Below are 72089 nucleotides of genomic sequence, written 5' to 3'. Positions count from 1 at the left end.
TGTCACTTGGGCTGACGTGCATAATTTGTATCAATCAAAAATCAGGGTCGAAGATGATCATCTCAGGGCCCCTTCCGGGTCCGTTTATCCTATCAGATCAGTTGACAGAGTCAGGAGAGACATTGATCGTGAACTAACGTCGAACAGGGATCGGTATCAGCCATACAAGAGAGACCGAAGAGGTAGTGGATTTGGGAGAAACCCCGTGAAAAGTGAAAGAAGAAGTGATCGAGGTCAAAACAAGCGGGGACTCATGAGCAAAAACAGTTTTGATAGGCCCGTCGAGCCGAAAGAAGCGACAAGGCTATTGGAGTAAAATTTTAACATCGTCGCCGCCGCCATCATATCCGCCATTGGACGTATCAAAGACAACAAATGGCTGTGACCTCTAATATCTGATCCAGTCCAAAGGGATCCTAACCTAATGTGCAAATATCATGGCGCGCACGGTCACAGGACATAAGATTGCTGACAGTTAAGAGAGGAAGTAGCCCGGCTATTCAATAACGGACATCTCCGAGAATTCCTGAGTGATCAAGCCAAGAATCACTTTAGGAACAGAGATTCTGGTAAACAGGTTGAACAGGAGGAACCTCAGCACGTCATTAACATGATCATCGATGGGGTCGATGTACTCCAGGGGACGTTGCTAAAGCGCACCAAAGTATCTATCACAAGGGAATAACTGACTCGGGATTACGTTCTGTAGGGAACCTTATCTTTCAACGACGAAGATGCCGATGGGATCATGCAGCCGCACAACGATGCACTAGTAATATCAGTACTCATAAATAAATCTAGAGTTAAACGTATGTTAATTAATCCAAGTAGCTCGGCCAACATCATCAGATCGAGAGTCGTGAAACAGCTCGGCTTACAAGATTAGATCGTGCCCGCGGTTCGAGTCCTAAATGGGTTCAACATGGCTTGTGAAACCACTAAAAGGGAGACAACATTACCGGTGAACACCGCCGGGACCGTTCAAGAAAAAAAGTTCTATGTGATTGAAGGGGACATGAGGTACAATGCTCTATTTGGAATACCATGGATTCACAACATGAGGGCGGTACCCTCGACTCTACACCAAGTGTTGAAGTTCCCGACACCAGGAGGAACAAAAATGGTTTACGGAGAATAACATGCCGCCAAAGAGATGTTCGCAGTCAATGAGGTGGTTCCGATATCAACACTTTTGTAACCTAAGGAGCTGGGTCTGGTCAACAAGAGAGAAACCAAATAGAAACTAGTGACACTGGCTCCGTCCCAACTAGAGAAGTAGTAGATGTGTGAGGACAACAATTACGGGCTTCCCAGGTCTTTCGTAGCTCCCGATGATTCTGACGCTACCAAATCGATGATCGAGGAACTGGAATAATTCCTACTGATCAAACACTTTCCCGATCGAAAGGTATACCTGGGCACGGGGTTGAATCCCGAGCTCAGGAAAAAACACATTCAATTACTTATAGCTAACGAAGATCGTTTTGCTTGGTCCCACCTTGATATAATAGGGATGCTGCCAGAAATAACCACTCACAGGCTAAGCTTGAACCCGAAGTTCCACCGGGTCAAGCAAAAGATGAGACCCCAGTCCGAGGTCAAACATGCTTTCATCAAGGATAGGGTATCTAAACTCCTTAAAATAGGGTCCATCCGGGAGGTAAAATACCCGGAATGGTTAGCAAACATAGTAGTAGTCCCCAAAAAGGAGGAACAAATTAAGAATGTGTGTGGATTATAAAGATTTGAATAAAGCATGTCCTAAGGATTCTTTCTCTTTGCCTAACACCAATCGCATGATCGATGTGACAGCCGGCCACGAGATCCTCAGTTTTCTCGACGCTTATTCTGGGTACAATCAAATTCTGATGGACCTGGGTGATTAGGGAAAAACTTCTTTCATCACCAAATACGGCACCTACTGCTATAACGTGATGTCGTTCGGACAAAAAAATGCTGGTGCCACTTACCAATGCCTAGTAATTCGGGTGTTCGAAGAAGAAATAGAAAATTCAATGGAGGTTTACATTGACGATATGTTGGTTAAGTCCCTGCGAGCAGAGGACCATTTGAAATATTTGCAGGAAACCTTTAGAATATTTAATAAATACAATATGAAGTTGAACCCGGAGAAATGTTCGTTTGGAGTCAGGTTTGGTAAATTCCTCGGATTCATGGTATCCAACTGGGGTTCGATATCAATCTCGATAAGATCAAGGCCATCGAATATACCGCTATTGTGGACAACGTGAAGGCCTTACAAAGGTTAACCGGATGCATAGCAGCCTTGGGTCGATTTATCTCGAGGTCATCCGACAAGAGCCACCATTTCTTCTCACTGTTGAAGAAAAATAATAACTTCTCATGGACCCTAGAGTGCCAACGGGCCTTGGAGAAGCTTAAACGATATCTATCGAGCCCGCCGCTGCTTCACACACCGAAGACAGATAAACAGCTATACCTATACTTAGCAGTATCAGAGATAGCGGTAAGTGGAGTCCTGGTCCGGGAGGATAAAGGTACGCAATTTTCGATTTACTATGTTAGTAGGACTCTTGGAGAGGCCGAATCTAGGTACCCTCGCCTATAAAAGTTGGCGCTCACTTTTCTAAGCGCCTCTAGGAAGCTAAAACAGTACTTCCAATGTCACCATATATGTGACGTAACCCCTTACCCATTGAGGAATATAATGCATAAACTTGAGCTCTCGGGACGGTTGGCCAAATAGGCCGTAGAGATCAGTGGGTACAACATCAAATATTAGCCTCGGACCGCCATTTAGTCTCAAATTTTGGCAGACTTTGTAGCCGACTTTATACCGGCCCTAATACCCGAGGTCGAAAAAGAGTTGTTGAACTCGGGGACCTCTTATGGAATCTGGATCCTCTTTACGGACGGCGCCTCGAATGCGAAGGGGTCCGGACTTGGAATTATATTGAAACCGCCTGCAGGTAATATAGTTAGACAATCTGTTAGGACTATAAAATTAACTAACAATAAAACCGAGTATGAGGCCATGATTGCAGGTCTTGAACTGGACAAAAGCTTGGGGCAGAGGTGGTCGAATCTAAGTGCGATTCCCTCCTTGTGGTGAACCAAGTTAATCAGACCTTCGAAGTCAAAGAGGAACGAATGCAAAGGTACATGGATAAACCACAGGTAACGTTACATCGGTTCAAATAATGGACTCTACAACACGTGCCTCAGGATCAAAACAGCGAGGCAGATGCCCTTGCCAACTTGGGGTTGTCAATCGATGATGACGAGTTCAACTCGGGAGCGGGCGTGCAACTCATGAGATAAGTAGTGGAAGAAGGTCACGCCGAGATAAACTCAACGAGCCTGACTTGGGACTAGAGAAACAAATATATAGAATATCTGAAGATCGGAAAACTGCCTTCAGATCCAAAGAAATTGAGGACTCTGCGTAGGAAGGCAGCCTGATTCAGCCTGTCCAAAGACGGTACATTTTTCTGAAAAACGTTCAATGGACCACTCGCAATATGTTTGGGACCTGGAGACACCGAGTATGATCTGAGGGAAATCCATGAAGGCACATGCGGAAATCATTCGGCCACCGAATCATTAGTTCAGAAAATAATCAGAGCCAGCTACTATTGGATCGACATGGAAAAGGACGCGAAGGAGTTCGTACGAAAATGCGACGCATGTCAAAGGCATGCTCTGATGATTCAGCAACCCGGGGATCTACTACATTTAGTCTTGTCTCCCTGGTCGTTCTTGAAATAGAGAATGGGCATCGCCGGCCCCCTTCCATGGGCACTCGGTAAGGCTCAATTTATATTATTTATGACTGACTATTTTTCTAAATGGGTGTACGCCCAACCATTTAGGAAATTCAAAGATAAGGAAGTCATTGATTTCATTTAGGATAATATGTCGGTTCGGAATGCCAGCCGAGATCGTGTGTGAAAATGGAAAGCAGTTCGTCGGCAACAAAGTAAGCAAGTTTCTCGAGGATCATAAGATCAAAAGAATCCTGTCGACACCCTATCACCCTAGTGGGAACGGGCAAGCGGATTCAACGAACAAAATTATACTCCAAAACCTCAGAAAGATATTGACCAAAGCAAAAGGAAAATAGAAAGAAATCTTGCCTGAAGTCCTATGGGCCTACCGTACGATCTCGAAGTCCAGTACCGGGGCTACCCCATTCTCGTTGGCTTACGGCATTGAAGCTCTAATACAGGTCAAAGTCGAAGAACCGAGTCCCAGGTTTCGATATGCAACCGAAGAATCAAACAACGAGACCATGAATACGAGCCTGGAAGAGTTAGATGAAAGGCGCGAAGCCACCCTCGTCTAGATGGCAGTCAAAAAAACAACGGATCGAAAGGTATTACAATCTAAGATCCAACCTTCAACACTTCAATATCGGAGACTTAGTGTTGAGGAAAGTCACATTAAACACTCGGAACCCGAACGAAGAAAAGCTGGGACCGAACTAGGAAGGTCCGTATTAAATTATCGAGATCACCGGGAAAGGGTCGTACAAGCTCGAAGCAATGAATAGTGAGCGATTACCGAACAACTGGAACGTGACTCGCTTGAAACGATAAAAATGCTAAGGTACGACCCCGTTTACTTCTTTTATTTATTTATGTTTTGCACTAACACTTGCAATTAACCGTTAAAGAACGATACAATTTTTAGGCCTGAAAGCATGCGTTGCACTCTTTTTCTCTTGAACCGGTTTTGTCCCAAATGGGTTTTCCGTCAAGGTTTTTAACGAGGCAACAATGGATCGTGCTAACTTAGAATCGAATATCGGTTGTCAACAGTATCCGAGGCTTCTCTATGATCGACCTCGAACACTGGGGGCATCACTCTTGGAAAATGATTTTGGCAAGGAAAGAAACTTTGTGCTCGAATAGCCTAGGTTTGATCGATAGGATTTACTGTAAGGGCCAAACGGTCGAATGAATTGTTCCCACATAGATCACCCGAGCCCGGACACAAAGCTCGAACACATGTGTAACTTTGTATATTACGCACAAAATTGAAAAGAAGTTTCTACCTTGCAGATAATTATTGTGCCCTTTGAAAAAATTTCTTTGTTACATTTGATTCCCCGAAGACATCGATCCCAAAGGCCACCTAACTCAGGGACTGCCACCCAAGGGAGGTTTGGACGTCCTGGGATAATAAAGTCTGGGGGCACAAAGCTTATTTTCCAGTGCTCGAATTTTAAAGGCTACGGCCACCCCCATTAGGGAACGGTTATCTTGGTTAAGCCCGGATGACTCGGGGTAACAAGCCCATAGGTCAACACCCAAACTAGAAAGGCTACGGCCATATTAAAATGACTCGGAGAAGTCCGAGACTCGTAAAAAAAAACAAGGCCTTCAAAATTTCTAAACTGGTTCAAAGGGATACCCTCGGCAATTTATAATCTAAAAATTCTAAGTACTTTGGGGAAAGCTTCCAGTCATACCAAGCCCTGTTCAAACCTTCGAACAAGATCTAATTATTATGTACTAAGGCATTCGATATCTTTGCAATCAAAAAGAAAAAAGCGAAAGGAAACGAGCTTAAAAATTGTCGAAAAAAAATCCTTATATATATATATATATATATATATGAAAAGATCTTTCCAAAGTCCAAACGGCCTTGAAATAAAAGTACAAAAGTACAAAAACAAAGAAAACTATACAAGGCACTTAGACGGCTTGGTCTCCACCAGAGCCCGCCTCGTCACCGGAACCATCAGAGTCTTCTCCGCCCATGATCCGTCCGAACCCTCGGAGTCTTCTTTGTCCTCGAGATACGCCAGTTTCTTGGCCTCGACTTCAAGCCCATTAGAAGTTTTGACCTCGGCCGACAAATCAAAACCCCGAGCATGAACATTCTTGAGGGCCTCTCTTCGGGACTGCCACTTTACATATTCGACGATATCTTTTAGCCGGTCCTGGACTGCCTCGGCATCGGCCTTATACTGGGCTACCATCTCGTCGGCATCATCTTTGGTCACTTTAACCACCGACTTGGCCGCCTTAAGCTCATTGGCAAGGGTCTCTCGATCAGAAACAACCGAGCTTAGTTGAGACTAGAGCTCCTCAATCTTTTGGGATTGTGCCTCAGCCTTCTGCCTCATCCCTCTAAGCTGAACCTCCACCGAGGTCAACTGTGCTCGGGCAGTCTCCTTTTCCTAGGCCAGGCGGTCCATCCCGCATCTCCACTCTTTGTCCTCGACATTAACTACATCTATCTCGACTCGGAGTTGGTCGATCCAATCAATCTTCTGTTGAACATGCGAGTTCCGATCATTAGACACCGTGTCTAGCTCATCGTCACTAACTTCAAATATTTTTACATGTTTGACCAGGTCGGCGTGTTCTTTCCGAGCCACTTCCAATTTATCTCGAAGGCTCTTAGCCTCTCCGTCACGCTGCTCGCTGAGAAGTTTGTAGGTATCTCTCTTCTTAGTAAGCCCTCTGACTTTGGCTTCGAGATGGTTCAACTCATTACGATACCGGAGGAAAGTTTCATGGTGAAGCACCAAGGCCTACAAATATGAAGAAGAATATTAGGATTATCAATGAATTAGTTCAAGTATAAGAGGAGGAATGGAAACCATCGAGAGTTGCCTAAAGTTACCCGGTTCAGCACTTGTTGTGCTTCGTTGAACAGGCAGGGTGCGTCTACCTCGTTCATTTTGGCTTGGTCTTCCTCGGTCACTAGGCACCGAAGGTAACTAGTGTCACGATCCCAAATTCCCTCTGTAGGATGTCGTGATGGCACCTAGTCTCTAAGACTAGGTAAGCCTATCAATGCGGAATAATAATAAATATCTGAAATAAATAAACTACAATTCAAACAATTTCAACTCCCAAAACCCGGTAGAAATAAGTCACAAGCTTCTAAAAATTTATTCTTAATGTCTCTATATGTCAAGGTCTAGATAAAATATAAGGAAGCAACATAAAATGATAGAAGTGGACTCCGGAGTCTGCGGACGCTGGCAGATATACCTCGAAGTCTCCGTGCGCAGGTAACTCAATGACGTCTAGGCTGGTAAAATGTACCTGGATCTGCACAAAAAGATGTGCAGAAGCGTAGTATGAGTACACCACAGCGGTACCCAGTAAGTGCCAAGCCTAACCTCGGTAGAGTAGTGACGAGGTCAGGTGAGGCCCTACTGGAATATAATAATGGCATGGTAAAATGTTTATCAATGTAGTAAAATAAAATGACATTGAAAATGAATCAAATAGTATGTCACATTTAATGACACCAAATAATTGCAAATAATATCTCGTGGAAATCAAAACAGAATTTCCTTCAACTTTATGAAAATCACAATAATAATCAAAGGCAACTACGGCCATAAATCAATATCAACAAGGGCACTCCCGAGGTACCGCCTCGTAGTCCCAAATCATAAATAAATTCATAATATCTCATTTCCTTATATCACCGCGGGAGCCTTCACAATTTATTTAAAGAAAACATTTTCCCGAAATAGCATCCCGCGTTTTAGCCACCCTTATCACACCGCATGACTTCTAGTAGTTCCCCTACTAGCCACGCGTATCAAGCCACCCTTATCTCACCGCATGCGTTTCAACACCCAGACATTATACCACTGCATGCGTATCAATATCACAATATATCACAATTTGCACCTCAAGTGCTCAAATAATTTAACTTGCCAAAATAATTCAACAACAATATTTTTCCACAATAAAGAGCTCACGGCTCATGCCAAAATAAATCATCAATAATAGTTTGCCACAATAAAGAGCTCACGGCTCATGCCAAAATAAATCATCAATAATAGTTTTCCACAATAAAGAGCTCACAGCTCATGTCAAAATAATTCATCAATAATATTCTTCCACAATAAAGAGCTCACGGCTCCCTCACAATGAGTATAAAAATATTCATGAGTAAATAATTTAGGAAAATAATATTTCAAAATCTTTACTACGTTGCTTCAATATCAAGTTTAAAAATGTCAAATACTTCATATTAATAATATTTAATTTAAAGAAAATCAACCTTCAAATAATGCACAGAATAAACAAAATCAAGTTTCAACTAAACAGGTAAAACAATTAGTAAGAAAAGATCAAACAAATTTGAAGTATATATCTCACATCAATGATGGAGAATATAACAAGATAAAATAATTTAATAAATGCGCAAAAGTGATCTACAAAATTTAAAAATATAATCTTTCGCAATTTAACCCGTGTACACACTCATCACCTCGTGCACATGACTTTCAACATATTTCAATAATCACATCAATACCAATCCTAGGAGAAATTTCCCCCACACAAGGTTAGACAAGTCACTTACCTAGACTTGCTCCAATTTAACCAAGTATTATACTTTTTCCTCGATTTTCCGACTCCGATCGACTCGTATCTAGTCATAATTAATTCGATACAGTCAACAAAAATTATAGTAATCAGTTTCATAAGAAAATATTGCATTTTCATTAAAATCCGAAATTAGCTTAAAATTTGATTGTGGGGCCCACATCTCGGAATCCAGCGAAACTTATAAAATCCGACAACCCATTCAATTACGAGTCCACCCATACCAATTTTACCAAAATCCGATAACAACTCGACCTCCAAATCTTAAATTTTTGTTTTTGAAAGATTTTGCAAAAATCTTGATTTTTCTTCCATAAATTCATGGATTCATGATATAATTGAGTATGGAATCATGAAATATAATCAATATAGGATAAGGAACACTTACCCCAATGTTTTCTCTTGAAAATCGCCCAAAAATCGCTCAAGAACCGTGCTCCAAAAATCCAAAACGAAATGAATGAAATGACCATTTTTTGTCCTTAAATTTCCGTCAATCCGTCACTAAAAGTCCATTTTTCGTCACTAAAAGTCCATTTTTCGTCACTAAAAGTCTACCAGAAATAGCTCTACCAGTCTTACTTCAATTGATCATAACTTTATGTACAAATATCCAAATGATACATGGTTTAACTTTCTTGAAACTAGAATCCACCGACTACAACTTTTGTGCTTTTCAATTATTCTGATTTCTTATGCATTGCGAGATATAAGCTCCCAAAGTCGGCTGCATGCATCAGAATTTCTGGCGAAATTTCTGGCGAAACTGCTCTACTAGCCTTCATTCAATCTGTCATAACTTTCTGTACAAATGTCCAAATAATGCATAGTTTAACTTTCTGGAACCTATAATCATACGACTATAACTTTCATGTTTTGCACATTTTCTGTTTCCTTATGAATTGCGAGATATAAGCTTCCAAAGTCAGCTCTGCGATTGCACTGGTTGCTGTCCAAAAACAGCTTCTGCAGCAGAAAATTCCAGCAGTTCCTTTTTGTCCGAAATCCATTCCGTTAACCTTCCGAAATCCACCCGAGACCCTCGGGACCTTAACCAATTATTCCAACATGTCCCAAAATATCATACGAACTTATTCGAGGCTTCAAATTACATCAAACAATATCAAGACGACGAATCTCACCTCAAATCAAAATCAATGAGCTTTGAACTTTCGAATTCCATATCTTGTGTCGAAACACATCAAATCAATTCGGAATGACTTCAAATTTTGCACACAAGTCATAAATGACATAACTGAGCTATGAAAATTTTCAGATTCGTATTTAGACCTCGATATCAAAAAGTCAACCCCTCGGTCAAACTTCCCAAAAATTCAACTTTCGGTATTTCAAGCCTAATTCCACTACGGACTTCCAAATAAAATTTTGATCACGCTCCTAAGTGCAAAATCACCATACGGAGCTGTTGGAATCATCAAAATTCTATTCCGGGGCCGTCTGCACATAATTTGACATCCGGTCACTATTTAAACTTAAACTATTAATTTTTCATCAAAATTCCATATCTCGGGCTAGGGACCTCGGAATTTGATTTCGGGCATACGCCTAAGTCCCAAATCACGATACAAACCTACCAAAATTATCAAAACACTGATCCGAGTCTGTTTGCTCAAAATGTTGACCAAAGTCAACTCAATTGAGTTTTAAAACTCTAATTCATATTTTAATTCATTTTTCACCTTAAATTTTCCGAAAAAGTTTTACGGACTGCACACGCAAGTCGAGTAATGATAAATAGTGTTTTTCGAGGTCTTAGAACACATAATTAATTATTAAATTTAAAGATGACATTTTGGGTCATCACAACTAGCCACCCCTATGGGGGCGGAAAGAATCTGGGCATCCTCCGTAACGGAGATGATGATGGATCGCTTCCGATCAAGATCCACGTTCGGGGCAGGGAACCGATTGATCAGTTTTGGGCTCGAGGTAGGCCCACTTGCTCCCGAAGATGGACTCTTCTTTGGTACCTCTAAGTCACCAAATTCGGTGACGTCCTCCATGGCAATAGAATCCACGCCATCAAAAAAGCCGCATAAAGGGTTGTTCGCCCCATGCGCCCCCTCGTTGGGGAATTCTTTCACCATTTGGGTCTCGTTGTACATAGACTCAGTAAACGAGGATGACTCGGTGATGTCTATCACACCGAGTGCCTCCTTCAGAGCACTGTCCGCATTCCGGGAAGCCTATGCCCAGGCCGCCTCATCGACCATTTTAGCCTAAGGAAGATCGGCATCGAGGTTCTCTGGTTCCGAGGCCCCTGCCCTTCAACCTGCGACGGCATGCGAGCCACCAGAACGAAGGGTTCTTCTTCTTCTCCGAATTCGTCACTCAGCCGATAAATCGAATCTGAAGATGGTGCTCGGGCACTGGTGCTTTCTTTTGACTTGCCCACGAGCCTTTTTCTTCTTTTCTTTTTCTCCGAGCTCGGGGAACTCGGAGCCCTTTTTCTTTTCTTCTCTTTGGCCTGTCTTAGAACAAGGGACTCGGTATGGAAGTCCTCACCACCAGCTGGAGGTCTCAACTTAACGTCCTTAGATAAGCCTGCAAAAAGAAGTGAAGGGGGTAAAGGCTTAATATTAAAAGAGGAATCCTAATACTACTTACTTGGGAAGGAAGTCTCACCATGGGAACGGGCCTCCCAACGACCCTTCGAGAGCTTGCGCCACGAGCGCTCGGAATATGGCATCTGTGATACGATACCCTCAACCCATTCCTTGAGTCAAGGGATAGAGTTCGAGACTCGAGCAACGGCTGCACCACCATAAAGCACCAATAAGAAAAAGAGAAGTAAGTGTAAAATCGACATTCGAAAGTAAATTGTACTTACGTGAGGTATTCCACTTCTCGGGGAATGGCCTACACTCGGCTGGGATTAAGTCTGAAGTCCTTACTCGGACAAAAAGGCCTTGCCAACCCCAATCCCGGTCCTCATAAATACTTGAGAGCAGGGCTTTGCTGGCCCACCGCACAAGATTTAACAGTCCCCCACCTCCCCCGGAAGATTCGGGGACTGTATAAGCATAGAAGATAGTCGATGGTGAACGAGCACCCATCGATTTTGTTAACGAAGAACCAGAGGAGGATCACGATCCTCAAGAGCGATGGGTGAATCTCGTCTAGACACACGTTGTACCTTCTCCAAAAATCCAAAATGACCGGATCCACCGGTCCCAATGTAAAGGGATAAGTGTAAACACTTAGGTATCCCTCGACATGGGTGGTAATAGCTTCACGGGGTCGGGGATCACTATGCCCTTACCGGCCAAGTTGCAGTCTTTTTGGACTGTAGGGAGGACTTCTTCAGTGATCGAGCAAATGTATCTCGAGACCTCCTCACACCCGCCTTGTACGGACGAAGGTTTTTCAACCTTGAAATCGACGTTGACCGAGCATCCCTCGAGGTTGAACATTTTCAAAGGGGGTTCAGGTACTGGTTCATCGATGGCGGCACGCAAAACGATCTCCTCGGCCTCAGTAGCCGACCGAGAATAGAAGGGGTTTCTTTCTGGGGAACGGTTTTTGAGGTCTTTGCCATTTCTTTAAAAGATGGAGGGAAATCTGAGAAAAATGGAGAAAGAAAGAAAGTTTGAAAAATTGGACTTGAAGGCTTAAGATGAATACGGGTAAAAATTCTTGCAAAGGATCTCGAAAAACCAGAGTAAAAGTGCTAGAAATTATCGAATCTTAAAGGTACGAGAGTAGAAGGTTTGGATGTAAAGTTAAAATGAACAAAGAAGAGGGCATTTATAGTATTTTAGCGGCGTTTCGCATCCAAGGATGGCCGACCGACGGCTGACATGCATTTAATGCCATTAAGACTTGACTGACGGGATGTTTTGGTTGTTTTGTCGTTTCTGTCACGGTGCATCGAAGGAAGAATGAGAAGCTCATGTCGTTTATCGCCGTTTACTCTCCGAAAAATGAGGGGACTATCTGTATATAGGTGAAACTGAGATCATGATGCATCCTAGCCTCCGACGAGATAAGCCAAAGCTTGAGACATGGTAGTAAAGGACCGAAATCGAGCCAAAGTCCCAACGGACTAGAACCTAGAGGCATGACGCCTGCCTTCGAGAATATCGAGGTCGTGGTCCCAGAATCGTTCTTAGCCTCGAACGACTTCGAAAAACATTGTCAGACAATCCAGCATAGTCAATAGAAGGCCGAAATATCCGAGACCGACCGAATATTACGGCGGGGATCTCGGCGCATATCGATTAGGAGCCGTCAATCAGTGAATCTGAAGATTATTTATCTTTTATAGAGTTGTACCTAAAATAGGACTCTCCTACTATATAAAGGGGATCTAATTATTCACTTGACACATTGTAATACGCACTCAAAAGTAATACATTAATTATTTTCTCTATCTTTAAGCTCTTGTTCTTCTGTTTATCGACACCGGTCGTGGTGAGTCCGGCTCGAGGGCAATTATTCTATCAAGGCTAAAATTATCCAACTCATGTGGTTTGAATTTATCTTATCTTTATTTACTCAACAACTACTTAATTTATCGCTTTGTGTTAAGTTAATCCACGTAACCTTAAAATCACTTACGAATTTAATTGTTATTCGATTTCGAGGGTAACCATATATATTGTACTGAACTCCTAAAACATAAGGAAAACTTCGAATATAGCGACATATGTGAATCAAATATTGATACAGGTTGCAAGTTGGAATTTCAGCTTTAACATTCTTACATTTTCTTTTAAATCCTCTTGTTAAAATTCATGGTGCGCCACTTGCCACTACACAAATATAATTACATCTGCCCATGCGTATGAAGTTTATGAGATAGACTTTGGTGGGAGCTTTCGGAGAAATAACACGGATAGAAAATGGTCAGACTGGTTGTAATTGTATACATTCAAGTGGAATAAATTATGCTTTATTGTAAAAATCAAAATAGAAGTCTCTTTTCTGCAGGTGCCCTTTCAAATCTCTATTGCCCTTTCAAATATCTATTGTTTCAAATCGTACTAATAAACTAATAATTCTGATGAAGACCAGCCCTTAATTGTTAAATGTCTTGAAACTAACTCGTAACTTCTAATACAGGAAAAACACTATTCAATAGTACATGCTTGACTAAGCTTAAATAATTTTTTCTTAAAAATCAATCATCATGTACTTTAGTGTTAATTTCTTATTTGCAGAAATATAAGTGGTCCCGAATTTATGTTTTTTATTTTGTCTTGGTCTAACACTAACTGATATTTTGCAAACAATCATAGTCAATAAGTAGCTGAATTGCTAATTCGTTAAAACTTTGAAACCGAGTAGGTATGAGGTCTCAGTTTCTATAGAAAAGTTTGAGTATTTAATTAGTTTTTAAGTACCATAATTATACGAAAATTGACACAAGGATGATGCTATCTGGACAGAAATCCTGGTGCATTCGTGTTGGAATTTACCTAGAAAAGTCGGGCGAATTTAAATTAATTTTTAAAAAAGAGAATGAAGAAGAAAGAATAAATTCTTTTTTTTTTGGTTTCCCACGGGCAACACTCGAGATTTGTGTTAAAGCCAAGGATAATTTGAATTTGTACCATATAAGGCCCTAATAAAGGGAAAACACTCTCTATCAGATTTTTTATTTTTTATTTTTATCACTTGAACCCGAGACCTGGTTAAGGGTGCGAGGAATATATACACACCTCCGACGAGCCTTAGTGGTGAAGGAGTCAATTTACAAATGAAATTGACTTGATTTGGCCGAAAAGGCAATTCGAAGTCTAATTTTTAGAAGTTTTGTAACGATCCGATTAGTCGTTTTGAGCATTTACACTTCGCTCAACAGTTTGAGAGCACGAGTGTCTCTGCATGATGTATTATGACTTGTGTGAATCGTTGGTTTTGGTTTTCAGGTTATTCGGAATCGATTTGCAAAAATGAACTTCATGATTGAAGTTTTAAGTTGGAAGAGTTGACCAAATTTGACTTTTTAGCATTTAACCTCGGATTAGAGTTTTGATGATTCCGTTAGGTCCAGATGGTAATTTTAGACTCGGGCATATGCCCGGATTTACATTTATATAATTTTAGAAGGATTCAACACTAATGGCGAAAGTTAGAAATTTGAAGGTTTGAAAAGTTCATATGCTTGACCGGAAGTTGACTTTGAAGATATTAGATTCGGATTGTGGTTCTGGGGATTGGAATAGCTTCCATATGTCATTTGGGACTTGTGTGTAAAATTTGAGTTCATTCCGGGTTGATTTGATATGTTTCGGCGCGAGTTTTGGAAGTTCAAAGTTCATTGATTTTGATTTGAGGTGCGATTCATCGTTCGATGTTGTTATGTGTGACTTGAGGCCTCAAGTAGGTCAGTGTTATGATACGAGACTTGTTGGAATGTTCGGACGTGGTCCCGAGGGGCTCGGACGTGTTTCGGATCGATTTCGGACCATTTCTCCTTCATATCGCATTGCTGGTTTATTCTGAAGTCTGGTGCACTAAAGGTTCTTCGACATCGCGGACTTAGAGGTGTGATCATGTAAGGGAAAATTTGAGCCGAGTATTTCTTCTTCTTCACGTTCGCGAGTTCTCAGACGCGTTCGCGTAGGCTATTGTTGTTTGCGCATCGCGTTCGCGTAGTGGTTTAGACTGAGCTGGGCAGTGGCTGCTTCTTCTTCATCACATTGTATTTGTTGTGATCGCATAACTCAGATGAAGGTAACTATCGCGTTCGCATGGGCTATTGCACGATCGTGTAAGGTATTTTGTAAGGCTGTTGAGTTTGTTCTTAGCGATCGTGAAGAATGTCCCGCGATAGCGTAAGGTAATCTTGTCTAGTGAATATAAATGTAACGACCCAACTTGTTATTTTGGGAATTAACATTTCGTTCAGTGACTTAAGGTCCCGAGCAATTTCGTAATATGTATTGTGACCCGCGTGTGTGGTCGAGTTTGGTTTTTGGAAGATTCAAAATTTAATTGAAAGAACAATTCTTATTTTTGAAGTTTAAATGAAAAGAGTTGACCGGAGTTCGACTTTTGAGCAAACAACTCCGGAATGGAACTTTGATGATGTCAATAGTTTCATATGGTGATTTCGGACTTAGGCGTATGTCCGGATTTGGATTTGAAAATCCGTAGGACAATTCGGCACATTTCGGCGAAAAGTTAGAAAATGAAGTTCTTGAAATATTCATAAATTCGACTGTAAGTCGATTGGTTGATAACGAGGTCGGATTTCGATTCCAGAAATTTGGAACAGCTCCATTATGTTATTTATGACTCGTGTGCAAATTTTGAAATCATTCCGGATTGATTTGATACGTTTCGGCGCAAAATATATAAGTTGGAAGATTTGAAAACTCATAATTCGATCTGATGCGCGATTCACAATTTCGGCGTTGTTTGATGTGGTTTGAAGCCTCGACTATGTTCGTATTGTATTTTGGGACGTGTTGGTATATTTGGTTAAGGTCCCGAGGGCCTCGGGCAAATTCCGAATAGTTAACGGGTTGATTTTTAGACTTGAAGAATCTGTTGGAAATATGTTGATGTTGTTCTCGCTTCTGCGGATGCTTCATCGCAGAAGTGAGGTTGAGCTCGTAGAAGCGACGTTGGGCATATTGGGCAGAGGTCGCAGGTGCGACGCATTTTACGCACCTGCGTGACCGCAGAAGCGCAAGAGGGAACGCAGAAGCGGCTTGTCCGCAAGTGCGCATATGGCCATCGCAGAAGCGCATGCGCAGAAGCAAAAATTCGTCCTCAGATGCGAGGTCTCAGCTGGGCAGTGCACTCCGCAGATGCGCATTTTGGCTCGCAAAAGCGAGGCCGCAGAAGCGGAACTGGACAGAACATTTAGGACCAAAAATTGGTCATTTTGCTATTTTCGATTATGATTTTGGAGCTTGGATTTTGGGCGATTTTGGAGGAGTTCTTCACGACTTCGACTTGGGTAAGTGTCCTATATCCTAAAGTGATTATATTTCATAAATCCATGGTTATATTCATCATTTATTTCGGATTTAAATACAAGAAATCAAGGTTTTTGCAAAACTTTTCAAAAACGAAAATTTAAGATTTAGAAGTCGAGATGTTATCGAAATTTGATAAAATTGGTATGGTTGGACTCTCAGAATGGGTGTTCGGATTTCGCGAAAACTCTATCTGGTTCCGAGAGGCGGGCCCCGCATTGACTTTTGGTTGACTTTTTAATGTAAAATTTTAAGTTGATATTTTATTATATGGAATTATTTTCGATGAATTTTAATGAAGTTATATAATTAATTTAGATAGATTTAAGTTGTCCGAAGGTCAATTCAAGCAAGAAGGCTATTTTGGAATATCGGTCTAATTTCAAAAAGGTAAGTATCTTGCCTAACCTTGGGGGGGGGGGATTTCTCCTTAGGCATTGAGTCTTATGTGAAAAATTTGTGATTGAAAACCATGTACGCGAGGTGACGAGTACGTACTTGGTTTATATGTGCAAATTATATCAGCTGAAATTCGTAGACACCCTTATGTATTAAATTGAAAAAAATTTGGAACTTAGTAAATTCTTGATTTGTCATGCCTCATTCCTTGTTCATCGAGTTTGTATTTTTATATGATACTTTGGTATGATTGCCACTTGAATATTTTTGTGAATTCCGTGTGTTTGTTGATTTGATATTCTTGGAAATAATCACATTATGGATTTTTCATCTGCAAATAATTAATTAAATAAGTTTAAATGGAGACGTTAATATATTATCAAGAAAATTTGGATTAAATAAGGCGTTGTCCAATGCTGAGTTACTTTTTCGTCATTTTTGTTGTTTTTGAGATTTTATATACGTTATGTGGAGCCTTAGGCTATTTGCTTTGAAATTAATTGATTCTGTTGTATCTTTGAAAATAGTTGTGGCCTATGGGTAATTTGTGGTATGAATTGATTGCATATTTACTTTTGGGACTACGAGGCGGTACCTCGGGAGATCCTCCTGCTTGCATATTTACTTTTGGAACTACGAGGCGGTACCTCGGGAGATCCCCCTGCTTGCATATTTATTTTTGGGACTACGAGGTGGTACCTTGAGAGATCCCCTTGTTTGCATAGTTACTTTTGGGACTACGAGGCGATACCTCGGGAGATTCTCCTTGTTGAGCATTTACATTTGGGTTTACGATGCGATACCTCGGGAGCGCCCCTGTTGTGTATTTACCTCTATTTGCTATGTTGTTATCTTTCTGAAAACTTCTCATTGTCCATTTCTCAGTCATTTCATTAAATTATTATATCTTTTAGTTGTGAATTATCCGTACGGTTATGATAGAAATATGGACACGAGGTGCCGTGAAAATATGAAAGTGGGTTGAGACCCATAATTTTTATGATTATGAAGTGAGGTGTCATACGGTGACTTTTACTTGAAAGAATTATATTCGAAAGATATTTATTTGAAAGGATTATATTCGAAAGATATTTATTTGAAAGAATTGTATTGGAAGATATTTATTTGAAAGATTTATATTCGTAAGATATTTATTTGGAGGAAGTATATTCAAGATATATTTAATTGAAAGGATTATATTCTAAAGATTTTTATTTGAAAAACGTATAGATAAAAGATGTATATTTTGAAGGACTTGATTAATTGGTTATACTTGTCTTCAATATTCGTTTGAGCAATATTTATGGCGTTCTTGCTACCTTGCTTTTGATATCACTAGTTGATTATTGTTGCTATCACTACTATCTGTTTTCTATTATTTTTGTATGTTATGTTACATAGGTTATTAGACTAGTGAGTGTCTTGACTGTGCCTCGTCACTACTCCACCAAGGTTAGTCTTGATACGTACTGGGTACCGACTATGATGTACTCATACTATACTCTTGCATATTTTTGTGCAGAGCCAGGTATTGTAGATATCGGACTCGGACAGAGTTAGTGTGTTGATCGCAAGGATTGAAGGTAGAGCTGTTCGGTCGTCGCAGTCCCTTGGAGTCTTTTTATTTTATTGTATTGTCAACTTTTATTCGAAAAGTATTGTGTATTCAATCCCTGAGATCATTTCACGTATTCAGTTAGAGTTCGTGACTCAGTATTACCAGTCTTGAGAGGTTGTTTGAATATTTTCGATGTTGGTTTTCACACTTGTATTAGATTATCAAAAAAGAAATTTGAATTGTTATTGTAATCGGCTTACCTAATCTTAGAGACTAAGTTCCATCATAACGCATGTGGTGGGATTTTGGGTCGTGACAATAAAGTACTACATTTCGGGGGTTTCGGTCATTTTTGCATATTTGAAACTATTGAGCTCGGATTGAGGCGATTTTTGAAGTAATTTTCACCATGTGGATTGGGGTAACTGTTCTCTACTCATTTTTGATTTTATATCATGAATCTATCTTTGTTTTTGGCATTTGATCGAGGGTTTCAAAAGAGAAATTGGAGTTTTTTGTTTAAACTTTCCTAAAGTGAATTTTTGAGTTTTGAACATCGATTCGGAGTCGGATTTGAGTGAAATTGGTATGGTTGGACTCGTAATTGAATGGGTTATCAGATTTTGTGAGTTTTGTCGGGTTCCAAGATGCGGGACTCGGGTTTGATATTTTGGTTGACTTTGAGTTAATATGTAAATATTCGACCTTTATCAATTGGGTTTGATTCCTACGACATTATTTGATGATTTTGAGTTGCTTTTGGCTAATTTCGAGTTGTTCGGAGAATGATTCGAGAGGGATGACACTTCTAGTGTATCGATTTGGCTTGTTTGAGGTAAGTGTCTTGCTTAACTTTATTGAGAAATTTTTTCTACTAATTAAAATATTTCTCGAGGGTAATTATACTATAAATTGTGCCTTGTAGCATTTCGTGACCTTCTTACTTAATGTATTACTTTACTTCTAGATCACTAAGAATATGAAATTAAATGTTAGAAACCAAGAATTAGCTTATTATAACTTGATTAAAATTTGACCGAATTTTGAGAAACATTGATGTGTCTAATTCGGTCATCATTATGCTTAATACATAATACATTGCTACGGTCGTTATTCTTGAGATATTAGATTCTATACTCGTGTTGTAGATAATTCTTGAGATTTGTTGAAATACTTGAATACTAAGATTCTTGAGAGTTTATTGAACTATTGTTGGCTTGAAAGTTGTGATTGGGGTTCATTTGGAATATTTGTTTAACCACTCTGCCTGACGTTATTTATGCTTTCTACCTTATTTTTCATTGATATAAATATGCTTGGTGAGGAAGGGTGTAAAACACGAAGGGTGATGCCGTACCATTGCATATATATTATCATGTGAGGGAGAGTAAAAAGCACGAAGGGTGATACCGTACCATTTCATATATTTTATCATCAGAAGAGAAGTGTATAGCATGAAGAGTGATGCCGTGCCATTTCATTTGAGAGTAAAAGCACGAAGGGTAATGCTGTGCCATTGCATATATATTATCATGTGAGGGAGAGTGTAAAGTACAAAGGGTGATGTCGTGCCATTTCATATATTTTATCATGAGAAGAGAAGTGTAAAGCACGAAGAGTGATATCATGCCATTTCATTTGAGAGTAAAAGCACGAAGGGTGATGCCGTGCCATTTTATTTATATTACCATGCGTTTATATTATCATGAGTTCATGGCACGAAGGGTGTTTCCGTGCAGGCGAGGACGAGGGACATGCCTTTTGTTGTGATATATTTTCTTTGTGTGTGGATTCATGCCTTTACCTGGAGTAATTATTGTTGCACATATGTTATCAACGTGACTTGTCGTTGTTGTTCTGTCTTTGTCCTCTATCTTGATTGTTGTTGCGTTGTCCATACCTTCTATCTATTTAACTTGCAAATATCATGCCTCCCTTCCTGTTGTTATATCTACATCCATATCGTTTCTATTTTGTTGCACTTTAGTACAAGCATTCTACAATGTTAGTCATTCATGCCTCTACTTGTTAGCTTGTAAAGATCATGTTTTCCCTTCTTATTTGTTATATCTACATCTAGGCCTTCTACCATGCTAGTTAGGTGAAGTTTATGTTCCTCTTTCCTAGTTGTTGTTATTACTCATATGCCTTCAACCTAGTCTATTGCCGTTACCCATATGTATTTCCTTGTTCATTGTTGCTATTTGTGTATTTCCTACTTTGTCATTATTGTTATCGGCATTTCTGCCACCTGGTTGGTACTGTTATACGCACATTTGGTGAGGATGAGATAAATGCACGAAGGGTATTTTCGTGCCATTGACTTGATTCTTGAGTACGTTTCTCACACTATAAAAGTTATGAAGTTACTATTGTGGTTTGTTGATTATCGCTCTAAGGAAAGGATTGGTCGAGATATTGGGAAATATTAAATTGTGATCTCTTCTAGTACTCATTTATTGCTTCGCATATTCGTTTCGTGTACTCTTCTCTGTTATATTGTAATATTGTTCTATTGCTAGTTTACTATACAGGTTATATCAGTGAGTATCTTTTAACTAAAAAGTCTCGCCACTACTTCACCGAGGTTAGTCAAAATACTTACTGAGTACATGGGGTCGGTTGTACTCATACTATACTTCTACACCTTGCGTGCAGATTTTGGAGCGGAGCATGCGGGTGATGACTGGAGCTGACTCTGAAGATGTTCGTACCTTCCGGATGTGGCTACCACTTGTCCCTGGGTAGTTATAGAATTGAATTCTGTTTAAGTACATTTCAAATAGAAGTTGTATTTATTTCATATCCGTTACCACTGCAACAATCTAGTCTTAGTAGCTCATGTCTCGTACTACAGTCCTTGGGATTTTGTATGGAATCTAGTTATATCATTTGTTGATCATATTTATTTTATTAGAACTGTATTAACTGTTAATTGGCTGACCTAACGGGTCAGATTAGGTATCATCACCACGAGTAAATTTTGGGTCGTGATAAGTTTGCTCCCCATTCTATTTCCTTTCACTTTCCTAGAAGCCAAATGTGTCTCTAAATATATATACTCAATTATTTTGCGGTCATTATCAAGTAGAATTTTTATTAGGGTCCAATTGAAAATATCGAGACCTGAAGTAAAATAACCCCCACTTACTTGTATGCAGTTCCATCGAGAATTTTGAAATTTGCGAGTGTTTATTTATAAGTTTGAAATTTGCGAGTGTTTATTTATAAGTTAAGACGCAATCATTGTCCAGACCGTTTTGTGCGTTGTAATATACAATTCCGATCCATTGTAACGTCAATTCTGTTTAAAATAAATACTCTTAATTTATTTTTATTTGTTCACTATTCTAAAAATATATTTTTATTTTTATTTGTCACACTTTGCATATCAATAGAAGACAATTTCTTTTTTCCTGTTATACTCACAGTATTAATTACTCATTTTAAATTATTTTCTCAAATTCATTAAAAATATGCATCAATTAATATGAGTATCATGGTAAATTATGCACTTCATTTATTATTTCTTAAGAGATATGTAAAGTCAACAGTGAACAAGTAAAAGTGAACGGATGGAATATATAGAGAGTGAGCGGGTCACTTTCTAACGATAAAATTAAAATCAACAAATAAAAGGGAGTTAGAAAGGGCCGCGTTTGTTTATTAGTACTAACTAATAAAGAAACTGGAGTTGCAATTGGTTTTTATGATTACAAATTCTTTACCCAAATAATTCATTATTATACAATGTCTTCTAAAGGATGCTATTTTTTGATAATCTATATAACTGATTTTGAAATGATCGTAACTGGAATTATTAAACTTGTCATTTATAAGAGAAATGACTTATTAATAGTAGTTTTTAGTTTTTATTTATTTCAAAAAGAAATTCTTTTTTGTTGTACTAACTTTCAAGGGGAAAAAAGGAGACATTTACATCATATTAGTTCGCTCTTTAACGTAAAATTTATAAGATTTTATTCCGAGTCTTTTGGTTATTCTGTCCAGCTTGATTTCGGGATATTTTATTTGCAACTGAAAGTGCATAGTCCAGAAAAAGGTGTGAACACGTATTTAAAATTTAAGGGTATGTTGTCTTCACCACAAAATTGGAAGATACTCGGGTGAAATTTAGGCTCTGGTTTGCAATTTTTTAGAAAGTACTTACGGTGGGTTCGTTTCTGTATTTTTTTAAAAATCTTTTGGAAATTGTATGAAATATCTTTTTCTCAATAGTATAAAATTTCTCAAAATGTAACAATCATATAAGCACGTTTAAATTAAAAAAAATTAAAATAATTCAAAAAACTTTTCTAAATTAACTATTTGAGAGCCACTTTACCCTTTTTTTATAGGCTATAAATGGAGATATTTTACGATGATAATGATGGGAAAGACTAGGCAGTAAATACTAGTACAATCATAATCTCACCTTGCGCTAAAGACAGTGATTGAGGTTTAACCTCTCTAATATATATTAAATCATTTTTCAGTGGCAAGAATTTCCACCTCTGCTAAGTTTAAACTACAAAACGGTCCCAATTCAACCACTTCTTTGATCTTAAACAGACGTTATAAATGAGGAAATTGTATGGACCAACTACCAATGTTTCGTTCATGCTCATATCATGTATTACCCCTTTAATTTACACGATTAATATAATAGCACATGAGTGGCATGAACCAATTAGTAATGAAAAGAGGCTAATACGTTTCATTAGTAACAGTTTAGCTTCAATTTCACTAGTTACGAAAGTGTTAAAAATTAGTTAATATGCCTTCTCTAACTTGAATTACAAGAGCCAAATCATTAGATGTATTTTTCTATATCGAGTTAATAATATGCCGAAATTAACTGTCGTTAGCTAGATTATGTCGCACCACAAAATTATCTTGTTCATGGAGATTCCTTGGTGGAGTTTAGACGAAATTCTTTATTCAAAAAAGAAAGAAAAAAACGTTTTTCTGAATTATTTTGCTTAACCTAATTTTCCATATTATTACCAGAGTATAAAATAGTGAAAATATGATAGTTCTCTTCATTTATACATAATTTCCTTAGACCATATTTAACAGGAAAAAAACATAAAATACTTACTTACTTCGGTTCATTTTAATTGATTTTTTTTTTTTTTTTGTAGTTTATAATATTTGATTTTTTCAGATATCACGACGAAATTAATTTTTTTTTTTCAAAGTTGCCCTTGGATTAAAGAGTCTTAGAGTATCTGTTATATTTTCAATGAATAAATTAAAGAGATAGTAAGGTTAATATAATTAATTTTATTATTAATTAATATTAAAAAATGAATTTTTTTAATACGTGTAAAAACAACTAAAAAACTAATTAAAGTAGGCGGAAAAGAGTATATCGTACGGGGCAATGATTACGAATGGGGTTATGATGGCAATTGAAGCAGAGAGTATGAGAGAAGTGGTAAGTGGAACGAGACTCCGTGGCCACAGCCGCCATTTCATCAATTTACGCATTTTCTTGTGATAATTACTCAAAATAAATACTGCAGGAAATTAATACAGCATTAATTCTTCCATTATCATTTCTACAGGATCATCACTCACCACTCCCAAAGTGAAAGTTGAAAAGTTGCAGAAGAGAATCCAGAGGGACTTGCCGAAATTTTATCAAAATTATACTCCTATTAAGTTGGTGATGACAGTAGAAAAAAGAAGAGTAGCATATTTAAAATATATAAAATCATTAGCAAGAAACTAACTGCACTCACTACTCTTTTTTACCCATATTTTAAAAGACGTTTTCGGGGCGAGCCTTGGAGCAAGACGCATAAAAAATACCCTGAGGAGATGGCGTGAAACGAAAGTCTCAAGAAGCGTATGCCCAACAATTCGGGGCGTACATCTGGGCGTTTGAGGCGCGTTTTTTGTAGTGAGACGTAAGCCCAAGAGACTTTTTCAGATTAAAATAAATTTTGTTGAATAAGTCCTTCATATCTCAAAACTCAGCTTGTAATTACTCAAAAGTTATAAAAAGGAACTGAAATGTATTAAATTTAAAAGTCAAGATCTTTTTTATTGATTAAAGCCTAATTTATCGTCTTTTCTGATTCTTTATCTAGTCTACTAGTCTGCTACTATCTCTCAAAAGCAACGAATAGTAAAAAAAAAATTACAAATATAAGAGAACTCCATTCTCCTCCATAGCATCAAGTTCAAATTTTAAATTGCAGGTTAATCATCCTTTTTATTTCTTCATGTAGAAAACTTTATTCTTTTCGACTCAAGTTACTTGTGCTTGTAAGTAGCGTATAATGAATTGTTTTGACTAATTTTTTTTTTTTGGGGGGGGAGGGGGGAATTTCTCACATATTTATAGTTTTCATTAATTTTTATGCAATTTTACCTATTTATAAATATTTACTATAATTATATTATTTTATAAAATATAAAAAAATTAAATACCTATGGGGCTTACGCTGCCCCGTATCTCGGGCTTACGACTCGCTGAGACATATGTAAAATGTCTCGCCTTACGCCCATGCCTTTTAAAACATTACTTTTAACAATAAGCTAGTTAGTGTTAAATATATCGATTGAATAATTATGCGTCCTACACCTCAAATTAATAAAAATCAATTATATAATTAGTAATCACCATGCACCAAGGACTGTGGTGGAATGGTTAGGATGTATCTGCTAAATAATTAAAGTTGGAGTTATAGAATTATTAAATATAGAAAAAAATTCTTATGGTGTGATTCAATTTCGTGGCGCGAATCCGAATTAGTCGAGTCTAATGTATTAGTCGGGCCAACTACATGGAAAATTATAAAAAGATTCTACAAGTAATCTTATACATTAGTCATCAATTTATGGTAACATTTCCTCTTATCTTTATGCCGAGTAGTATTTTTAGTTTGTGGGGACTGTGGAAAGAGAGAGAGAGAGATACCAAAATCAGTATAAAAGGGAAGCGAAATGGGAGGAAGCACTATCCTTCTGAAAGTTCAATTTTTGCAAATCATAACCAACTGCTCCCTTCACTCATAGCGCGAGACACAGACCAAAAAAAGCTTTTTAACGGCCCCCTTTCTTTCTTTCAACTTTTTTTCTTTTGCAACTACACCTTTTTTTTTGTTTTTGGTTTTGCCTTTCTATTACGACGTTACATATAACATCTATCTTTTTAAAAACTGTATCATTTTATACATAAGCAAACATTTGGTTTTTCCAATTAAACAGAAAGAGAAGATGATTGTGGCTGTTGGTGATAAAGTGAGGATAATAGTGAGGGAATTCGACGGCAAGAAAGATTGCAGGGAAGTAGAAGAGGTAGAGAGAAGTTGTGAAGTTGGGCCCACCGGCAAACTCTCTCTTTTCACTGACCTTTTAGGTGACCCTATTTGCAGAGTTCGCCATTCTCCTGCCTTTCTCATGCTGGTATTAATACCTATTTATCCATATAGAACATGCATGAATTTGATTAGTGTAACATTTACTATCTTTTTTAGTATTGAAATCATTGTATCACATATTGCAGTAATTCATTGACCATTGATCAGTCTATTTGTAAGTGATAAAGTGTATGTTTTATATATGTCATAGTTTAATTCTTGATTATGTCATTTACATTGATGATCAGGTAGCAGAGACAGAAGAAAAAGAAGAGAAAAGGGGAATAGTGGGAATGATAAGGGGTTGTATCAAAACCGTTACATGTGGGAAGAGACTCTCCAGGAACAATCTCCCTGTTTTCACTAAAATTGCCTATATTTTAGGCCTTCGTGTCTCTCCTTTGCACCGGTAACTACTTATTTACATTTCTATCCATTCTCTTCAAATTAATACTACACGTATTTCTATTTGTTCTACTTTTTATTTTAATTTACAAAAGACCAATTATTGTTTAGTATTTGCCGAAAACAGACACATTCTAATGACCTCATATTTTGTCCTATTTTCTTTATATATATATATATATTAGTAGTTGACAAGAGTGGGTTGCTCTAGTGGTAAGTACCCTCCACTTCCAACCAAGAGGTTGTGAGTTTGAGTCACCTCAAGAGTAAGGTGGGGAGTTCTTGGAAAGAGGGAGCCGAGGGTCTATCGGAAACAGCATCTCTACCCACGGTAGACCCACTAGTGAAATTATATTGATTGTTGTATATTAGTAGTTGACTCTCTAACTATATACTAATATTATAAAGTTGTTTATAGTATCATAAATTTTTATGAGGATTTAAGTAATACATTAGTATTACCTATGTAAATTTATTTTATACAATTAGTGTAGTTTAACATGTTGCACAAGTATTTGGGCATAGCTGCATGGTGCACTTGTACATTAGTATATGTGAACTCGTAAAATTTTACTTGTAATTGTTTTTATAAATAATCTAATTATATATAAATGATTTTATCGTTAGTCTATAAAAATTATACTCAACCAACATTAATAAATATCATTTTTATTTTTAATCAGGAGAAAGGGAATTGGGTTGAAATTGGTGCGCAAGATGGAGGAATGGTTCAGGGAAAATGGTGCTGAATATTCATATATAGCTACTGAAAACGATAACCATGCTTCTGTAAAACTCTTCACACACAAATGTGGCTACACCAAGTTCCGTACTCCATCTATTCTAGTGCAGCCAGTTTTTGCACACAGAGTCAAAATATCAACAAGTGTCACTATAATCAAACTCAGCCCAATTGAAGCTGAAACTCTGTATCGCCATAAATTCTCCACCACAGAATTTTTCCCCACGGACATTGATTCAATTCTCACCAATAAACTCAATTTGGGTACTTTTCTAGCAGTTCCAAAGGGTAACTTTTCAGGCTGGAATGGTGTGAATGAGTTTTTAACGAGTCGGCCCGAGTCGTGGGCTGTACTCAGTGTGTGGAACTGTAAGGATGTGTTCAAATTAGAGGTTCGAGGCGCATCCAAAATTACAAGAGGTTTAGCTAAGACGAGTCGTTTAATGGACCGGGCTTTTCCATGGCTTAAGGTTCCGTCAGTGCCGGAAGTTTTCAGGCCATTTGGGCTTCATTTTTTATATGGGCTTGGTGGTGAAGGCCCATTAGCGGTGAAGTTGGTGAAGGCCCTTTGTGATTTTGCTCATAACTTAGCTGGAGAATCGCGGTGTGGGGTGGTGGTGACAGAAATAGCAAGTTGCGAACCGCTTAAGTTAGGAATTCCTCACTGGAAAAAACTATCTTGCGCAGAGGACTTATGGTGCATAAAACGATTAGGGGAAGACTATAGTGATGGATCTGTAGGTGACTGGACTAAATCAAAGCCTGGTCTTTCTATTTTTGTTGATCCAAGGGAATTTTAACTTTTTATTGACAATATCTTGTGTTTTAGAATAGGGAATCTAATTTAGATGTCAATTTTTCATTTTTGTAGGTTTTTTTTTTTTTTTTTTTTGGATTAACTTTATATAATTGCAAAATTAGAGGACCTTTCTTTAGATCCCCTCTGTCATATGGTGGATTTTTGTTATCTTTGGATTCTATCTCTTGAATTTGCATATCCTTATTTTTAAAAGGATAAGACCCGTAAAAGATTGAAAGATTAGGTAACAATTTGTCAATCAATTTCTCAGAATATAGTACAAATTATAGTACAAATTATAGTACAAATTACACTGGTCATGTTAAAGATTTAGGCTGCGTGTTTTTTATGATATTTTTCATAGTGGCAAACTAGGGGCGACATTTATCACTCTGCTACTCCGCTAAGTGGGGCTTCTTTTAATTAAAAAAAAAAAGATCTTAGAAAGAATTAGAGTATAAAATTGGAACTGAATGAGTTGGGATGTCTATGATGTCATTCAGATATTATATGCCGGAAGTACTTTTTGCTTTGGTTGTCTTATTTTAGTTCTATTCTTATTCAAATTATGGTTTCTCTTAAAGCACAATAACTCTTTGTTGAGGATTGCTTTATTTCTTTTTGTGATTTCTTGAAAACAAAAAGGGAGTGGGGCACTTGCTCTGCTACGTGCTATAGCAATTGAAAGATAGTGATTAGAGATCTTTTGGAGTTCCAATATAAACATTCCACCTGCAAATTTGGATAATGAATAATGATGAGTAAGCACTGGTTTCCACTAATTTATTTGTGGTGGTCTCCACTTGTGTCGAAATATTTTTGGAAAATAACTCTTCTGTAAATTACAATTTAATGTTACACTACCAACATTTCTTATAGTCTAGTATAAATCGTATGAGAATCCTTCATTTTCACAATAAGTGTGAGTTGGATTTTTATTGTTCCACTTTCCATTTCCCACTCCCCGTCCCCTTCTCTTTTGCCCATAAACAAGAAAAAAGTTAAAGAAAAAAACATAGTGATGTTACAATCTATAATAATTGGATGGTGGAGAACCAAATTATTGTACAACTTTTTTTCTATCCTCTTTTGCCATGATATAGATATATTTAGAGACACGTGTAATTCAAGCTTTAGAATGTGTTTCGTATGGAAGGAAATTCTGATCCATATATGCATTGACATGTCCTCTTGGTCTACATAATGGCAATGGAGGGACATTACTAGATCATCCTTTTGTTTTAGGAGTATATATGACAAAATGTTGCTCCAATTAGCTCTGAAACAGCCCATTATATAGAATTAGTTCAAACTGTGGAATGAAGTGCAAGAAAAGTCTCTTACCGAAAGGGAAAAAACTGCTGTTTTTCTTGGAGCCTATCAATTCGTGCTAACGAACATGAAAAATAAACGAAAGAGTAAGTTGAAACTGATCAGTACTGTCTACTATTTATGTTGAAAAATCTCCAAACATTTAGACATGTTTCAACTAAAATATTATATTTATTGCTAGTCTGCTACTATGTGTCTCTTATTTTTACCATAAAATCATGGATATCAGCAATTTGTTACAGAAAATAAATTGCAGTGTGGTGGTTGTTTTTACCTTGTAGAATTTAAGTTTGGACTCCAATCTCATGAACAATGTGCAATAGTATATATGTTTCTGTATTCTCTTGTATTGTATACGTTCACCTAAATAATTAATACTGATAGAAACTTATTTTGATGAGGCCTGTTGTTGGAATATAGTGGGTAAACTTTTGTGACTTGTTTACCCGAAAAATCGAATAACGTTAAATTTAGATATGGTTCTAAGGATACGCAAATTTCTTTGATACAAAAGTAACAATACAAATATCTTTCCTATGAGAATGGGAATGAAGAACGGGAAAACTAAATAAGTTGAGACAAATCAAGCACAAAGAAATCTCAATGTATCTGAGAAAAGGATGTGTTTATTGCAGTCTATATGTCTCTTTAGCTTACAAGGATGTCCACTTTTATAATAGAGGGTCACTGTTTTATCTATAACAACATAATAAAATAATGCATATAGTGGAGGACCCATGATTGTTTGTCTCTTCCTTGGTTCTCGCCGAAATTCTCTCCCTTGGTGCGGTTGTAACGGCTCTTGTCTGCGAGTTTGACTCTGGCTCGAGATCGGTATTAGATCAAACTCTCGGTCTTGGTTTAAGCTCGGTTCTGCCTTAAGACATCGATATTCGGGGCCAGTGTTGGTAGGTGTTGCCTCGTAGTTCGATTTGGATATGGGCTAGGTAATGATACCGAGTTTTGTCGTCGATTGGTCTTATACTCGAAACTCGATGCCCCTACTTCGGAATTCGATCGAGCTCGTCATGTGGATACCCTTCGATCGAAACGTCATCGTCTCGACCAGTCTTTATGACTGAGAGTCGGTTTTGACCGTACACAGATAGTCCCATCGTTTCTCGGAAAAGGATGTGGCGAGAAACGATATAATTTCCCTATGACTCGATCAAATTTATGCTGACGTTTCTATCGATCCCGATCATGACGTATGTGATAGCTGTCCCATCGGCTCGGTTTTACCGAGGCATTTAATGTGTGTCAGACGGTGGTCGGCCACCGCTGATATTGAACTGTCATGCCTTAGTCTATAAATAGTCTTTCCATACAACCTTTACAACTTTTGCGCCTTCTCTTCTTCCAAATTCTCTTATTTATCCTTTCTCTCTATTTCGTTGCTTCAAAGCCGCCCACACCAGAGTTTTGGTGTTGTCCATTTTTTCACCTTCCTTTGCATTCTTTGCTCCCATATCAATGGCGAAAACTTTCAAAACCGTACCTCAGAAAGAGAAAGCTTCTTCCTCACGGTCGTTCGATGATAAGGCGCCGGTGGAGCCGTCCGTTCACGACTATGTTCCTGGACCGTGCACTTTGAAGACCGATTTTAAGGTGGAGAATCCTTCATCCGTTCCGGGTCTATATGAGCATGTATCGATGTATACGTGCTCTATAACGGAGGATCACCTCGAGGCCGTGCAATTGGGGTTCCGAGGTTGTGCTGCAAATTCCATCCTCCGATGAGAGCGTCACCACTTATGTGGAGGGGGTTTTAAGTGTTTATACTTACCCATTCACATTGGGACCCGCCGACCCTGTGATTATTGATTTCTGCAAAAGATATCAGGTCACCCTCAGTCAAATTCACCCATCTTTATGGCGTATAGTGATCTTATTGCGCTTCTTCTCTATCAAAGCCGGGGGGTTGGATTTTTCTCTGAACCACCTCATACGATTGTACTGGCCTCAGATTTTTCGAGGACTAATCAGACTTCATCGTCGGGCATCGAAGGCTTTGATGTCGAGCATCGATTAAGACAAGGATTGGGGTTGGATGGGTCGTTATATTCGAGTGAGAACCCGTGATCTAATTCCGGAAGAGAAGATGTCGTTCCCCGAAGAATGGAATTTTGACCGTAAGTGATTCTTGTTCGCTTTTCGCGTCCTTTTTCGATTTTTTCTGATGTTTTTCCCTGATATTCAGCTGCCCTTTGGATACCACAAGTGGTACCTGACTTCGAGGACTGGATTCGGAAGTTAGCCTCGACTTCCTCTTATGCCGAACGCGCTTGGCGTGATTTGGCCAAAGCTAGATGGGAGGCCAAGAACCATGGTGAGGTTTGCTTCTTGTTTCCTTCGAAGTATTTTTTACGTTCCATTTGTTACCGATTTCCTTTTGTGCTGGCGTAACCAGGGATGCCGCTTTGAGGCCTTCGAGCGGTGAAGAAGGAAACAAGTCCCTCGTCCCTCAACCGGGGAAAGATAAGAAGCGAAGAGCTTTCTCTCGGTCAGAGGACCCCAAGCCCAAAACTCGAAGGGTGAGGAGAAAAGCAATTGCCCTTCCGATTGACTCGGTCTAACGACTGAGAGAAGAAGAAGAAGAAGCAGAAGAAGAAGATAACTCCTCAGTTTTGGTAGTTCGATCTACGGAGGCCATCGAGGTTGCTAGAGCTCCCGAGCCGATGGCGGTTGTGCCTGTCGGGGTTCCTTCCGAAGACCTGAGTCTCGATTGGAGTACTCCGAGTGATTTGCTCGGGGCTATGACAATGGGTCATTCGCCTTCTCTCCTATCTTTTTCTAATGAGGCGTTGAAGGAAGCTCTAGAGTTGAAGACTCCTGATATCGGCGCAGGCTCTGGTACAGGGGATCCTTTTAGGGATTGCTTTACTGGAGTCGACGATGGTTTCGATATCGGTGACGCTTCTCTTTTATTAGAGAAAGCTCATCGTTTCATTACTTGGGTAATGATTCTTCCACACTTGGTTTCTTTGTTCTTTTCCATACTTGACTCATGTTTCTTACTGTACAGGCCATTAGTAGGTTTCGAGTTGATCTTAGCCAGTGTGTGGCCGAGCTCCGGAAGGTCTCAGGTGAGAGAGATGCCCTGCGGCTTCTTTGCAGCCAAAAGGACGAGACTATAAAGGATCTCCAAGCGGATTTGGCTAAGGTCCGTGAAGAAGAGGTCGAGCTCGATAAGCATGTGAGCCTCGTTCTGTTAAAGTATGGGTCTGACTCAACTGTGGAAGTTAACCCTTCGTTGTCTCAGTTGAAGCAAAAGATCGAAAAGATCGGGTTCCTTCGAGAAGAAGTCGATCAGATCCGAGCTGAATGCAATCGGTGAAAGGAGACTATCGACCGCCTGACTGCGGAAAAGAAACCATCTTAACAAAATTATTATCGGCTGACATTCAACTTCGAAATGTCAAGCAAAAGGGGTCGGTTCAAGCTAAGAAGATCGATAATCTTGAAACACGACTTGCTGAGGCTAAGGCGGAGGTTGAGTCGTCGAAAGTCTTGGTGGATAAGTCCATTGCTGTATATCGGGCTAATGTTGAGGCTGCTCATATAGAGGCCCGGGAAGCGGCAAAGACCGCTGATGCTCGAGCTCATTAGGTTGCCGAACTTGCTAAGTGTAGGTCTCGGAGGGAGACCCTCGAGGAGATACATGCTCGAGGTTTTGACCTTACCGAAGAGGTAAAAAAGGCAAAAGAGCTCGAAGCTGAAGGTAAAGCCTTGGCTTCTGATGATGATGATGATGATGATGGTAGCAAAAGTGGATCCGAGGATGGGGAAGAGCTTGACCATGAAGCTTAGTTTCTAATTCTTCATGTTTGTAAATTAATCACGTAGGCGATTTTGTATATATATATATATATATATATATATATATATATATATATATATATATATATATAACAAGGTCGACTTGTTTTTGTTCTGTGAAGACTTTTAATCAAATGTTGACCTCGTATTCTCTTTGATCGATCAGATTTGAAGTCATGTAGCCCCTAGGTTTGCTTGTTGAGTCGATGATTCAAACTTTGAAGAAACATAATCTGTAGGTGTAATGTACTGGTTGAGTTAATGTAAACTCAGAGTAAAAGTAGCTTATTAACCGTTGAGTGAATGTTTTAAACTTGAGATAATGTAGCCCGTAGGCGTAGTGGTCGAGTGAGTGTTTGCTCGAACTCGGAATAAACGTAGTCCGTAGGCTTAATAGTCGAGTGAATATTTCAAACTTGAAATATTGTAGCCCGTAGGTGTAATGGTCAAGTGAGTGCTTGCTCGAACTCAGAATAACAGTAGCCCGTAGGCTTAATAGTCAAGTGAATATTTCGAACTCGAGATAATGTGGCCCGTAGGTGCAATGGTCGAGTGAGTGTTTCGAACTCGAGATAAAGGTAGCCCGTAGGCTTAATAGTCGAGTGAATATTTCAAACTCGAGATAATGTGGCCCGTAGGCGCAATGGTCGAGTGAGTGTTTCGAACTCGAGATAAAGGTATCCCGTAGGCTTAATAGTCGAGTGAATGTTTCGAACTCGAGATAATGTAGCTTGTATGCGTAATGGTTTAGTGAGTGCTTGCTCGAACTTGGAATAAAAGTAGCCTGTAGGCTTAATAGTCGAGTGAATATTTCGAACTAGAGATAATGTGGCCCGTAGGCGCAATGGTCAAGTGACTGTTTTGAACTCGGGATAAAGGTAGCCCGTAGGCTTAATAGTCGAGTGAATGTTTCGAACTCGAGATAATGTGGCACGTAGGCGTAATGGTCGAGTGAGTGCTTGCTCGAACTCGGAATAACAGTAGCCTGTAGGCTTAATAGTCGAGTGAATATTTCAAACTCGAGATAATGTGTCCCGTAGGCGCAATGGTCGAGTGAGTGTTTCGAACTTGAGATAAAGGTAGCATGTAGGCTTAATAGTTGAGTGAATCTTAATTCTGGTTGCACAATAAATCTCAAGTCATTGTACATGTGTTCATGTTTTGCGCTTATGTTCGGGCCAATCTACATGAGCATGGTTCATTTTGACCATTTGGCTCTTACAATTTTTCCTGTTGGAACCCTATTGTTGTGAGATAACTTTCTTGCATCTGAACTCGATGTATTTGAGGGCCTGATGCCCCCCGGTATTCGAGGTCGATTGGAAAGAGGCCTCGGATACTGTTAAAAGTGCAGCACGATCGATGGTTGCCTCATTAAAAACCTTGCCGAAAAACCCATTTGGGAAAAAACCAGTCTAAGGGAAAAAAGAGTGCAACACGTGCTTTTAAGCGAAAGATCTACTTCAGCTCTTGTTCGGACTTCTGCATGGGTTAGTTAAATGAATATGGAAAGGTCGTACCTTAGCAGTAGTACCGTTTTAGATGTGATACATTCCAACTGCTTGATAGTTGTTTGTCGTTTATGATGTCGAGCCTGTATGGTCCTTTTCCAACGTTCTCGAGCACCTAGTATGGTCCTTCTTATTTGGTCCTAATTTTCCTTCGTTTGGATTCCGAGTATTGATGGTGACTTTTCTTAACACTAAGTCCCCGGGCTTGAAATGGCGAAGCTTAGTTCTTCGATTATAATACCTTTCAATTCGTTACTTCTGGGCGGCCAATCGGATGAGGGCAGCTTCTCGTCCTTCGTTTGATAATTCAAGGCTGGTGTTCATAGCCTCGTTATTTGATTCTTCCGTCATGAATCAAAATCTGGGACTAGGTTCACCGACTTCGACTGGTATCAATGCTTCGGAATCATATACTAAGGAGAATGATGTCGCCCCCGTACTGGATTTTGACGTTGTCTGGTATGCCCAAAGGACTTCGGGTAGGATTTCTCTCCATTTTCCCTTAGTGTCGTTCAATCTCTTCTTCAGGTTTTGAAGAATAGTCTTGTTCGTTGATTCGGCTTGTTCGTTCCCACTGGGGTGGTATGGCGTTGATAGTATCCTTCTTATTTGGTGATCTTCGAAGAATTTTGTGATTTTGCTGTCAATGAATTGCTTCCCATTGTCGCATACTATTTCGGCGAGTATCCCGAATCGGCATATGATATGATCCCAAACAATGTCTATAACTTCTTTCTCTCTTATTTTCTCGAACGCCTGCGCTTCAACCCATATCGAAAAATAGTCGGTCATAAATAAAATAAATTTTGCTTTACCTGGGGTCGATGGCAAAGGGCCGACGATGTCCATTTCTCATTTCATGAATGGCCATGGGGATAGGACCGAGTGAAGTTGCTCTCCAGGTTGATGGATCATTGGCGCAAACCTTTGTCATTTATCACATTTACGAACAAATTATTTCGCATCTTTGCCCATATCGATCCAATAATACCCCGCTCTGATCACTTTTCGAACTAATGTGTCGGAATCGGAGTGATTCCCGCAAGTGCCCTCGTGTACTTCCCGGAGGATGTAATTGGTATCTCCCGGACCCACGCATACCGACATCGATCCATCGAATGTTCTTCGATATAGTGTTCCGTCCGCAGCCAACGTAAATCGAGCAGCTTTAGTCCGTAGGGTCCTGGAATCTTTATGGTCTGATGGGAGCTTTCCGTTTTTTAAGTATTCAATATACTTGTTTCTCCAATCCCAAGTTAAGCTAGTAGAATTTATCTCGGCGTGCCCATCTTCGATTACCAATCTTGAAAGTTGAACGACAGTCCCCGAGATCAAATCATCTACCTCGACCGAAGATCCCAAATTTCCAAGCGCATCGGCCTCATTATTCCTTTCTCGTGGAACATGTCATAGAGTCTATTGTTTGAAATGGTGCAAAGTGATAAGCAGTTTGTCCAAATACCTTTGCATTCTACCTTCTCGGACTTCGAAGGTTTTGTTTACTTGACTCACTACCAGCAAAGAGTCACAATTAGCCTCAATGACCTCTGCTCCCAAGTTTCTAGCTAGCTCAAGACCTGTAATTATGGCTTCATACTCGGTCTCGTTGTTAGTTAACCTAATAGTTTTAATAGCTTGCCTAATAATATTACCCGTGGGAGGTTTCAAAACTATGCCTAGCCTGGACCCCTTTACGTTCGAAGCCCCGTCCGTAAAAAGGATCCATACCCCCGACGATATACCTGATTTCAATAGGAGTTCTTTTTGATTTCGGGTACGAGTATTGGCGTGAAGTCAGCCACGAAGTCTGCTAAAATTTGAGACTTGATGGTCGTACGAGGTTGATATTCGATATCGTACCCACTGAGTTCGATGGCCCATTTGGCCAATCGGCCTGATAGTTCGGGCCTATGTAAAATATTACGAAGTGGGCAGGTGGTTAATATGCTTATGGGGTGACACTGAAAGTACGGCCGTAACTTTCTAGAGGTGCTTACCAGCGCAAGTGCCAATTTTTCCAAGTGTGGATACCTAGTTTCCGCTTCTCCTAAGGTCCGACTTACGTAATAAATGGGAAATTGCGTACCTTGCTCTTCTCGAACTAGGACACTGCTTACGGCGACTTCCGATACCGCCAAGTACAAGTAAAGTTTTCCGTCTGTTTTTGGAATTCCGGTGTCCGAGCGAAGTCGTTCTTCTTTTTTAGTAGAGAGAAAAATTTGTGACTTCGATCTGATGATCTTGAAATGAACCAGCCTAAGGCTGTAATTCTTCCTGTTAACCTTTGTACAGCTTTCACGCCGTCCACGATGGTGATGTCTTCGATGGCCTTGATTTTGTCGGGGTTAATCTCGATTCCCCGATTTGATACCATGAAGCCGAGGAACTTGCCCGAACCGACCCCGAAAGCACATTTTTCGGGGTTGAGCTTCATGTTGTATTTCCTCATAATCTCGAACGTTTCCTGCAAATGGTCCTCTGCGCGCAGGGACTTAACTAACATGTCATCAATATAGACTTCCATTGATTTACCTATTTGTTTTTCGAACATTTTATTTACTAGGCGTTGATAAGTAGCTCCTACATTTTTTAGCCCGAAGGGCATTACATTATAACAATATGTTCCATATCTGGTCACAAATGAAGTCTTTTCCTGGTCGTCCGGGTTCATATGAATTTGATTATACCCGGAATAGGCGTCGAGAAAGGTGAGGATCTCGTGCCGGCTGTGGCATCGATCGTGTGATCGATGTTGGGCAGTGGAAAGGAATCTTTGGGGAACGCTTTGTTCAAGTCCTTATAGTCCACACATATTCTAAGTTTGTTCCCTTTTTTAGGCACTACAACCACATTGGCTAACCATTCGGGTACTTCACCTCTCGAAAGGACCCTATTTTGAGAAGTTTGGTTACCTCATCCTTTATGAATGCGTGCTTTACCTCCGATTGGGGTCCTTTTTTTTGCTTCACCGGTCTGAACCTAGGGGCCACGCTCAGCCGATGCGTCGTTATGCCCGGTGGGATCCCTGTTATATCTAAATGGGACCAGGCAAAACAGTCGATGTTATCGATAAGAAATTGAATGAGTTTCTTCCTGAGTTCGGGGCTCAAAGTCGTTCCCAGGTATACTTTTCGTTCGGGCCAGTGTTCGATCGGTATGATTTGCTCTAGTTCCTCAATTGTTGATTTGGTGGCATCGGAATCATCGGGGGTCACGAAGGATCGAGGGATCCATTGATCATCATCTCCTTCAATGTTCTGCTTACCTGGCTGGGTCGAAGCCGATGTCTTTGATTGCTATTTCGCGCTCTGCTCTTCGATTGTGTCTCCTTCTGAACTCGATCCTTTCATCGGCTAGGATGAAGATGTTAATTTTGCTTCCTCGACGGAGAACATTTCCTTTGCGGTCGGTTGTTCTCCGTACACTATTTTGACACCTCTCGATGTTGGGAATTTGAGGACCTGGTGTAGGATCGAGGGTACAACTCTCATGTTGTGGATCCACGGCCTTCCGAAAAGGGCGTTATATCTCATATCGCCTTCGATCACGTGAAACTTTATTTCCTGGATGGTTCCGGACACGTTTATCGGTAGAGTTATCTCGCCTTTGGTGGTTTCACATGCCATATTGAATCCGTTTAGAACCAGAGTTGCGGGTACGACCTGGTCTTGCAGGCCGAGCTGTTCTACGACCCTCGATCTGATGATATTGGCCGAGCTACCTGGATCAATTAACACACGCTTAATTTTAGTTTTATTCATGAGTACGGATATTACCAGTGCATCGTTATGGGGTTGGATGATTCCCTCTGCATCTTCATCATTGAAAGACAAAGTCCTTATGGGTGTGTAATCTTGAGTTCAAGATCGCTTTTCCCTCACAATCGATGTTTTAGTGCATTTAAGCATCGGTCCCTGAGAGGTATCGACGTCGCTGATGATCATGTGAATGACATTTTGCGGTTATTCTAGCTCGTTTTGCTTGACGAAGTCCTTGTTCTTAAAATGATTCTTCGCCCTATCACTCAGAAATTCCCGGAGGTGCCCTTTGTTAAATAAGCGGGCTACTTCTTCTCTTAATTGCCTGCAATCTTCCGTTTTGTGGCCATGAGTGCCATGATATTCGCACATTTGATTGGGATTCCTTTGAGTAGGATCGGTCTGCATAGGTCGAGGCCATCTGGTGTCTTTGATGCGTCCGATAGCCGATACGATTTCGGATGCATCAATGTTGAAGTTATATTCCGATAATCGAGGAACTTCTATAGGATCGGCATATTTATCAAAGCCTCTCTTGCTCATAAGTCCCCGAGAATTTCGCCATCGATCAGTCCTTCGTTTGTTCCGAACTGTCTCACGTGCTAAACCGTTGTTCATCCGATCTTTGACGTATGGTTGGTATCGGTCTCCGTTCGACCTTTGTTCTCTGTTGATCTCCCTCTGGATTTTAGTGGTTGTGTGGTTCTAATGCACGGGTCCATACGGAGCTCCTAATTGATCATCCTCGACCCTGATTTTCGATTGATACCAGTTGTGTACATCTGCCCAAGTTATTGCTGGATACTTTATCAAATTTTGTTTCAGCCGACGTGATGTTGTCGAACTTAGCCCGTTCAACCCTTGGGTGAAAGCTTGCACGGACCAATCGTTTGTGACAGGTGGAAGATCCATACGTTATAATTGAAATCGTGACACGAATTCCCTCAGCATTTCGTTACCCCTTTGTTTTACTTTGAAAGGGTCTGATTTTCTTGTTGCAACCTTTACGGCATCAGCATGTGCTTTTACGAATGAATCTGCTAACATGGCAAAAGAATCAATGGAATTTGGTGGTAAGTTGTGATACCAGATCATTGCTCCCTTTGCGAGGGTCTCTTCGAACTTTTTCAACAACACGGATTCGATCTCATCATCCTCCAAATCGTTGCCTTTGATGGCACATGTGTAGGAGGTGACGTGTTCATTAGGATCGGTCGTACCGTTATATTTGGGAATTTCGGGCATACGAAATATTTTGGGGATTGGTTTTGGGGCCGCGCTCGAGGGAAAAGGCTTTTGTATGAATTTTTTCGAATCGAGCCATTTTATCATTGACAGAGCCCCCGGGATTTGATCGACCCTAGCATTATACGTTTCCATTTTTTTATTGTTGGCTTCGACTCGTTTTGTGATTTTCTCAAGCAATTTAGCAATTTCAGGAGCGGTCCCCGATTCCTGCTCGTTTAATTTCACTATGGCGGGCTCCGTTCTGGGGGTGACTACTCGAAGAAGCGGATTGGAGTTCGGCTTGCTTTGCATATGAGTTTGGCTCTACAACTGAGCTATCGCTGCTTGTTGGGCTTGTAGCATTTCGAAAATCATACGCAAGCTGACCTCGATTTCCCTCGTGTTGTGGGTGTCTCGGGTTATGGATCGAGCACCGCCCTGAACGCTTCTTTCCGGTTCAGAACGTTGATTCGCCTCTAGAGCTATGTGTGAATTGATATCCAATGATACTTCGGGTCGAATTTCGGGTTCTTCGATTCGAGCCTCGTTGCCATTGTCAGGTAGCCTTCCGGCTCCGGGCACCAAGTTGTTGGTTTCATCTTGAAGGCCGACTTCGAGGTCGATAGGCAGAGCCATTGTTGATTTGAAGTTGTAAGCTGGAGTGTACTGTATATTTGTATCAAACAATCACTGTTACCCTTAGCCCCACGGTGGGCGGCCAAACTGTTTACCCGAAAAATCGGATAACGTTAAATTTAGATATGGTTCTAAGGATACACAAATTTCTTTGATACAAAAGTAACAATACAAATATTTTTGCTATGAGAATGGGAATGATGAACAGGGAAACTAAATAAGTTAAGACAAATCAAGCACAAAGAAATCTCAATGTATCTGAGAAAAAGATGTGTTTATTGCAGTCTATATGTCTCTTTAGCTTACAAGGATGTCCCATTTTATAATAGAGGGTCGCTGCTTTATCTATAACAACATAATAAAATAATGCATATAATGGAGGATCCATGATGGTTTGTCTCTTCCTCGGTTCTTGCCGAAATTCTCTCCCTTGGTGTGGTTGAAACGGCTCTTGTCTGCGAGCTTGACACTGGCTCGAGCTCGGTATTAGATCGAACTCCCGGTCTTGGTTTGAGCTCGGTTTTGCCTTAGGGCATCGATATTCGGGGCTAGTGTTGGTCGGTGTTGCCTCGTAGTTCAATTTGGATATGGGCTCGGTAATGATATCGAGTTTTGTCGTCGATTGGTCTTATAGCTCGAATCTCGACACCCCTACTTCGGAATTCGACTGAGCTCGTCATGTGGATACCCTTCGATCGAAACGTCATCGTCTCGACCAGTCTTTATGACTGAGAGTCGGTTTTAACCGTACACAACGATCATAGTAAATAAAATTAAGTTACTTAATGTTGACAAAAATAATTTTACGACTTTACTATTACAATAAGAAAAATCAATGTACAATATTACATGATATTATCTTCAATATGGTGAAGCCAAAAGGGAGACAATTTTGCTGTCTAATCAAATTCGAAATAAACGTGTCAAAGCTTATATGACCAAGAAGATTATTGATGAATTCTTACTTTGACAGGACTGTCTGTATATAATGCACATCAGATCATGAGGAGCCTAATGAGAAGAACGGCATTCCTGAAATGCTCTTGGATCTTACTATCTTTCTCACCAATATTCTCCATTTTATTTCATCCTTCTTCTGTCTCCTCCTTCTCTGCTTGAAATTCCTGTTCAAACGTCAAACTTTCAAGGAGGAAGTGATCGACTTTACTCTCGATTTGGTACAATGGAAGTTATTTTCCAAAAAACTAAAAAAAAAAAAAAAAATGACTTCCTTCACTTATGAACTCAACTTAAATTTCTTCTTTTAGTTTCATATTATCTACTTCATCTAACACGTACACATAAATATATTATTACTCTTTATCTCTAATACATATATTTTCTTAAAGTATTTTTCTCTTATCAGCCAAACACTACACATTTTTTCGAGAAAAATATTCTAGGCAAAAGACAAGTCCAACAAACCTGCATAAAGGAACTCGACAAACATCCGAATCAGAACAAAGGCGAGAATGAAGTTCCAAAACTTGCCACATTCTCTTGCAGTGGATGCAGCCACAGGAAACTCTCATCTTACATCCAGCAAAGTGACGAATGAGCAATTCTAGCCCTTTACATGCTGCATATTTACAAGGTGTTTGATCTTTTTTCAAGACCTTATCGTATGGACCAATAGTTCGACAACCATCTTTGCATATGTGAACCAGAGCTTCCATTGCCTCATATAGTTGCACATACACTTTTCTCTCATTCATTTTTCTCACTCTTTCCTTCTTCATCTGCAACCAAATTAGAAAAAGAGTTTAACTACAAAACATTGACAGTATAAGGAGATTATGTTATTATCAGGTATACCTACAATTACTTGTCTATAAAAAGTGGAATTATATAGTAACCTGAAAAATAACACTGATTACCCGCTAAAGGATTTAAGCTATATTCATTTACACTATAATGCAATTTATCACTTCTTTCAAGTTTGAACACTCTTGAGTAAATTCATGGTTTCGCCACTGATGACATGTTATTATAAGTCATTGTGATGGTGTAAGCAATTGATATATTGCGAGTGTGCAAAACTTAAACTACCTAATAAAACAGGTTAAAAGACACTGATAGAATGAACAATTTTTTGACGGTCAATGTAAATCCAGTTAGAAAAGAAGAGACCAAAAAAAAACATAAACAGGATTGACATCATTTTGGATTCAACTTACAATATCCTCATCATTTACAGATTTCAAAATCTGTTTTTCAAGCACAGGGTGGCTTTTTTTCATGGCTTCCCATCCTTGTGTAGAAGATATAGCCTTGAAACGTTTCAACATAAAACGGTGACAAAAGAGGCTAAGGCGAGGGGCATCACATAGAAGTGCAATCTGAAAGATGTCAACCACATTGTCCGTAGTTATTAATCCTCGCTCCAGCAGCTGCCGCTCACATTCTCGCTTTAGATGGGGCACTACATATGCATGTGAGAGCACCAATAGATTCAGCGCATGTTCCTGCATTTTATCTTCTTCATTGCTGCAAAGTGAACAATTGATAATTTGAGATGATCAAAAGCTAGTTCATTGCAAGTTCAAAGATGGATCCAGAACTTAAATTTGATGAATCAACCGTGTTTACTATTGATTCCATTCCACCTTTAGATTTATGAGTTTGGAACTTAATTAGTAGTATTTGTTTAACTATTTTCCACATATTTTTATGCTCCGGAATTACCGGATTCAGTTGAACTTAGTAAACAAAGGTTGCATCCGCTTCTGATTTGTAGTTCAGGTTGCAAAGGTACTACCTTTAGAATGTATACTAATGTGTTTCAAATTTTCATCTGATTGGTATCTTCATGAGAAAGTGAGATCAACTACATTGGACTTATGTGCCTAGTCATATTTTCAATCATCAAAATACACAAGCTACAACAAAATTCTGTCAAGGTTAGATACTTATTTTTAGTTAGATTACAAAAATCTAAAACAAAAGAATCTCGTGTGGAGGTCTGCAATTAATTAACACAAGAACCGAATGAAAATCTGGAATCCCCTTGAAAATATTGTTCAAGAATCTGGAAGCTAGAGGAGCAAGTGCTTAGGAAGGAGAATCATTTTACCTGGCAGAATACAAAAACCGAATGAAAATCTGAACAGCTTCAGTTGGAACCCCACGTATAGAGATTGATCGTTGATGACCTCTACAACCGTGAGTTCTTGACTGATTCAGGTTCAACATGCTTTTGAATACTAGAGAAGCCATACCCTGAAATTAAAGCATCAATGTGTAGACTTTCTTGAGTTTAAGTTGCCTACAGAGACGATATATAATTAAGTCACTAATTAGGAACCGGCTGTTTTGATCCTTTGGAACAACTTGGTGAATTTAGTAGATCGTTTTAGGAGGCCCTAATGATTACAGTAGAACCCATCCAATTTTTACAGTACGATGGTTGGTTGTTCACGACCTACCCTAAAGATGACTTGGAATTACACTAATGAGTTTAAGATTTAGATTAATTCGAACAACTGGGATTGAATCTCGAATTTACCAGAATACTAGCATGTGCATAGATGGTGCCGCCGTTATCTGTATCAATTGAGACATCAACTCTGTAACCTTCATCAAAGAGGCAATCCCACATATTCTTTGCAGCAGTAAAATTGGAACAGTTTCTTCGCATTATCGGTGAGTTCCAAGCCACTGGCAATGGGGGCGGATTTGGTAATGTTCTCTCGAGAGGAAATCCATCATTCCTCCTATCCATTTGCTGATTGTTTTCCTTCTGCTACATTAATTATAAGAAGGAACAATTACATACAGTTGATAGTATACACCACACCATAGGATTTTAGTCCTATTAATTAGTTTAACAGAGTAATGGTTAATAGGTACAGTCAGGTGGTTTCGTATTTCATATTAGAGGTAAAATTCTTCAGTTTATGAAAGATGTTTCAGTTAATCAAGAAAAAATTTGCAGTGGTATTTTATTACCTTGCTGAAGACAACACAACCAACAAAGATGAAGAAACTGAACTGCTTTCCAGTTACTTGCTTCCCCTCCCCTCTCTAATACACACTTGACCTACACCAAGATTTTTCAAATTACTGTACTACACATCAAATATACATTGCAGCTGTCAAATGACAAATGCCAGCTTCTTCTTGTAACTATTAGAAGCTTGAGCTCAAATGATTGTTGGGTTGATTATTCAAAGGCAAAAGGGACGATCCAATTTGATTTGGGGAACAAGTTGAGACTAAAAGTTAGATGTCAGACTTTAATGATATGATATCCGTGTCAGATCCAATGCAATGCCAATATTTTAGTTTCTCTCGAGTATGTTAAACGTGCGGTGTTTTAAGCCCTCAGTGGTCAATTTCCTAAGGATTTTGGTTTTTTCATTACAATCCAAATTCAGTTGTTGCACGCGTTTCACGCCTGATTCATTATTACACCACTGTTCTTTCCAAATAAACAAGTATGATTTGATTTGATAACTGCTGGTTAGATCAATAAATACCTCTACTTATCAGTTCGTATCTTTGACAACAATTTTTATGGTTAACTTATTTGAAAATATTAGACATATCATAATTAATCAATTAATTAAACTACTTCGGTCGCTTATATGAATGCGCAGTATCTTCTATTAGAGCATTCAGCATAAGGTGAACTAGCTTTATGTTGTTAACTTATCGCCAACATCCCCTGTTTTTCGGCTTGGAGTTAGCTATACTTTGCAAATATTTTAAGAATTCGTAACTAAAGAAATTGTTGTTGTTTTCCTTTTAAAAATATTTGTGTCATTCCATTTTAGTAGTAGTACAAAATTTGCGTTTGGAATGTACATATTCTTCTAGTATATAGTATGCCTACATCTAAATTCTTTATGTTTGGTGTATTGTAATTTCAAGGAAGTTAGTTAATTTAAAGAGGAATAATATTCCAAAAGATTATAGGAAAGCTTTTGTGAAATAGATCATCAAAAAGGAAAGACAACATAACTACTAAATTTTATAGATAGATTAGTTTAACATTGTCTTAGAATCAATCTGTGGGCGGAGAAATAACCCACCCACCAAATGTGCTTATGAGCTAAACCAAGCAAACTAAAGGACTACAGTATGATAGCATGTGCAAATATATGCGAAAGCAACTCGTGCTTAGAAATAGATAAAACAGTGATAATAAATGCTTAGATTTACAAAAGCAAACAAGAAAAGAAAATAAGATATTGGATCAAGGCTTAGCAAAAACATTCCTCATGATCAGCAGTTAAAATGAGCAGCATTGTTTCTATGCACTGAAATTGATGTAAACTACAAGAAGTTGCTTTACAAGCTTGAGCAGGATATCCTAAGCCCCAGATTTACCTCCTTTTGTTTCTTCAATACAAAGAAAAACCAGGGAAATAGAAGAAAAGTTGGTATCTTACAACTGTGTTAGTGATGCTACAATGCACCAAGAATTCTCACTTCTTTTCCTCCTAGTTGAGGCAAGAGGTTTTTGTGCTACCACTTAAGAGTGAGTTACTATGAACAGCTCCTCCTTCAAGTGATTGTACAAAAGATCTGGCACCACTACTTCATGAACTTCATAGCACTATCTTCTTTAAGCCTACAGCAATTGGCATGCCCAAGAACCCGAAAAATACGCTTAGGAACCATTGGCCAAATGAGAGGGGAGTGGTGTTGGCAAATGTCCCCAGATATTCGATGATTATGATTTGGAAGAAAAGAGTTACACCAATAACTGTCACAAATACGTAGTTATCCAGTATGCCTTCCCAAACCTCAACTTTTTCCATCTCTCGCGAGTTTACTTCGTTGAAAAGCTGCATTTAGAATCAAACAGATGTGTAATGTAAACCACTGAAGCTTGTCCTCGAACCGTATTTGATACTACAAACCAAACAATTTCACATAAATTATAGAAATGTTCTTTATAATTTACCTGGCAGAAGACAAATGAGTTGAAAATAACTGTGTTGAGGGTAAGGTTAGCATCCGGGCCATCAAGACGGAAAATTGTTTTCCCATATACCTGAAGGAACCATATAATTAAGAACTGATATAAGGATTGGCCCAAGATATTCCTCCACATGACGTTGCTGATAAAATTTCCTTTCCTCCCTACTGGGGCTCTTTTCATTAGTTCATCATTAGGGGGCTCTGTAGCTAGAGCAAGTGCTCCTAAGGTATCCATAATCATGTTGACCCACAGAAGTTGAACAGCAGTAAGGGGAGCGCTTCCTGAGGCATAGTTAAAGAAAAAGCATAGGAATGAGTGAAACGTACTAGCATTTTCTTTGGCTATTCAGCAAATATAACTAAACTCAAGAATGGTACAGCAGAGGGAAAGGCTCCTGACCTGTCACACAAGCTGAAGCGAAATTAACTACCAATGCAACAATATTAACTGTTAGCTGAAACTGAACAAATTTCTGAATGTTTATGTAGACTGAGCGTCCCCATTTGGCCACTGTAACAATTGTTGAGAAATTGTCATCCAGTATGATAACATCAGCACTCTCTTTGGCAACCTGAAACCAGAAATCAATAATGTTACATCTCAATTTAACCGTTTGATCTGGCAAATTTTGCAAACAGAGTCAGTGGTCTTAGAAGCTCAACAGCCAAGTGGGACATAATACTATTCCTTTTTGTTTTTCTCCCAAGTCAGAGACGGAAATTGCCGTCTTATTTTTCATGAAGTTCTTTTGATCAGGTAATAGTCCTTTTATTCCCTCACTAGCAAACAAAATTTTTCGGGGCAGTTGTTGCAAGCATTAGAATTGTTCCCTGTCTTACGAAGCATGATCCAAACAGTAAAATGCAAAAGCATATAGTGGCTCAATTCTCCTGTTTTCTATTTACAGTCCTATGGTACTTATAATCCACAAATTGATTGTACCTTTAACCACACCACCCGATGAGAATTTGGCCTTCATTAAGAATACAGACAAGTAAAGGATTGTGGAGGGAATGAACTAAAAAGAATGAAATAATTGTATTCACCTCGGTTCCAGCGATGCCCATTGCCAGTCCAATATCTGCTTCATGAAGTGCAGGAGCATCATTGGTTCCATCACCAGTGACTGCAACAACTTCATTGAATGTTGTCCGCAATTGCTTTACCAATGTGTGCTTGTCCAGCGGTGAAGATCTAGCCATCACCTGAAGAAATAAAAAAGAATGTAGTCTTAAACTAGAAATCATACCAAGGATAGAACTTTTCCAGAAGACTTATCTGCTACAAATGACTTCATTCTCTAGTAAACCAAACTGAGTACAGTACCTGAATTTTGGGAATCACTTTTAGCATTTCCTCTTGACTCATTTCTCGGAAAACTGGTCCTTCAATGGCTATACCATCCTCTGTCAGTATACCACATTCCCTGGCTATGGCTTTTGCAGTATTAATGTTATCTCCAGTGACCATCCGAACAGTCACGCCTGCCGAACGGCAAAGTGCAACAGACTCCTTGACTCCAGGACGAACGGGATCCTTTATACCTACAATTCCTATACAAGTGTACCCAGAGATTGGAATATCGTCATCAGGAGAGAATCCATTTTCCAAATCCATATAGGCAAGACACAAGGTACGAAGAGCTTCAGTGGCAAACTGTTCAATGGTGGCGTTAAGATTATTTCTTATCGTTTCGTCCAAGGAAACAACGTCACCATTTGAGCTGATTACTTTGTCACAGGCAGCCAAAACTATTTCTGAAGCACCCTTGGTATGAGCCCTTAAACCTCCTTCAGGAAGCTCAAGCACCACACCCATCCGCTTCTTAGTAGAGTTGAATGGCTCAGCTTTCACAAGTTTTCCTGCTTGTCGTTCGGCTTGAAAATCTCCACCAAGTGCTAAACCAAACTCCAATATAGCAGTCTCAGTCGGGGTTCCCAATATCTCATTCTTCTTGCCCTTGGTAGCTACAACTTCTCCACCAGTGTTGTTAAAAATCGACTGCAGCAAAGTTTTGAGCGCAGAATTTGGCATTTCTGAACAAAGTGCAGACGCATCACCTGGTTTGCTCACATCTTTGGCATCCATACAGAAGCATGTTTTCACTACCGTCATGCGGTTGGTTGTTAGTGTGCCAGTTTTGTCACTACAGATGGTTGTAGCTGATCCCATTGTCTCACAAGCCGCTAGATTGCGGACAAGTGCCTTATCATTCATCATCTTTTTCATGGCAAAGGCAAGGCTTAATGTCACAGCCAGGGGAAGTCCCTCTGGAACTGCAACCACCACAATAGTCACTGCAATGGCAAAGTATTCCAAGACTTCCAGTGCTTCTTCCCCGGACCAGCTCCAGTGGGATCCCTCTTGCAGTTTTCGGCCAAACATCTTCTGCAAGAGTACTGCAAAAGTGACAACAGCAAAGAAAAGGCCTATTTTTCCAATGATTGTTGCCACTCCATTCAGTTTAACCTGTAATGGAGTTTCATCATCTCCGCCTTCACTGAGAGTTGCTATCAGTTTTCCCCACTGAGTCCTCATCCCAACTGTTGTAATCAACATCTTGCAAGATCCGTCTTGGACCTTGGTTCCAGAAAGAAGAAAAGGATTTTGAGCATTGACCATTACTGGCTCACTTTCTCCAGTCAAACTGGATTCATCAATTAAAACAGAAAATCCTGAAAGAAAGAGTCCATCAGCAGGGACTTGATCTCCTATCGCAAGATGAACTATATCACCAGGAACTAGATCATATATGGACAACTTTTGTCTGTATCCATTCCTAGTAACCTGGATACATATTTTCTTCTTCTCTTTGTCAAGGTCTTTGAACTGCAAGGATTGACGATAATCACTTGTTGCTGTAACAAACACCACCAACAAAATACTAGCAACAATACCAAGACCATCATGAGCCCCTATAGGCCATCCCTCCATTGCAATGCCAACAATCAGAGAAACAAAAGCGCACGCACCGAGGATCATGAGAGTCATGTCTTGAAGGGCTTCCCAGACAAACAACCAATAGCTCCGAGCTTCACTTTCTTGGAATTTGTTAACTCCAAAAATGTCCTGTCTGCGGGTTAGAGCAGTTTCATTATCAGTAGATAGTCCATCAGTACTTGACGTGGCCAGCTTATCTGCAATCCCATTTGCTCCTCCATGAAATTTCAGTTTTTTCAGATCATGACTTTCAACTATGGATCCTAGCTCATCAGGGTCGATGTGAAAACCAGCATCTTCAACTTCCTTAGGGATAGTGTAATCACTTGCTTGCATGCCTGCAATTTCAGAGAATTAATCTAAAGTACATCTTAAGAGGTAATTAGACAGAGAAAAGAAAACAAAACTAACCTTGTATAAACTGAAATGCAGCCTTGGAAACCAGCACTGCTATCCTCAGTTTCTCCTGTAACACATAAAACAGAAGGCTTAGCCAAATTAACCTGGTTTTAGAATATGAAATTGGTGAAGCAAATTTAAATGCGTCCCAACTCAATCCAATCACCATGTTGTTGCAAATTCAAATGCATACCCAATTCAGCAGGTCTGCTAAAAGCTCATTATATTCAGCCATTTTACATGTATCCTCGAACATATCAGTCAATTAATTACGTCTCAATCAAAAACTAGTAACACTTCTTGGTTACATTTATTATATGTAACAATACGAGTTATTAAGGTATCAATCTTTCATAACCATTTCTTCGGATATGAAACCAATTATGCTTTGGGTAACACACATAAGCTGAGTTTGTTCTCAATCGTATATACTACCACTTTAATCATGATAAACATTTATGATACTCCTTTCATATTGAAAACACAGAAAGACAAAAATGAAGCACCAAGTATGTAGTCTGGCGGCCATTGAAGTGGTGAAACTCATGGAATTTCATTCCAGCAGAGACAAGAAATCACATGAACAGAAAAAATAAAATATCCATATGAACACAAAAGAAATCAAATAGTCCAAATGTAGCAAGCTTGCCCAAATATCACCATTATATAAAGATCAGAAAAGAAAATACAGAAAGAGAGAGAAGGGAGTACATACATGATTAGAACGGCGCATAGCAGCAGCCTCATAACGCTTGGAGAGATTGGCAGTGAAACGAAAACGACGTTTAGGGTTCTTGACAACACCGCAAAGGCTCCTCCATCGTTTCAGCACCTCCTCCGACGAGTGCTTCGGCTTCACTCCTCCAAAATTCTCATTCAAATAGCTTTCCATACTTTCTTCTCACCTCTTCCTAATTAATTAGTATAACGTCCAATATTGTAAATAATATACTATAGAAATGCACGTTGGTTTCAAGTAAACAAAAAATACAATCCTTTTGGAAAAACAGGATACAAAAGAGAAGAACCTATCTAGTCTATAACAGGTTGAAAAGAAAAGGAGAGGAAGGTTAAAACTTAAAAGGGAGTATGAAGCTTCCAACACATTTTCGTAGGAAACTGAAACGAAAAGGGGAGGAGCTTGGCGCAAGAACAAACGTACAAAGTTTGAGGAAATTAGAGCTTTATAATTATGGAGAAAAATTAAGAAATGAGACAAAGGGGATCAAAGAGAAGAAGAAGGATCCGAGTTTTGGGTGAGAGAAACTATAAGTAGAGATGGTTGGTGGACATGAATGAAAGCTTCCCTTTGCTTCTAATACATTTCTTAATTCCAATTTTTGTTCCTCGTTTTATGCTAAAGAGTTGACGCGGTCAATATTTTGCTGCTAGTTGTGATATCAATATTTTGTTGCTCATTACTACTCGTTTTATTTATTATGGAAAGGGAAATTAATTAAGGGTGTAATTAGTGCTTTGAGTGGAATTAATTGTGATATCAATGGTCTGAAAAATTAAGCTGACATTTATAGTACTTATTACATATTTTAACATGCTTTGTTCTGATTCTTGATAGAATTACTTTTTAAGTACGTACAGATATTTGTGAACGGGTGATAGAGAAATCTTAACTTAAATATCTGTAGATGATCGTCTAAAAATTTAAAACATTGAAAATAAGATACTTTTATTTATTTATTCCGATCTTAATCTTTTTGAGATAAGTAATGATGGTATATTATTAGGTGAACTCAGAGGGGAATCTCTTACGCGTTTTGTCAGACACGCCGTGAACGCGTAAAGCATAACTTGATTTGAGAGTTGAGACCCCCTTTTTCTTCTTTTTACTACTTATAATAATAATACTTTTTCTGGTCTGTCTTTTTTTAACAGTAGTCCATCTCAATTCAATTCTCACCTACCTTGTAATTTCGTCGTGGATTCCATTTCTTTTCAAGTTTACTTTTGTTAGTTATGCAAGGCTACGCACCATTATTCGTTATCTGCTAGAAAAGAAAAGACCAAGTAGGTGTTTGGACATAATAATTGTAAAATTCGAAAAAATGATGAAAAATAATTTTCAAGTGAAAATGATATTTGAAATTTAGAGTTGTGTTTAACATAAATTTCAGTTTCGGTTGTTTTTAAAGTTTTGTAAGTGATTTAAGTAAAAAATTTGAAAAACAATTTTTTGCATTTTTTCAAATTTTCCAAAATGTATTTTCAAGTGAAAATTAAAAATTTTATGAACAAACGCTAATTTTGATAAATAAATAAAAAAAATTGAAAAAATCTTCCATCAAACTTTATGTGTAAACGGAAGTCTAACTGCCCTACCAAAAGTTCCTAGGCCAAATAATGAACATAGGTTATTGAAAAAGTTTTGCACCCCCAATTTAAAATGGGTAAAGGGTCAAATATAACCCTCTATTTTCACATATTGTCTATATTTAACCTCCGTTATACTATCGGATTAAATTTACCTATATCGTTATACTATCGGACCAAATTTACCCCTACAATTAGCAACTTTTAAAAATACCCCTTGATTTGTTAAGTAATCCAAAATCTCTCAAATTCTTTTTATTTAAATCACTTGTTGTTCTTCTTGCTCCATTATTTTCAAAAATTACTATAGATATCAATGCTAAAGTTGCTAGATTATATAAATATATTTTTTTTTTTGAATTACCAATGCACCCATTTCTCTTCTTGTAATATATAAAATTGGTTTAGAATTTTATTTATTTTTCAATCATATACACACCGTAGAAATTAGTTGGTCTATTTATTGTGTATTATATGCAGCTGATTATCATGTATGTACATGTATATTCAAATATATTTTATCATTGTCTGGTTCGTATAGAGTTCGATCGACTAACTTAAGAGCGCACAAAGTGTAGGCATTTAATTAAAGCAAAGTTGAATTAGACAGTGTAAAGTATCCGAGGAACTTCAACTTCAATTGCAAAGCCTCCATACATTTGGTGCAACGAATTCATTAAAATTGGGATGTTGTCAATACTTTTAGAAATTAGAAAAGCTACCTAATTTAGATTTTTTAATTTACTATATTTTGTTTATTCGGTTGTATTTAGGGGTGTACATAGGTCGGGTTGGTTCGGATTTTTCAATTATCAAACCAAACCAATGGTGTCGGGTTTTTAAATTTATAAACCAAACCAACCAACAAAGTCGAGTTTTTCGGATTTTTAGGTTTTTTCCGGTAAAAATTTCACAGCATAAAATATGTAACTTGTACTCAAAATATTTCTTAAGTCCTAGTAGAATACAATTATATAATGTGGTTTCCAAGAAACTAACACAATAATATGAGATAAGTCATATCATTATACTAAAATATTCAATAATAAAGATAAAATAATAAAATTACATAAAACTAATATTGCTAATTAATAAGCCATAATAAAAATTAACATAATCTAAAAATATTATATAGGTCATGCTAAAATAAATATATCTAATAAGTACTAATATTAATTACATAACTAAGCACTAAAGAAAAAGATAAACGAAGTTATGCATTTTCATTATAAACCAATGTAAAACTAAAATAATTATCCAACACTATCGTCATTCCTAGTATTGAATTGAATTCATTTTGTTAGCATTAGTATTGATTTGAACTTTGTTTGAGTTACTACATTTATGGGCTATAAAATTTATTTACCATTCAAGAATGTTAAGTCTAAATTTGAAATAATACGTTAAAAGATAAAACTGTGAAAAAGTTTAAGAAATATTTATAAATTACATTACAATAAATATTCACATCGGGGTTTTTTCCGGTTTGACTCGGATTATCGGTTTAGTGCGATTTATCAGTTTTTTTCGTACACCCCTACTTGTATTGTTTAATATTTTTTTCTGTTATTTTTTTTTTCTCTAATTCAAAAAGCAAGTAAATGCCAGTTATTTCAAAAATAGTAGATCAAGCAGAACAATAAATAATTTAAATAAAAGGAGTTTGGGATATTTTGGATTACTTAACTGATCAAGGGGTATTTTTAAAAGTTTGATGATTGTAGGGGTAAATTTGATTCGATAATATAACGAAGGTTAAATATAGATAATATATGAAAGTAGAGGGTATATTTGACCCTTTTCCCATTTATAATTTGGGTTCATTTTGTATGGCACTTCTTTTTTCCTAGTTTTTTTTTTTACCAGTGTTCGGTACCCGCATTAGAGCCCGACTAAGCGCTCCCTACCAAGAATTTTTCTATACACTGGGCTCGAATCCGAGACGTCTACTTAAAGGGAGGAGTAGCCATATCCGTTGCATATCTTTTGGTGGTTTCTTTTTTCCTGGTTGTTTCCAAACAAATTGACACATTTTGACACTTACAAACTTTTTAACTTACACATTTATCCTTTACTTACACTTCTACAAGTAAGTTATGAAATGAAGTTACTTATAACCTTTCACAATCCTTTGAAGGATAAATATACTTTCATAACCTTTCACATTTAACTTACACTTTCACAGTTACAAATAAATGAAGTATATTTTAGCACTTCTGCGTTATATCAATCCTTGTGATCTACATTTGATACTTCGTTTTTTCGGTACAAATATTTCTGTAACCACCAAATTTTTAACCTTTGAGCATTCGGTGGATAAGGATTAGCTCATTATCTGAGAAAAAATATTACAAAGGTAAAGAGTAAAGCGAAAACCATAGCTTACTTTTTTGTAGAGAGATATTCCTTGTTTACAATTATAACATCATTTCTTACAGGAATACAGATAAAATTCCCCTGAACTTGTCCGGAAAACTCGATTGAACACTTAAACTAAAGTGGCATTTCTTTACCCCTAAACACATTTCGAGTGAATTATTTTTTCCCTAATAACTGACGGTGGTAAAAAAAAAAATTGTAGGCACGTACATAACCAAAAAAAAAAGGAAAGATGGGCCCACCCTCTTCTTTCTCCTCCTTGCTCATCCCCTTATCCTTCCCCACAGATCAAGGCAACAAATTACCCCCAAAAAAATCAACGGAGCAACCACCCAAATCCTTCACCAAATAGCCCCAAATTTTAGATATAGACTCCACAAATTGTACCCAACAAAATCCAGCAACACTCACTTAAGATATACACCCAACAGTAGTTGACTTGCGTATCGCGGGTATGGAAAGATAATCGGATGTGAGGCAACGGAGAGAGGACATGCAGCATTCCAGGGTGGGCAACAGAGGAAAAATAGTGGATCTCAGTGGGAAAATGGCCTTTGATGATTGACAACTTTGGGTAGAAAGCAATCTGTAAAACAATATTTAGCAGATTGTGTGCGAGTGTTTTGTGTGTGTGTGTGTGTGTTAGAGAGAGGGAGAAAGAGAAGCTGGCGACAAAAACTGATCTCATGATCTTTATCTTATTGCTTTTCTAACGTCTGCTTTAGATCTTTTCGAAAAGCAAATAGATATATGCATGTCTGAAATGAAATATTCAGATTGAAATATCAGATACACAAAATCAAGAGCTTTATGGTTAAAAGATTAATAACATAGATGGCCATCATTAAGTCGTATGCACCAGGCTTAGAGGGCAAATATGCTACCAGAGATTATCGGGCCCCAGCAAAAAGAAATTTAAGACTAATCCAACTACATTTGAAGATTGAAATATTGTTCCCATAAAAGTGAACTGGCTAGTTGCCACTGGGCTTAAAATAACAAGGACACAACAAAATGAGAACAGCAACTAAGAGAATCAATATCAAGCAAGTTAGGTCAATTATATAAATAACCAACACCTATTCCATATAGACCCCTTTCAATCCAGGACTCCACTAGAAGTTTTCTACATTTTATGAAGACAAGCAAATCTTAAAAGACCTAGTGCAAACACAAGACACAATGTAAATGTACCAACATGCTAAACTCAATCCCACCTCGTTAGTATCTGACTCGTTATAATAGCCTGAATTCTAAGAGACAGGGTCTTTTGTGATGGATTCCCTGCATCTCACCATAAAATAGCATTTGGGATTGCACATTGGCATTGTCTACCCCACTAGTGTTTCAAGAAATGAATGAAACTAACTAATGAGTAAATCTTGTAGCAGTAAACAAGAAATCGTCTCCCAAACTAAAAGACTTTAGCCAACTCATAAAACAGGCCAAAATTTCAAGCCAGGAATCATTGGAAGTAATCAAACAGACAAAGAACAATTTCCTAGTAGCATATGGAACAATTAACTTCTCGAAACCCCATGTCACTCAACTAAATAAACCAACCAAGACCCATCTGACTTGAGCAAATAACTTTTAAATCGATTATAAAGTCCATTGGAACAAAGGCTATATTAACTAATTAGTAAAGAATGACCAAACAAAAGGAACACTAGACTATTTCATAAAAGCAGAAGGAAGAACAAGGGGAATTGTTGCTCCAAATATAGGATGTAAAATATGAAGTGAAGAGGATGCAAGTACTAGTCCCTCTAACTTACACCTATTTCTTGTGTTCCTTTGTTTCTATCACTCAAAAGATTCACTTATCGTTAATGTCTATTCTTCAAGCAGAACAAGCTGTATACTAAACCTCACAAAAACACTCTATAAAGCAAAATTTAATAAGCAACTCTACACGATAGAAGTGTACAATAATGTTCACAACGCTTGCAACCAATTTGCAAACAAAACTTCGCTCATGCTAAAGCATAATATATATGGTTCTCAAATCAATGATACAACAACTCATGTCATTGATGGTTAGTTGTAAACAGGTATAGTCATTGATTCATAAAACCATTTCAAAGGATATATGAATTCTCCATAGCCTCAGTTCTTTACAACATAATAATTTACTTATTAAGACTCTAAACCATATGCTGTATTTTCTCTAAGTTACATATATAAGTTACATAGTTAAGCCGACACTTAGCTTAACTATCTCACTTATTAAGTGAGATACAATAAAATGTTCAAGGCACAAATTGGTTATGCAATCACTCGACTCGAGCAATAATTACCAGTAACAATCAATTAAACATAGCAACACAAGGATTTCATGGAAAATATTGATTAACCCAATAAAGTTAAGATTCAGAAGTATCATCATCATTGCTTTAAATGAAAACAGAAACTCCAACAAAATTCAATGTCTCAAAAGCACTAAAAAACTCTCTTTAGCTAAAATAGCAATACCAGACAGAAAGATACGACTGAAAAATCAATCGACGGTCTGCATGATATCCTCAGCAGTAAACTTAGTACCCTTGTCCTTATCAGCAGCAGCGCGTCCCTTGGCCTTACGATCAAGTAGCGATTTCCTGTCCTTGTCAAGCCTGAGCTTCGTAACAACAACCTTAGAAGGGTGAATACCAACGTTAACAGTAGATCCATTAACCTTCTCACGTGTTATGCGTTCAATGTGAATCACCCATTTCTTACGGTACACTTGGACGACTTTACCCTCGCGCCCCTTGTAGGTCCCACGAACGACTTGGACTTCATCGTCTTTCCTCACCGGCATGGATCTCACGTTGTATTTTGAACGTAACTCGGTGGATAACGGCGCGCTCATTATCACCCGGCGCTCGCTTGACGGCGCCGTGAAATGGGCTTTTCTGCTCTTACGGCGGGAGGAGGATACTCTTGGATTGTACTTCATTTTTGCTGGTTTCTAATCTCCTCTGCTTCTTTGCAAATGGGCAGCCGATGAAGAAGATGATTTTTAGGGTTTTTTGGGGTACTTATAGGAGAGAGATGGTGGGCTTAGATAAACTAGGGTTTTAAAGTTGGATTGTTCAGTTATTGGAGGCCGGTGTTTTGGGCCTCCATTTATAATACAATACTTTAGAGTAATCTTTGTGAAAATGACACCTAAGTGATAGGAATTGGCAATATTTTAGCCTTATATTAGGTTTGGCAAAAGCAATCCCAAATAATTGGCATTATATAGCCAAATAATAAAAAACCTATTTGCTGCCTCCCTCTTGCCCCCCCCCCTCTTCTTTGCCCGTTGCTACTCCCTCCTTCATGTTCGCTGCTTGCCCAACAATTCTTTTATTTCACAAGGAACATCGTACAAATAATGACGCCAGATCTTCAGGGCGTGAACAATAGCTGCTAAATCGAGATTATGGACCGGATAATTCTTCTCATGCACCTTCAACTGTCTAGACGCGTAGGCAATCACCCTACCGTCCTACATCAATACCGCTCCAAGGCCAATCCTCGAGGCATCACAATATTTCTAGCATATATATTTGTGTATATCCATAAATAAATTATGTGTTATACACTGAAATATGCAATGAAGGAAAGTATATTTTTTATATATATTTTAATATACACAAAAAAAGAAAAAGAAAATTGTGATATACATTTTGGTATACACATCATTTGATATGTTATACACTGCGAGATATAAAAAATATGATTATTTTGTGTTATACACTTGGATATAGAGACAAAAATAAATTATAAACAATTATATTTAAAATTTAATATTATAGATATACAAATTAGGAAAATTGAGTTGTGATATACATTTTGATGTACACAGAGAAAAAAATAAAGTTGTTACATTTGATATACACATTATTGTTATTATATGCATTTATTGGCTACCTAATGTCAATATCTATAATTATGGCTTTTTTGCTAATTATATGCTAAAATCTCGTAATCTTTCATATTTTTGATATTTTATGTCACACCCCAAAATCTACTAAAGGTCCTGATGGTGCCTAACACCATTGTCAAGTAAGCAAACGGTGATTAATCAACATAATTACTCATTTTAGTATTTTGAAATCATAATTTCTATTAATTAAATAGTATGAAATATAATTACAGGATAAAATGATAATAATTACGTGAACTACCATACCAAACATCCAGAAGAAGCCCCTCAAAACTGGTGTCACAAGTGCATGAGCATCAACTAGGAAATATAATAAAATACAACATATGTCTGGAATACAAATTAGACGTGAGAACATAAATAACTCTGATAGAGACTCTGCATGCTGCAGATCGTAATATGGAATGCAGCTCACCGTAAAGTCGCGCCTCTGCACCCAAGCATGAGTACGTAAATCAATGCGTACCCAGTAAGTATCTACCCTAACCCCAGAGAAGTACTGACGAGGGGTCGACATCGACACTTACTAGTGGACCAATAAGACAGATAACAGTAGAAGTAAACATATGTGAGAGCACAGTAGATAAACGAAATTGTCACGACCCAATTTCACATGTAGGTCGTGATGGCGCCCAACACTATAGCTAGGCAAGCCAACTAATAAATTAAGCAAACATTGATAAAATTTAAAACCAAGAAAATATAAACCCAAACTCTACCAATGTGTGTGCCAAGACCTAGTGTCACAAGTGAATGAGCATCTAGTAAATTATACAAAAACTCCAAATACTGTCTGAAATAAAATAGACAGAATATAAATATCAGAAGAAGAGACACTGGTAGCTGCAGAACTGCTCAGAAAGGCAGCTCACCACTATGCCTCTGGATGACGTGGGTATGTGATGATAGGTCCTCCACTAGGACCTGTCTCAGATCCTGCACAAAAAGTGCAGCAAGTGTAGTATGAGTACGTAAACAACGTGTACCCAGTAAGTATCAAGCCTATTCTCAAAGTGGTAGAGACGAGATGGCCGACTTTGACACTCACTATATGTCAATAACAATTGAAATAAAACTAGGATATTTAAATCAATGTGATTTACAGAATTTATTTGATCAGCGGAAATAATCAAATTCCTTCAATTGTATCAATTCTTAATATATTAATTAAATTCCTTCAACTCAAATAATTTCCAATTTATCAATTAAATCTCATTTACAGGAGTAACAATTAATTCCTTAACAAGCAAGAATAATAATTCATTAAATTCCAAGGATTTTCCGATTTACTAATGAGGTTTACAAGCTGAAATAAATTATTAAAGTATCGTGTAATTATTATTATTATTAAGCACGATTTTTGCCGAGGACGTACGGCCCGATCCAGAGTGTCGTGTACACTGCCGAGGGACGTGCGGTGCACTCCATAGATGCATCTATCCTGCCGAGGCATTCGGCCCGTTCCACAAGAAAGGAGGACATTTTTGTGTACCTCTGGAAGGAGAGTATATTTATTATATGATAAATGTGGGAGGAGAATAATTTCTTTTGACAATTAATTGATTTAAATAGAAATCAAGCATATGAGATTTTCATCCTTTAATATCTTTATCAAACAATTCACAATATATATTCATATATATTAATTAATATTAATTAATCAAAGAATACAATTTACACAAGTAATGCATGCTTTGAGTCCTAAACTACCCGGACTTTAGCATTAATAGTAGTTACGCATGAACTTTCGTCACCTCGTGCGTACGTAGCCCCCACAATTAGTAATAATTATTTAATCTTAATCACCTATGAGGTAATTTCCCCCTCACAAGATTAGACAAGAGACTTACCTCGTCTTGCTCCAATTTAATCCATAATTTTGCCTTTTCCATGATTATCCAACTCCGTCTGGCTCGAATCTAGCCAAAATAATTCGATACAATCACTAAATATTATATGAATCAATTCTATAAGAAAATACTACATTTTAAAGAAAAGATCCCGAAATTAATTAAAAATTCGCTCGCGGGGCCCAAATCTCGAAATCCAGTGAAAGTTACGAAATCCGACAACCCATTCAATTACGAGTCCAACCATACCAGTTTCACTCAAATCCGACTCCGAATCGATACCGAAATCTCAAAATTTCGTTTCTATGAGATTTCTAGATTTTTTTTTCAAATTTCAATCTCAAAACACTAATTAGATTGTGAAAACAATGATATACTTGTATATGTAGACCAAATCCGAGTTAGAATCACTTACCCCAATATTTTTCCCTTGAAAATCTGCCAAAAGTCGTCTCTGCTCAAGCTCAACTTCGTCAAAAATGGCAAAATGGGACGAATGCCCTCTTTTTTATAACACTGCCCAGCACTTCGGAACTGGGCCTCGATCGCAGCATCGAACATGTGCCTTCGATCAGGGCATCGAGGGTTGGGCCTCGATCCTAGCCCTCGAGCCATACCTTCGATCATGCCATCGAGCCTTACCTTCGATCGCGACTTCGATCACAGGCTCTAGTCTGGACCTCGGTCATGGCCTCGATCAGGGTATCGAGGTTGGGCCTTCGATCATAGCCTCAATCATTGCATCGAGCTTGAGCCTTCGAGCCTTACCCTCGATCATGCCCTCGAGCCTTGCCTTCGATCGAGGCTTCGATACTGTGCCTCGTCCCTGACTTCGACTCAGGCCTCGATCGTGGGCTCAATATCTGGGGCTCGATCTGAGGCTCAGTATCTGGGGCTCGACCTGAGGCTCGATATCTGGGGCTCGATCTGAGGCTCGATATCTGGGGCTCGATCTGAGGCTCGATATCTGGGGCTCGATCTGAGGCTTGGTCATATCCCAGAAAATGCAGCAGAAGAGAAAATTGCAGCAGATTTTTAAGTCCAACTTTTGATTCGTTAACCATCCGAAACTCACCCGAGGCCCTCAGGACCTCAACCAAATATACCAACAAGTCCTAAAACATCATACGAACTTAGTCGAACCTCTAAATCACATCAAACAATGCTAAAACCATGAATCATACCCCAATTCAAGCTTAATGAAACTAAGAGTTTTTAACTTCTACATTCAATGTCGGAACCTATCAAATCAACTCCGATTGACCTCAAATTTTACGCACAAGTCATAAATTACATAACAGAGCTATGAAAATTTTCAGAACTGGATTCTGACTCCGGTATCAAAAAGTCAACTCCCCGGTCAAACTTTCAAACTTTAAATTCCTATGTTAGCCATTTCAAGCCTAATTTCACTACGGACTTCCAAACACAATTCCGATCACGCTCCTAAGTCCAAAATTACCATACAGAGCTGTTGGAATCATCAAAATTCTATTCCGGGGTCGTTTTCTCAAAAATATTGACCGAAGTCAAACTTAATACATTAAGGCCAACTTAAGGAACCAAATGTTCCGGTTTCACTCCAAACACTTCCAAATCCCGAACCAACCATCCCCGCAAGTCATAAATCATTACAAGCACCTACAAAAAGTTTTATTTTAGGGAACGGGGTTCTAAAAGTTAAAATGATCGGTTGGGTCATTACATTCTCCACCTCTTAAACAAACGTTCGTCCTCGAACGGGTTTAGAATTGTACCTGGAGTGTTGAATAAGTGTGGATATCTGCTCCGCATGTTTTCCTCGGCCTCCTAAGTCGCTTCTTCAACTGGTTGGCCCCTCCACTGGACTTTTACTTCATAAATCCTCTTGGATCTCAACTAGCGAACCTGTTTATCAACAATGGCAATTGGCTCCTCTTCATAACCCAAGCTATTATCTAGCTGAACTGTGCTGAAGTCTAACACATGTGATATGTCGGCATAATACTTCCGGAGCATAGATACGTGAAAAACCGGATGAACACCCGATAGGTTGGGAGGCAATGCAAGTTTATAAGCAACCTCCCCAACTTTTTTCAACACCTCAAATGGGCCTATAAACCTTGGGCTCAACTTGCCCTTCTTCCCGAATCTCATGATTCCCTTCATCGGCGAAACCTTCAAGAGAACTTTTTCACCTACCATAAATGATATATCACACGCTTTCTGATCCGCGTAACTCTTTTGTCTGGACTGTGCTGTACGAAGTCGCTCCTGAATCAACTTTACCTTTTTCAAGGCATCCCTTACCCAATCAGTACCATATAACTTAGCCTCACCTGGCTCAAACCATCCGACAGGTGAACGGCATCGCCGACCATATAAAGCCTCAAACCAAGCCATCTCGATGCTGGATTGGTAACTGTTATTATAAGCAAACTCGGCCAAAGGCAGGAAACGATCCCACGAACCTCCAAAGTCAATCACACATACTCTGAGCATATCCTCAAAAATCTGAATTGTCCTCTCTGACTGTCCATCGGTCTGCGGATGAAAAGTTATGCTGAGCTCTACACGGGTCCCTAACTCACTCTGTACTGCTCTCCAGAAATGTGAAGTAAACCGAGGGCCTCTCTCTGATATGATGGAAATTGGCACACCGTGCAACCGAACTATCTCCTGAATATAAATCTGGGCCAACCTCTCTGAAGTATACGTAGTCACAACAGGAATAAAATGTGCCGACTTGGTCAACCTGTCAACAATCACCCAAACTGCATCAAATTTCTTCAAGGTCCGCGGCAACCAAACTACAAAATCCATAGTAATTTGTTCCCATTTCCACTTTGGTATGGTCATCTGCTGGAGTAGGCCACTTGGCCTCTGGTGCTCATAATTAACTTACTGGCAATTTAGACACCGAGCTACATACTCAACTATGTCCTTTTTCATTCGTCACCACCAATAATGTTGCCTCAAGTCACGATACATCTTAGTAGCACCTAGATGAATAGAATATCGAGAACTGTGTGCCTCTTCTAGGATCTTTTTCCTCAGTTCATCCACATTATGAACACAAAGACGATCCTGGAGTCGCAGAACACCATCTGCTCTAATAGTAACTTCCTTGGTATCACCTCGTAGTACCGTTTCACGAAGAACCACCAGGTGTGGGTCATCATACTGGCGAGCCTTGATCTGTTCAAATAGTGAAGACCGGGCCACAACACATGCAAGAACTCGGTTGGGCTCTGAAATATCCAACCTCACAAGTCTGTTAGCCAAAGACTGAATATCTGAGGCTAATGGTCTTTCCTCTGCTGAAATGAAAGCCAAACTACCCATACTCTCTGCCTTTCTGCTCAAGGCATTTGCAACCACATTTGCTTTGCCCGGATGATACAGGATAGTAATATCATAATCTTTTAGTAACTCCAGCCATCTGCGCTGCCTCAAATTTAGATCCCTCTACTTGAACAAATGCTGCAAACTGCGATGATCAGTGTAAACTTCGCAAGACACCCCATAAAGATAATGACTCCAAATCTTAAGAGCTTGAACAATCGCAGCTAACTCCAAATCATGTACCAGATAATTCTTTTCATGGGGCTTCAGCTGACGTGAAGCATATGCAATAACTTGCCCTTCCTGCATCAATACACAACCCAAACCAACGCGCGAAGCGTCACAATACACTGTATACATCCCCGAACCAGAAGGCAACACTAACACTGGTGTTGTAGTCAATGATGTCTTGAGCTTCTGAAAGCTCAGCTCATAATCATCGGACCATCGGAATGGAGCACCATTATGGGTTAATTTGGTCAAAGGTGCTGCAATAGATGAAAAACCTTCCACGAACCGATGATAATAACCTGCCAAACCCAGAAAACTCCTGATCTCTGTCGCCGAAGTGGGACGATGCCAATTCTGAACTGCCTCAATCTTTTGGGGATCAACTTTAATACCTTCGCTTGATACGATATGTCCCAAATATACTCACCCGAGGCCCTCAGGACCTCAACCAAGTATACCAACAAGTCCTAAAACATCATACAAACTTAGTCGAACCTCTAAATCACATCAAACAACGCTAAAACCATGAATGCCCCAATTCAAGCTTAATGAAACTAAGAGTTTTCAACTTCTACATTCAATGCCGGAACCTATCAAATCAACTTCGATTGACCTCAAATTTTACACACAAGTCATAAATTACATAACAGAGCTATAAAATTTTCGGAACTGGATTCTGACTCCGGTATCAAAAAGTCAACTCCCCGGTCAAACTTTCAAACTTTAAATTCCTATTTTAGCCATTTCAAGCCTAATTTCACTACGGACTTCCAAACACAATTCCGATCACGCTCCTAAGTCCAAAATCACCACACAGAGTTGTTGGAATCATCATAATTCTATTCCGGGTTCGTTTTTTCAAAAATGTTGACCGAAGTCAAACTTAATACATTAAGGCCAACTTAAGGAATTAAATATTCCGGTTTCACTCCAAACACTTTTAAATCCCGAACCAACCATCCCCGCAAGTCATAAATCATTACAAGCACCTACAGGAAGTTTTATTTTAGGGAACGGGGTTCTAAAAGTTAAAATGACCGATTGGGTCATTATATAAATAAACAAGTATAAATACTTGGTATAATCCTCCTCTCAACAATAAACTCAAGCTCTCAATTAGCAGTTACCTCCTCAACCGAAGCATATGTATATAATGGACCTTACCATATAGGTCGTTACAATTCAAATGAGGAAAACTCACAGATACACTAGCGTTTTGTCGAATATTACGCACGATTACATACGAGTATTTTATAGAAATACCGAGGAGTACGGCCCGATCCCATCATAATATGTGCACTACCGAGGTTCGAACGACACGAACCATAGATACATCTATTATATTGCCGAGGCGAACGACCTACTCCCATGAAAGTGTGATACATAATTCCTGTTGAGGCGAACGACCCGATCCCATCATAATGTGCGCACTATCGAGGGTCGAACGACATGAACCATAGATGTATCTATTATACTATCGAGGGGAACGACCTGATCCCATTAGAATAAAAAGTTTTAACAGGTCCTTGACCCCACTCACGAATTAATGTGTGAGTTATAGATTTTAAGGAAAACTTTTCGAGTAAAACGCATAACACAGGAGAAATTCGTAAGAGGAGTATAATTATTTCGCGGCTAATCATGAAGCTCGTCAAATCTCTACAATAGCAAGTTTATCACTATACGCAAGTCTATTCTCAAGTTGCAACGTAAAATAAAGGAATTTAATAGGCAAGGGCAACTCAAATAGTACAGTTCTGGCGTGGTGGGAACCTAAGTCTACCCGGACATAACATGAATCTAACTACGTACGGACTCTCATCACCTCGTGTGAACTTAGCCTCCGCAACAAGTAGCGCATATCAAATACATCACCTAAGGGTAGTTCCCCTCTCACAGAATTAGATAGGAGATTTACCTCGCTCCGAAATTCCATAACCGGCTCCAACGCCACTAAACATCTCAAACCGATGCTCGACTCTCCAAAACTAGTCAAGCGATGTGCAAATCAATAAAAATATACTCTAATACTCATAATAAATCAATTCATAACAATTCCCAAACTTCGCTCGAAAAGTCAATAAAATCCATCATCGGGCCCACGTGCCCAGATTCCGAAAATGTTCTAAGATAACTTTACCCATAACTTTACGAACTCAAATATATGATTTATTCCCGATTCCATGTCCAATTTTATGGTCAAAATCCCAAAATACCAAATTTTAGATTTTCTACCAAAATACCAAATTCCTACTAATTTTCATGTTTAAATCCATATATAAATCATGTATTTAACTTGTAATAGGTGAGAATCACTTACCTTGTGTTGCTTGATAAAAGTCCCCTCAAAATGGCTCCCCAAATTCGGCCAACCCAAGTGAAAAATGAAAGGAGAAGAGCCAAATCTCGTTTTTAAAACTACTCTGCCCAGTGACATTTTCGCATATGCGGTTCCTGGTCGCTCCTGCGACAGCCGCTTCTGTAGCTTCCATCTCGCACCTGCGAGAACCCATGCCAGGTTGTCGGCCGCATCTGCGGTGCATGTTGCACACATGCGCCTCCGCTTCTATGGGCCTATAGCGTTTTTACGCCCGTGCACCTGCGCGACCATGTTAGCTTCTGCGGCCCAGGCCTTCTTGGCCAACCTCTGCTTCTGCACTCCATCGGTCGCATCAGCGATCACGCAAGTGCAGGAATTTCTTCGCATCTGCGGCCTCTGCCCAAATCACCTCCAGCCGCTTCTGCGGTTCATTGCTTCGCTTTTGCGAGGTCGCTTCTACGAGGTCGCTTCTACGATGAAGCTTCCGCATAAGGGGTTGCACCAGCAACCAGAAATCTCCAGCTTTACCTTAAGTCCAAAATCTAATCTGTTAACCATCTGGAATCCACCCGAGACCCTTGACCAAACATACCAACGCATCCCAAATCACATTACGAACTTATTCGAGGTCTCAAATCACGCCAAACAACATCGAAACTACGAATCGATGATTAAAATTCTTCTTTAAGCTTTCAAAATTTCAAACTTCGACGAACGCGTTTGAATCATACCAAAACATTACGGAATGACGCCAAACTTTACGTGCAAGTCACAAACCACAATACGAACCTATTCCAAGGCTCGGAACCCCAAACAGACATCGATAACATCCAAATCCACTTCAAACCAAACCTATGAAATTCTAAAACTTTCTACAATAAGCGCTAAAAATGTTTTCGGGCCACCCGATACTTAACCCGAACATATGCCCAAGTCCGGAATCATCATACGAACCTACTGGAACCTTCAAACCCTGATTCCGAGGTTGTTTACTCAAAATTCAAACCTTAGTCAATTCTTCTAACTTAAAACTTCAAAAATTAGAATTTTCTTTCCAAATCAACTCTGAACTTCACGAAATGCAATTACGACCACACGTACAAGTCATAATACCTGAGATGAAGCTACTCAAGGCTTCAAACAGCCGAATGACGCACTAAAGCTCATAACGACCGGTCGGGTCGTTACATTCTCCCCCACTTAAACATACGTTTGTCCTCGAATGTGCTAAGAACTGCTCCGGAGTTGACCAAAAATCATTATTCAACACCTTGTGCACCTACCAGTGCCACCACAACCCAGTTGAGCATATTAGCTCAAGCCAGACCGAAGATGCTCCATTTTTATTTAGTCAATAAACCTTAGAACCAAATTTCAACCTCCGAATTCCTCTACCAGGCCTGATTCTAACATACGAATATCGTTTAAATCTCCACACGATGAACTAAGGGTGGCATGTGGGCTGGTTAGGACCGGTCCTGGCCCAAGACTGCAAGCCCAAATAGGCGGTGGGCCTAAACGGTCCTAACCGGATAAGACTGGGACCGTGGGGAAGTGGGTCGGTCCCATAGACGAAGCCCGCGAGACCGGGACCGGTTGGCACTGGGATTGGCTAGGAAGTGAGCCGGTTCAAGCGGTCCTAAACGGGCCTATCCGGGCCTAACAACTAATTTTTTTTAAAAAAAAATCTGCCACATTGTATCCGTTATGGCATTTAAAATATGGTCGTTTTACCTGCCAAAATAGTCGTTGGATATTTATAAAATAGCCATTTATCCCCCCAACTTTGTTTTAACCCCAAATTTTTTATAATTACACTTTTCCCTATTTTCAACTATATATAAGCTTATATTATATATATATATATATATATATATATATATATATATATATATATATATATATATATATATATCGAATATAGCTTATTTTTGTCTTTAAATTTGAATTAAAAAATTTAGGTCACAATCTATAATATAATTTACAAGGAATTGCCTTAGATATTTTTATTACCATTTTTTTCTCTAACTTCTATAAAATAAATTTAAAAATAGAAAGTATCCATTGGGCCCACTTAGGCCCGGGGACCGTTATTTCGTGGTCTTGGTCCCGAGCCAGCTCCAACAAGAAACCCGTGAAGCCTGACTCGTGGGACCTATGTAACCTAGGGCTCTGATACCAACTGTCACAATCCGAAATTCCCACCTCCAGACCGTGATGACGCCTAACATTTCACTTGCTAGGCAAGCCAACGTTAGAATAACATTATCCATTTTTAAAATAATTTTTAAATTTATTAATAACAAGGAAGCAAATGCGGAAGCAATTTTGAAATAATTCACAATAATAACGGTGTCTAAATACCATCCCAGAATTGGTGTTACAAATGCATGAGCTTCTAGAATAAATACATATAAAGGTCTGCATAAAATAAAGTTATCTGAAAATAAACACACAACTAAAGTAGAATAGATGGGGACTTCAGAACTGCAAACGCCATGTAGTTATACCTCAAGTCTCCTCTAATAGTTGAAATCCGAGCAACTCTATGGTACGTCGCTGGGACCAACTCTAAAATCTGCACAAGAAGTGCAGAGTGTAGTATCAGTACAACCGATCCCATGTACTGGTAAGTGCTGAGCCTAACCTCGACGAAGTAGTGAGGCTAAGGCGGTTCACTTACATTAACCTATACACAATATTAGTAACAACAACAATAATAGGAATAAATCAGGTAATTCATTTATAATAATTGAAGGCAACTCAACAGTCATAACCAATTATCATTTTCATTATTTCTGTTGCATCGTGCAACCCACTCTCACAATATATCCACATTCAGTTCTGTTGCGGCGTGCAACCCGCTCCTCCAACATATTCATTTTAAACAAGTTTATTGCGGCGTGCAACCTGATCCTCCAATATTAACTTTTTAACAAGTCTGCTGCAGCGTGCAACACAATCCTCCAATGTTGACTTTTAATAGGTCTGTTGCGGCGTGCAAACCGATCCTCCAATATTAGCTTTTTATCAAGTCTGTTATGGCGTACAACCCGATCCTTCAATATTGACTTTTAATAAGTCTGTTGCGGCGTGCAACCCGATCCGCCAATATTGACTTTTAATAAGTCTGTTACGGCGTGCAACCCGATCCTCCAATATTTTCATTTACCCATTCTTATAGAAGAAATTTTCCCAATAAATGTAACAATTAATATAAAATTTCGAGACAACTAGCATACAATAATTATGGTTTAATTATGAAGCAAACAATGACAATTATCAAATTATTATGGAAATCAGGGGGCAAAGAGGCAGTTTAATATTTATTATGCTAAATGTCAAATATCAATTAATGCACATAATTTAAATAGCATGTAACAGTTAATGCACGAATTCAAGAATTTATATTTGCAAAGAATAAGAGAGAAACAATTATTATCATAATTAATTTATAATTAAAAATAATTTATGATTTTTCAAGTAAGCAGGCAAATAATTAATTTGACGACGTATAGACACTCGTCACCTCGCCTATACATCGTTTACATGCAATTCATATAACAAACAATTTAAGGGTTCTATTCCCTCAAGTCAAAGTTAACCCCGACACTTACCTCGCTTTGCAAATTCCAATCAATTATTCAACCACAACTTTTCCTTTTAAATTTGTCTCTGAAAGTTTCAAATCTATTCACAAACAATTTAATATATTCAATACTAATCATAGAAATTAATTCCATATGAATTTATAAATTTTCCGGATAAAAATCCAAAATTTATTAAAATATTCAGTAATGGGACCCACATCTCAAATCCCAGAAAAACTCACAAAATCTAAACACCCGTTCCGATACGAGTTCAACCATACAAAATTTGTCCAATTCCGATATCAAATGGACCTTCAAATCTTAATTTTTTATTTTTGGAAAGTTTTATAAAAATTCCAATTTCTTCCATCTAAATCCGAAATAAATGACGAATATAGACATGGATTTGTGAAATATAATCTCTTTTGGTTAAAGAACACTTACCCAATTCAAAGTCGTGAAAATTCCCCTTGAAATCGCCCAAATCCGAGACTTAAAACTCAAAAATGAGTAAAAATATCGGACTCTTCGATATATACACTGCCTAGGCATTTTCGCACATGCGGTGCATGGGCTCGCACATGCGAGCTCGCATTTGCGAGAAAAATCTCGCATCTGTGGAAAAGGGGCTGCCAAGCGAGGTTCCGCATCTGCGGACAAAATGTCGCATATGCGACGTCCGCAAGTGCTATTATCACAGAAGGCAAAAATACAGATTTTGCTTAAGTCCAATTCTTGATCCGATTTTAATCCGTTTCACTCTCGGAGTACTCGGGACCCCATACGAATATACCAATAAGTCCAATAATATAATACGGACTTACTCGGGGTCTTGTATCACGTCAAACAATGCTGAAATTACAATTCACACCCCGATTCAAACTTTGAGTTTTAAACCTTTAAATTTAAAAATCTCGTGCCAAAACATATTAAATAAATCCGGAATGACTTCAAATTTGGCACACAAGTCGTAAATGACATAACAGAGATGTTTAAATTTCTAGAATCAGATTCCGGCTCCAATATCAAAAAGTTAACCCCGTGGTCAAACTTCAAATATTTAGCCTTTAAATTGCTAGTTCCGTTAAATGGTCATAACTTGAGCTAGGGACCTCCAAATTAAATTCCGGGCATACGCCCAAGTCCCACCAATGCACCGATAACTAGAAACCGCACCAGCAGACAACCATACGATCCAATCATAGACAGTGAGGCTCCCCCACTTAGCTTTAACCTACAATTATATAAACCTAGAACCCACAAAGATTTATCCTTCTCAATTATCATGATCTTGCACCGTCAACCGCCCAAAATTTCTTGTAGTTTCATATTAAACTTTTCGTGAACATTTCGAATTATCAGCCATAATCGTATACTCGACCTTCCGCTAACCATAGATACATAATTCCTGTCGAGGCGAACGACTTGATCCCATCATAATGTGCGCACTATCGAGGGTCGAACGACACGAACCATAGATGTATCTATTATACTATCGAGGCGAACGACCTGATCCCATTAGAATAAGAAGTTTTAACAGGTCCTTAACCCCACTCACGAATAAATGTGTGAGTTATAGATTTTGAAGGAAAACTTTTCGAGTAAAACGCGTAGCACGGGAGAAATTCGTAAGAGGAGTACAATTATTTCGTGGCTAACCATGAAACCCGTCAAATCTCTACAATAGCAACTCTATCACTCTACGCAAGTCTAGTCTCGAGTTGTAAGGTAAAATAAAGGAATTTAATAGGCAAGTGGCAGCTCAAATAATACAGTTATGACATGGCGGAAACCAAAGTCTACCCGGACATAACATGAATCTAACTATGTACGGATTATCGTCACCTCGTGCGTATATCAAATACATCACCTAGGGTAGTTTCCCCCTTATAAAATTAGATATGAGACTTACCTCGCTCCGAAGTTTCATAACTGACTCCAACGCCACTCAAACCCTCAAATCGATGCCTGTCTCTCCAAAACTAATCAAATAATGTGCAAACCAATAAAAATATACTCTAATACTCATAATAAATCAATTCATAAAAAATTTCAACTTCGCTCGAAAAGTTAATAAAATCCACCATCGGACCCATGTGCCCGAATTTCTAAAATTTTCGAAGATATAGTTTACCCATAACACTACGAACTCAAACATATGATTTATTCCCGATTTCATGTCCAATTTAGTGATCAAAATCCAAAAATACCATATTCTAGGTTTTCTACCAAAATCCCAAATTTCTACTAATTTCTATGTTTAAATTCATATATAAACCATGTATTTAACTTGTAATAGGTGAGAAACACTTACCTTGTGTCGCATGATAAAAATCTCCTCAAAATGATTCCCCAAATTCGGCTAACCCAAGTGAAACATCAAAGAAGAAGAGCCAAATCCCATTCTTAAACAACTCTGCCTAGCGACATTTTCACATCTGCGGTCCCCTGGTCGCTTCTGCAGCTTCCATCTCACACCTGCGAGAACCCAGGCCAGGTCGCCGGCCGCATCTGTGGTGCTTATTGCGCACCTATGCCTCTGCTTCTTTGGGCCTGTAGCGCTTCTGTGCTCGAGCACCTGCGCGACCATGTCCGCTTTTGCGGCCCAAGCCTTATTGGCCAACCTCCGCTTCTGCGCTCTATTAGTTGAATCTGCGATCACACAGGTGCGGAAATTTCTTCACACGTGCGACCTCTGCCCAGATCACCTTCAGATGCTTCTGCGGTTCACTGCCTTGATTCTACGATGAAGCTTTCGTAGAAGCGGTTGCACCAGCAACCAGAAATCTCCAACATTACCTTAAGTCCAAAATCTGATCTGTTAACCATCCGGAATCCACCCGAGGTCCCCGGGACCTTTACCAAACATACCAACGAGTCCCAAAATACATTACAAGCTTACTCGAGGCCTCAAATCACGCCAAACAACATTGAAACTATGAATCGACGATCACAATTCTTCTTTAAGCCTTCAAATTTTCAAACTTCGACAAACGCGTCCGAATCATACCAAAACAT

At 38.7% G+C, this 72089-nt stretch overlaps 4 protein-coding genes across 7 annotated transcripts; 1 reads left to right on the top strand and 3 right to left on the bottom strand.

Moving 5' to 3' along the window:
- The first annotated feature begins 25238 nt into the window (after positions 1-25238).
- LOC107801510 (putative N-acetyltransferase HLS1-like) lies at positions 25239-27760 on the top strand. Its single transcript, XM_016624847.2, has 3 exons — positions 25239-25679; positions 25882-26042; positions 26722-27760. The coding sequence occupies exons 1-3, from the start codon at positions 25491-25493 to the stop codon at positions 27578-27580; spliced, it is 1209 nt and encodes a 402-aa protein (XP_016480333.2). The 5' UTR covers positions 25239-25490; the 3' UTR covers positions 27581-27760.
- A 12357-nt stretch (positions 27761-40117) lies between these two features.
- On the bottom strand, positions 40118-44115 carry LOC107801511 (BTB/POZ and TAZ domain-containing protein 4). 4 transcript variants are annotated; one of them, XM_075234330.1, is made up of 7 exons: positions 43811-44115; positions 43368-43601; positions 42936-43081; positions 42040-42349; positions 41288-41601; positions 40828-40986; positions 40118-40590 (listed from the first exon to the last, which is right to left on the bottom strand). In XM_075234330.1, exons 2-6 carry the CDS (start codon positions 43581-43583, stop codon positions 40863-40865), a joined length of 1110 nt encoding a protein of 369 aa, XP_075090431.1. In that variant the 5' UTR covers positions 43584-43601; positions 43811-44115; the 3' UTR covers positions 40118-40590; positions 40828-40862. The 4 variants fall into 4 exon arrangements, with proteins under 4 accessions (XP_075090431.1, XP_075090432.1, XP_016480334.2 ...); XM_075234331.1 differs by having other exon boundaries at positions 43368-43604; positions 43811-44067; XM_016624848.2 differs by lacking the exon at positions 40118-40590 and having other exon boundaries at positions 40651-40986.
- Positions 44116-45066: 951 nt separating this feature from the next.
- On the bottom strand, positions 45067-50540 carry LOC107801508 (calcium-transporting ATPase 2, plasma membrane-type-like). Its single transcript, XM_075234329.1, has 7 exons — positions 49846-50540; positions 49143-49197; positions 47118-49069; positions 46838-46996; positions 46191-46362; positions 45774-46072; positions 45067-45654 (listed from the first exon to the last, which is right to left on the bottom strand). The coding sequence occupies exons 1-7, from the start codon at positions 50020-50022 to the stop codon at positions 45415-45417; spliced, it is 3054 nt and encodes a 1017-aa protein (XP_075090430.1). The 5' UTR covers positions 50023-50540; the 3' UTR covers positions 45067-45414.
- Positions 50541-56171: 5631 nt separating this feature from the next.
- LOC107801513 (large ribosomal subunit protein uL24z) lies at positions 56172-56865 on the bottom strand. Its single transcript, XM_016624852.2, has one exon. The coding sequence runs from the start codon at positions 56776-56778 to the stop codon at positions 56338-56340; it is 441 nt and encodes a 146-aa protein (XP_016480338.1). The 5' UTR covers positions 56779-56865; the 3' UTR covers positions 56172-56337.
- Between the last annotated feature and the right edge of the window lie 15224 nt (positions 56866-72089).

Source organism: Nicotiana tabacum, chromosome 17 (assembly GCF_000715075.1).
Source record: "Nicotiana tabacum cultivar K326 chromosome 17, ASM71507v2, whole genome shotgun sequence".
In the NCBI taxonomy this organism is placed as follows: Eukaryota; Viridiplantae; Streptophyta; class Magnoliopsida; order Solanales; family Solanaceae; genus Nicotiana; species Nicotiana tabacum.
Note: the sequence above shows the minus strand (reverse complement) of the source record. Positions and strands in the feature narration are given on the sequence as shown.

What these genes read in the sequence shown, in the direction of transcription:
- LOC107801510 (XM_016624847.2), top strand. Translation starts at nt 25,491, where the DNA reads ATGATTGTGGCTGTTGGTGATAAAGTGAGGATAATAGTGAGGGAATTC. An exon ending in CTCCTGCCTTTCTCATGCTG is followed by an intron (nt 25,680 to 25,881) that starts GTATTAATACCT and finishes ATTGATGATCAG; the next exon opens with GTAGCAGAGACAGAAGAAAA. An exon ending in CGTGTCTCTCCTTTGCACCG is followed by an intron (nt 26,043 to 26,721) that starts GTAACTACTTAT and finishes ATTTTTAATCAG; the next exon opens with GAGAAAGGGAATTGGGTTGA.
- LOC107801511 (XM_075234330.1), bottom strand. Translation starts at nt 43,583, where the DNA reads ATGGATAGGAGGAATGATGGATTTCCTCTCGAGAGAACATTACCAAAT. An exon ending in ATGCACATGCTAGTATTCTG is followed by an intron (nt 43,082 to 43,367) that starts GTAAATTCGAGA and finishes CTTTAATTTCAG; the next exon opens with GGTATGGCTTCTCTAGTATT. An exon ending in CTGTAAATGATGAGGATATT is followed by an intron (nt 41,602 to 42,039) that starts GTAAGTTGAATC and finishes ATTTGGTTGCAG; the next exon opens with ATGAAGAAGGAAAGAGTGAG.
- LOC107801508 (XM_075234329.1), bottom strand. Translation starts at nt 50,022, where the DNA reads ATGGAAAGCTATTTGAATGAGAATTTTGGAGGAGTGAAGCCGAAGCAC. An exon ending in TGCATTTCAGTTTATACAAG is followed by an intron (nt 49,070 to 49,142) that starts GTTAGTTTTGTT and finishes CTGAAATTGCAG; the next exon opens with GCATGCAAGCAAGTGATTAC. An exon ending in CGCTTCAGCTTGTGTGACAG is followed by an intron (nt 46,073 to 46,190) that starts GTCAGGAGCCTT and finishes ACTATGCCTCAG; the next exon opens with GAAGCGCTCCCCTTACTGCT.
- LOC107801513 (XM_016624852.2), bottom strand. Translation starts at nt 56,778, where the DNA reads ATGAAGTACAATCCAAGAGTATCCTCCTCCCGCCGTAAGAGCAGAAAA.